The sequence below is a fragment of the Onychostoma macrolepis genome, chromosome 15 (assembly GCF_012432095.1).
Source record: "Onychostoma macrolepis isolate SWU-2019 chromosome 15, ASM1243209v1, whole genome shotgun sequence".
In the NCBI taxonomy this organism is placed as follows: Eukaryota; Metazoa; Chordata; class Actinopteri; order Cypriniformes; family Cyprinidae; genus Onychostoma; species Onychostoma macrolepis.
In genome coordinates this window covers 28,990,281-29,046,540 of record NC_081169.1, presented here as the reverse complement: position 1 = coordinate 29,046,540, position 56,260 = coordinate 28,990,281, and the positions used below count along the sequence as shown (strand labels likewise).

The 56,260-nt window shown below is 34.0% G+C and overlaps 1 protein-coding gene across 6 annotated transcripts; it reads left to right on the top strand.

Annotated features, from left to right (window-relative positions):
- The first annotated feature begins 1,176 nt into the window (after positions 1 to 1,176).
- On the top strand, positions 1,177 to 47,645 carry fgf12b (fibroblast growth factor 12b). Of its 6 annotated transcripts, none has more exons than XM_058744714.1 (5): positions 1,177 to 1,500; positions 34,463 to 34,573; positions 38,607 to 38,710; positions 43,382 to 43,580; positions 44,656 to 47,644. In XM_058744714.1, exons 1-5 carry the CDS (start codon positions 1,476 to 1,478, stop codon positions 44,784 to 44,786), a joined length of 570 nt encoding a protein of 189 aa, XP_058600697.1. In that variant the 5' UTR covers positions 1,177 to 1,475; the 3' UTR covers positions 44,787 to 47,644. The 6 variants fall into 6 exon arrangements, with proteins under 6 accessions (XP_058600697.1, XP_058600695.1, XP_058600696.1 ...); XM_058744712.1 differs by lacking the exon at positions 1,177 to 1,500 and adding an exon at positions 10,791 to 11,203; XM_058744713.1 differs by lacking the exon at positions 1,177 to 1,500 and adding an exon at positions 17,349 to 17,918 and having other exon boundaries at positions 44,656 to 47,645.
- The last annotated feature ends 8,615 nt before the right edge of the window (positions 47,646 to 56,260 follow it).

Sequence of the window (56,260 nt, the reverse complement as noted above, 5' to 3'; positions counted from 1 at the left end):
AGTACTTCAATAGGTCGGTATATTAACATTATATCAGTTAATGAAATTACGGTATTTAACTGTAAATTTAAGTTAAAATTGTAAAACCTAAAATGTTGCTACCGTAAACGGTAGAATTCCGGCAACCACAGCTGCCATTTTTTTACAAAAAGAACGTCTATGTTTTTAAAATATTTTTTTTTACAGTGTTCTTCAGAGTTTCAAAAAGCTAATTTTCACCTATCAGCCTTTTAACTATAAATAAATAGATAAATAAATAAATAAATGTATTTGTAATTTACTATGGTATGGTTGTATTTGAAGACCAGACTGAATGGCAATCATCAATCATAATCAAATGCCTATAATGCCATAATCAAGGCCTCTAACACTAGCTTGCTCTATTCTTTTTCTATTCTATCTGTTTTCTTTGTATTTATTATATAATAAAAAAACAAAAACAACAAAACAAACACACCTTGGTACGTGTACTGCGTTAAGCGAACTGAGACTTGTTATATCACTTGCGTATCATTGCTCTTTTGTTGGTTTTGATTGCTTCTATTGTCCTCATTTGTTAGTCGCTTTGGATACAAGCGTCTGCTAATTGACTAAATGTAAATGCATCCTTTTAAATGTGGTTTAAAAACCTAATTTTACAGAATTGCATTTACGAATATCTGAGAAATTGAACTGTTTTAACCCAGTTTTTTTTTTCTTCTGTAGGCTGATTTGATTTCTTATTTACTTATTTTATAAAATATTTAGATTAAGTTTTATTTGCTTATTTCTTATATTTGGTGCTATACAAATATTTATATTTATTATAATATATATTTTATTATACTTTTATTTATTTTATACTTTTGCTTTATATTTCATTGTATTAAAATTACTATAAGTATATAATAATAATAATACAATTATTTAATACTACAAATAGGTATACTTGTATGTATTGTTATTTGAATGTAATTTTTTTATGCATTCTCATGGAAAATAAAAAATATAGGCCTACACCCATAATAAAAAATCTTAAAATATTCTTGATATTCTTAAAATATTTGTAATTAATATTAATATATCAGAGTAGCCTACCATGTTAATACAATCCAATACCATTTGTACCATGGTAAGGTTGATCAGAGGATCACATCGGGACTCTTTTATGAGGTGTCACATGACACCTGCGGTGACGTCACGCCCGTGTGTCTGAAAGCGGCGGAGCTGCGGCAGCTTCCGTTAACGGCGCGCGGAACGAGCCCCGGTCAGACACACGCACACTCACGCGCTCCAGCATCAACAAACACCGCCACGCCCGCGATTCCGCCGCCGCATCAGCACCGGACAGCGCGTGAAGTGACTGACAGCTGCTCTCACGTGAGAGTCGCGCCCTTGCGCTGCAGCGCGAGCCAGGAACCGACGCCAAGCAGCGAGCAACGTGTCTTCATCATCGGCATCCTCATCCTCCGTGACCGACAGCAGCGCAACGGGAGATGGAGAGCAAAGACAAGAGCGCCGGTGAGCGACTGACGTCATTTCACCGACAGGGCTATGTGTGCGTATGTACATGAGTGTAAGTGTGTGTGTGTGTGTGTGTGTGTGTGTATAGACTGCGGTACTCAGGTCTGCTGTCCTGACGGGGTCTGGGGTGGGGTGTGTGTGTGTGTTCATATGTGATGCTCATCAGATGTCAGGCGTATATATGTGTGTGTGTGTGTGTGTGTGTGTGTGTGTGTGTATATGTGTGTGTGTTCATATGCAGACGTTGTGTTAAAACATCCTGATGCAGCAGAAATGCCTCTGGCATGGGGTTCGGCCAGGGAAGGGTGGTCCTCCACACATCACATTCATCACAGTCCTGTGTGTGTGTGTGTGTGTGTGTGTGTGTGGGGCAGCGAGCTGTCGATACATCGAGTTCCGTCACATGTTAAGACACCTATCTGCATCATACAACATGTTTTTGGGTGTGTAGCTGATTGTTTTTTATCCGTTTACACCAGTTTATTGATTTTAGAAGAAGTACAGATGGCATATGTTGATGTTCATCCATGCAGTCATCAGCATTCAGGACGGGTAGCGCTTTCACTTTACTGCACCCGAACGTTCAGAGGAAATATATGGATATTTCACATGTGCCCTATAGTGCATGACCCTCAGTCCAGTTACAGCACCTGAGTGTGTGATGTTGCTGTGTTTATGGCCCAGTATCCAGCACTAATGAATGGATTTGGGTCAGTCTGAATCTGATATATGTAGCTGTTCGTATGTGCTGTAAATACAGCGCCCCCAAAACCTATATAGGCGCTCAAAAATCTTCTTTATTGGCGCCTATATGGTTTTGCGAGGAACCTTTGGAAGTTTCCATTGCACCAAAGGCTCTTTATAATGGAAAAAGTTTTTTTTACAATTGTTCTTCACCAAGGAAAATGGTTCTTATGAGAACTGATCGCTGAAAGGTTCTTTGTGGAACCCAGAATGGGTTTTACACTCTTAAAATTGCAAGTCATGCCAAAAAAATGCTGAATATGTAATAATTAGATGCAAAATATGAAGCATGCAAACAAATGCTGCTGATCTTTTTTCAGAACTAATGTTTTGCATTGAATTTTCAAATCAGTTCATTTGTGTGGCAGTGATGGCAAGTTATTCCTCAAAGTGCATTGCTGCCTAAATTCTATCCACCTTTATTTTTTTTAGTGCAAAGCACTCATAAAAGCAGGCTCTTTATTGGCATCGATGGTTCCATGAAGAACCTTTAACATCCATGGAAGCTTTCCATTGCACGATAAAGGCTTTTTGTAGTGGAAGAACGTTCTTCAAATTGTTCTACACCAAGGAAAAAAATGTTTTTTTCTAAGAGCTGATCACTGAAAGTTTCTTTAGAGAACCCAAAATGGTTCCCCCTTTTGCAATGCGTCTAAATCACACTAAAAATGGTTGAATGTCTATAATTAGAAGCAAATGATCATGCATTCAAACAAATGCTGCAGGATCTTTTCTCAGAATTTACTTTTTAAATCAATTAACTCGTGAAATAGTAAGCAAGTTGTCCATGCAAGTGCATGAACACAAATTTGTTTCTGTGTTCCATTCACCTAAATTTTTAACAAAAGTCACACTCAAAAATGCTTGAAAGTCTATAATTACAGTAGATCCGAAATATCAAGCGTTCAAACAAATGCTGCAGCGTTTTTACTCAAACTGACTCTTTGCATTTAATTTGCAAATTAGTTAGTTGGTGTGGCATTGATTTTTTTTTTTTGTGGATGTATGTGGTTAGTTATGACCAAACATGAACAAACATGATTTCAAGAGTTGCTGTATTCTATCATCTTATTTGATTTTGAACAAGGAAGTAAGCTACACTCTTAAAAACAATTTTTTTCTCTTAATGGCATCTATGATTCCATGAAGAACATCCATAACACTTATAAAAAAAAAGGGGGGTTTAGCAGTGATGCAACAACTATTTTTGGATCCCCAAAGAACCTTAAAGGGATCAGTTCTTAAAAAAAAAAACATTTTTATAATGCTGAAGACGTTTTAATAATCTGAAGAACCTTTTGTGGAACGGAAAGATTCCATGGATGTTAAAGGTTCTTTAAGGACAAAAGGCTCTTTATAGTAGAAAAATGTTCTTTGGATTATTAAAAATGTTCACACAAGACAAAAAAATGGCTCTTTTTTAACAACTGTTCACTGAAAGGTTCTTTGAGGAACCAAAAATGGTTCTGAATACCTTGTGAGGCCACCATCTATAACACGAACATATATCCTTAGCAGTGCATTGAGAAGAAGGTTCGATGGTGATTGTACATGTTGATCTGTGTGTTTGTAAACTGATAGTTAGTTGGGTGATACTAGCGATTGATTTTGGCTTGTACTGTCAGAAGGCGAGACAACAAAGCAAAACACTGGAGGAGAAAATCAATGTCAATATATTCTTTTGCATTCTGAATTGTTCTTTATTGTGCTTTGGCTGCATTTAAGGTCGGCGGGTGAATGTTATATTTAGGTAGTCTGAGACTTGGACTTGATAAATAAGTCTGGTCCACATCGCAGTTTATTCCAGCCAGAAACGCCTACTTAAACAAGACGAGTTCCCAGAACCAGCGTCACCACATGAAATCTGTTGTTTGATGCACTTAGTAGTAAGTAAACTATATATCCGCTATGTCAGACAAACTTTAAGTGTTAGTCAGATTGTGGTGGCTCTTGATCAAAGTAAGCTCAGAAGTGGATCAGACTTTATTTATAGTCAGAAATCGTGGCTAAGCAAGACAATAATGATCTAAACGGAGGCTTTATATGGGTATGTGCAGGATAACTTGTGCTGCTGTGCCAGTGATGGCTGTTCATTCTAGAACAGGTGAATGCTGGGAAATGGCGGGTCACCTGAGAGTACTTTGTTTACCATCTCTCAGGGATTTTAAAGGTGCAGTGTGTAATATATACACTAGCATTCAATACGACAGTTTACACACAAAAAAAGCAGTAATATTGTGAAATATTATTACAATTTCAAATAGCTGTTTTCTGTTTCAATATATTTTATAATGTCATTTGAAAATGCATTGAAACAGAAAACAGTAATTTTTTTAAAACATAATTTTGTAATTTCTGTGATGCACAGCTGTATTTTCAGCATCATTACTCCAGTCTTCAGTGTCACGTGATCCTTCAGAAATCATTCTAATATGCTGATTTGCTGCTCGAGAAATATGTAGTATTATTATTAAAACAGTTGTGCAGCTTCATATTTTTGCAGAAACTGAGATGCAATTTATTTTTCAGGATTCACAGATGAATAGAAAGTTCAGAAGAACTGCATTTATTTGAGATGGAAATCTTTTCTAACATTATGCATGTCTTTACTGTCACTTTTAATCAATTTAATGCATCCTTGATGGATACAAGTATTAATTTCTGTAAAAAAAAAATATTGTTTTGAATGGTAGTGTATATAAGAGATGGCTCATTTTAGACAGTGTTGGTGTTGTACAGTGTGTTTGCATGAGTCTATCAGCAGGTGGCGGTATACAGTGAGAGAAAATGATTTGCTGCTGTAGGTGCATCAGAGACACACGCAGTAAAAACATCATATTGTTAAAATGAAACGTGTATCAAGAGCATGTCAAAATGATTTCTGATGGACATCTCTATCTGTGTATCATTAGTGTGAACTGTCTTTTGTCAACTTAAGGATTTCTGCCATCTATCTATCTATCTATCATATGTAAGTACTAATACACACAGAAAATGGAGTGATTTTCTGAATCTCTCTTAACATTCATATCATTGTGTTCTTTATTTTTCTTTGTGTTGTTACTGAAATCATTGATTTGTGTTTGTTGTGGCCTCCTGACCTTGGTTAGATGGAAGTGTGTTTGATTTAGGCTTGTCCATATGACCAGTTTCACCTTTGACCTGTTCCTCACACACACACACACATGTCTGGTCAGCTATCCTTCTAGGGACTCTCCATAGGCGTAATGGTTTTTTTCTACTGTACAGACCGTATATTCTATCACCCTGCACTAAACCTACCCCTTACAGGAAACTACAGGCATTTTTACTTTCTCAAAAAAACTAATTCTGTATAATTTATAAGCCTTTTGAAATATGGGGACATGGGGTAATGTCCTCATAAGTCACCTTCTCCTTGTAATACCAATGTCATACCCATGTCATTATACAAATTTGTGTTCTCATATGTCACAAAAATGTGCACGCGTGCACACACACACACACACACACACACACACACACAAAATATACATATAGAGAAATAGAGTTCACGAACACAGTGACATTTCTCATCAATAAAACTTAAACAACACAGGCTTTACACAACTCAACATGAACACACACACATATATATATATGTATATGTGACCCTGGACCACAAAACCAGTCTTAAGTGTCAATTTTTACGAAATTGAGATTTATACATCTTCTGAAAGCTGAATAAATAATCTTTCCATTGATGTATGGTTTGTTAGGATCGGACAATATTTGGCTGAGATACAACGATTTGAAAATCTGGAATCTGAGGGTGCAAATAAATCTAAATATTGAGAAAATCATCTTTAAAGTTGTCCAAATGAAGTTCTTGGCAATGCATATTACTAATCAAAAATGAAGTTTTGATATATTTACAGTAGTAAATTTACAAAATATCTTCATGGAATATGATCTTTACTTAATATCCTAATGATTTTTTACAAAAGTCTATAATTTTGACCCATACAGTGTATTTTTGGCTATTGCTACAAATATACCCCAGCGACTTAAGACTGGTTTTGTGGTCCAGGGTGACATATATATATATATATGTCACATGAAAGGGAAGTTTTATTTGTCACACTGTATGTGTGGTTTGTATGCATGTATTGTACTGCATTGTCCAATCATTAGTCAGGAAAGCATCCTGGAGTTTAGGACCGTAAATCTTTTAGTTGACAGTGAATTGATTTGATCCATGATTCATTGCTTTTCTTTTTTATTATTATTTGATTCAGTAGCTTTTCAAATTGCTATATGCCTTTTTTATTTGGGCAATAAAAAGAAGAATGGCAAACCACTTTAGGTTGTTTATTCCACCAAAACTGACTGGAAAGGAAGTTCATTTCTTGAACATTCAGGCCATTTGGTGTTAGTGTTGTAATTTTTTAACGAAATCTAAAATTGTAATTATTAAACATAATTTTCAGTTGAAATAAGGCTGAAATAAAATAAAATAAAATGTAAGAATATTAGTTTAAAAAAAGTAACAGAAAATTAGAAATGTTGCCTTGGCAACTAACTGAAATTAGTGAAGTTAAAGCTGAAGTACTAAAATGGAATTAAAAATGAAATATAATAATACATATTTGTATACATACTTATTATATAAGTATATTTATATACTTGTATAATAATATAAGCTATATAGAAATATTAAAAATGAATAAAAACATCAAAAGCAAAATAATTAAGAAAGAAAATATAAATATAAAAATAAAATATCATTCATAATATTAATAAATACTATAATATATATATAAATAACTCTAAAACAATACTGCTTGGAATATAGTAAATAGTACAACACAAAAATAACCGACATACATGAGACTTTTTCAAATGTGTATTCCAGTGCAAATGATTTTATAATCCGTAACTTATTACAAAATAATGTTAGCATTGCAATGTCTCTTTTTATCTGTAGCGTTATCAGCAGTTGGCTTGAACTCAAATTACTCATTTAATTGCCAACTCGCAGATTAATTTGTGCTCATAAATATGTATTCATTGCATGTTGCATATCGTATATGCAAGTAATATTCCTGGGAAGATGTGTTTGATTGCAGTAATCGGATCAGTTTACGGGGGTCAGTCTGCTGTCAGGTTACCAGCCGCCAAAATCTGCAGCGTAAACTGTGTCAGGTTGCTTCGTCTGATCTGCTGATGTTCAAACAGCACGGCATGTCATTCAAACCCTGCTTGTGTGTGAGAAAACCTCACATCTCTTCCTTCTTAAGCTGAGTTTTTATTTAACCTCGACTAATGATGCACAGAAAAACAAGCAGCTCTGGAATATCATTGGTCAAAAATCAAATATTGAACTTCAGATATGTTCTGATTGGCTGCGATTGAGTCGCTATGTGCAGCATAGTTTTCACTCTCAGCGAGGACAGTAAAGCTAGTTGACACTTAAAGTTGGTAAGGACACAGTGTTGCTATAAACCTGTCCTGTAGTGTTGTGTTACATGCCTTGTGTCCCAGAATGATCCTGCTTGAGATCGAGACCAAGGAGTGTAATATTTCTGAAGAAAGCTGCTCGATAGCATGGCAGCATGCAGGTCTCGTGCTTCTGAAGGCATTCAGATGAATGGGAATGGATAGAAAACTCCACAATGTAAAAAAAAACCCTAATAAATGCTGCATTAAGATTTTTGTCTTCAGAATTAGTTTGTTGATTCGATGCAAAATGCCTCATTCAGCCACTAAATTCATTGCAGCATGAATAATTTATGCGGTTGCTGTTGTAGGATTATTGTTTGGCTGTTTTTGCTGTTTTGTCATTATTGTTAAATATTTGTTGTGTTGTGATGAGCTCATGACATTTTTCATTGATTTGTTGAATGTCACTGTTCTTGAGGTTTGTCTGTCAAGTGTTGAGGTCTATATGCAACTGAAAACTATATCTCAGATATCTCGGTTTTGTAACTTTCAGAAACATAATATAGCGTAGCGTCCTATAAAACTACGCTGTGAAAAATTACTTGGAAGTTTATTGGAGTACTCTTTGCAAGAAAATGCTTCATATTTAATTCAGTGTGTCACTTGCTGTTCATTGTAATTGTTTCTGCAATTTACTAGCAATTTCTTAGTTTTTTTTTTTAGTGTACAGTACATATGACTACAAAAATGATGGATCAATAATTTTACTAATAGAAAATTTGCAAGAAATCTGTACACTGGAAAAACAATGGATGTGTAGATGCATTTCTTTTTTATTTTAACGATAAAAACAATTTTCACTCGGAAATTGCTAGTAAATTTCACAAATACTTACGGCAAATTACACATTGAATTAATCGTAAAATTTTGAAGTAGAAAGACTGAAATAGTATTTTCTTGTAAAACTTACTCCAATAATCATTCAACTTAGAATTTTATTTATTTTTAAATTTTTTTACAGTGTGTGCAGTATGCAACAATAAATATTTTACACAGTACTTTGTTGAGTTTGATTCATTGTCATCACATTTATAATCCAATTTTGTGTAGAAATGTCTGAACTTTCTGCCACTTTCTGAGTGAATCTTACAAATCATTAAATGTCAAATTTTTTGAAAACAATTTTGCATAATTTTTTTTAAAAACAGTAACACAAAATAATAATACAATTTGTCTTTATTAACCCTATAAACTGTATCATATTTGATACATAATTTTAAGGCCTCTAAACCTGTCTTTTGTCGTCTATTTGATAATTTCGAGTTTTTATTATCAAGAAAAAGGTCTTTAAGTATAACTGTATAAACGTGCACCTTCAGCTGGTGCTTCACATTTCTTTTTTGTTCTCAAATCTTTACTGATTTTTATAAAGGAAACAAGAATAACTTTGATATTGTTAGTAATAGTTTAAGGTAAATGCTTACTGAAGCAACCTAGGTCCAAAATAATAATTTGTGACTCAAAAGGTCCCATAAACTGAAACATATGTAGTTTTTTTCTTGTATTGTACTTGTATTCTTGTATCGTTTCTTGTTTATTTCTTGTATTTCAAGTATTGTAGAGCCCCCTGCTGGGCAACAACAGCACAAACTAGCATTAGCAGTTTGATTTTGCACACAGACGCAATTACAAACTGTGTTCCATGACGACACACATTCACCCGCAAACACACACGTTTACAGCTGCGATTAACCCTGCCCTTCTTGTGCAGTCAAGCTCTCTGTCCATATGTGTGTGTGATGAAGAATCCTCCTGCACAGCACTTTGAGTCTGTAAACAGCATTATAAATAGCTCTCCCTCTCAGTAACACCAACTTACGCTCTCAGAATAGACGCCTGTGGCTCTATTACGCATGCGGGACGCACAGATCCCGTTTCTCACGCCGGTGTTTCTTACAGACTTTCTTAATTACGTTTGATAGATCGTGGTTTGAGACAAGTGTCCTTGTGTGTTAAAGGTAGCTACAGACACCAATATAGAGACACCTCAGATGCACATGACATTTATAAAAGATCAGCTTGTCATAATAAAAACACACAGGACTAATGATGCACGCATGAGACATTGGCTGTGTTCACAATAACATACACGCATACTACTCTTACTATTTATACAGTATGCATACTGTGCACAAAATACACAGAAAATGTCTCGTACACAAGCAGAGTGCACTATATCTATCATGCAATCCACTCGATTTGACTTTTCACTTCCAGTGTGATGCATGCGAGAGAATAAACAGGACGAGATGTTAACATCTCCTTCTTAATAACTCATTTTTTGATGCTCAAAAATTTATATTTTATTCTTTAATCACATTTTCCCTCACATAAAATGTGAAACAAAAGATGATATATTATTTTATACACCATCATCATATTTGTGCTGCATTTAATTTATACTGACTTTAATAAGTTAGTACATTTTAAAAATAATACCCTGAAATAAAATGATTTTTTTTTATTATGCAATATTATTTTTGTTCTGCATTTTAATTTATGCTGATTTAAAATTTTACAAATACATTTAAAATCATAAAAAACAACAAAAAAACAACTTCAAGTAGGCTGCATTTTTATGCAAATAATAATTTTCTTAAATTTTGAGATTTTAAAGTTTTGTAAGATTTACCCAGAAAGTGCCAGAAAGTTCAGACATTTCTAAACAAAATTTCAATTTTAATCTATAATCACATTTCACCTTAAATTTCTCAAATGAAATGTTAAGCAAATAATGATGTTATTTTACTTGCAAAGTATTTATAAACCATTGTCATGCATTTACGTTTTGCTGATTTTAATAAGTATTAATAATGAATCGAAAATAATAAATAAAAAGTGCATTTTATTATGCAAAATAATTTTTCAGAAAATATGACATTTAATGTTTTGTAAGATTCACCCAGAAAATGACCGAAGATTCAGACATTACACAAAATTAGATTAGAAATTTTTTTCTTCAAAATTTCACTTTTAATTCAATATGTTGCTTGGCATTTCTTTGTAATTATTTCTGATATTTTTAACAGCTATTCCCTAAGATTGTTTCTACGCCATTTTTTCAGTAATAAGCAGTATATAGTATTTATTTCAAGCAAGTAAGAGCATTGAGCATTAAGCAGTGCATTAGTGTTGCATTCTGAACCACACACACACACACATCTCTATTACAGACAGACACACCCCTCTTACACACACACATTTGCACAGGCAAATATCAGGGGCGCACAGACAGTCACTCACTCGATGACACTGTTTTACATACAGAGCGAGACACAGGGAGAGACTTCGAGACACATTTTGATAGATCAGACACATATTTACAGGTCTGGCAGTTTTAAACACACTGTTTACACACACACACACACACTGACGTGTGTTTGAGAGGCCATGACGCGTTACTGTAGTCTGTTCCGCCGGCTGCTGTCTCACGGCAGTAAAGGAGAGGATGAGGATGAGGAGGAAGGCCCGGTGAAGACCGTCAGCACTGAACCCGGTCAGTCTCTCTGAAGTCTTTAGAGCTGCATTAGTGTCAGACTGACTGACCGTAATGACTTTGTCCTTTTCTGATGCTGTTTACAACGATTTCAGTGCATGTTCTTCCTGAGAAGTTTGTCTTTTATTATCTTTCATCAAACTTTCTCTGCCTCTGAAATGATTTTATTTTCTGCTGATGTAATTATCGCTGTGTGGGTGTAGAGGAATAATATTAATCAATAATATCACAGCCTTATGATCCCAGTCTAATCAAATCCTGCTGGATAATGTAATGTTCCACCCACACTACTTACTGTTTAATATTCTGCTTCTCTCAGAAATTTGGAACTTTGGGGTCTGTCATTTAAAAAAAAAAAATTAATTTCATACTTTTATTCATGAAGGACGCATTATACTGATCAAAAGTGACAGGAAAGACATTTATAATGTTACAGAAGATTTCTGTTTCAAATAAATGCTGTTATTTTGAACTTTCTATTCATCTGTGAATCCTGAAAAATTAAATGCATCACGGTTTCCGCAAAATATTGTGCAGCACAACTGTTTTCAACATTGATAATAATCAGAAATGTTTCTTGAGCAGCAAATAAGAATATTAGAATGATTTCTGAAGATCATGTGACACTGAAGACTGCAGTAATGATGCTGAAAATACAGCTGCGCATCACAGAAATAAATTACATTTTATTATATATTCACATAGAAAACAGTTTTTTTTAAAGTGTAATAATATTGCACAATTTTTACTGTATTTTTGATCAAATAAATGCAGGCTTAGTAAGCAAAAGAGACTTTATCAGCCCCAAACCTTCGAGTCCCATTAAGGGTGTTTAATGTGTTGTGGAATGTGAGTGCTGTTTCATGTTGTTGTTAAATGTTGATGAACTAATTAGTGAAGCGTCTGGTGAAAGAGTCGTTAAATCTGAAGTTTGTTTGCTGCAGAACTGCTGGTCAATGAGTTCTTTGGTGTTTAATTAAAGTTACAGTTATTAATATCACGGCACACTGTCACATTCTGCAAGTGATTGAGGTGTTCTGAGCTGATGCTGTGAAGTCTTGGAAGAGTCTAGTGGTTAATCTATCTATCATTCTATCGTTCTATCTATACATCTGTCCATCTATCCATTTATCCGTATATCTATCGATCTATCTATCGTTCTGTCATTCTATCTATCGTTCTGTCATTCTATCTATCGATCTATCTATCTATCTGTCTATCTATCTATCTATCTATCTATCTATCTATCCATCCATCTATCGTTCTATCTATCTATCGTTCTGTCATTCTATCTATCGTTCTATATATTGTTGCATCTATCAATCATTGTTATATATTTTTTGCATGAAAGCTTCTGCTGAAGGCAAAGCAAGTTTAGTTTCAGGGTTGCTGAGAGTTCAGCTTTACACTCACCCTTGTGCTAAATTAACAAGCTCCCAGAGTGCACTGGGGTCACTGACTGTGCCTGGAATTAGAGCGGTTCATGTCACATTTGACAAAAAGCTCTGTGAAGTGTCAAATTGGTACATCATTACTGTCATTTTTAGCAGTGATGGCATTATATTGGTGTGGATGCCCGTGTTATTATTTGTCTGACTGCGTGCCGGACTGAACGTGTCGTTCTGTTAGTTCATGTGCGTCTCAGATCCAGTACGGTAGACATGAAAACAATAGACCGAAATAATGATGGCGATGATGATGAAGAGGGGATTTGAGTGTGTTTGTGTAGATTAGCACGAGCGTGTGTGTTGCTCTCTCTGCAGATGGCAGCAGTAAAAGAAGCTCAACACTGTATAAAAATACTCTAATAAATATCAATTCCACTCTCCAGTTTCTCACACCATTCTTTATCTCTTTCTGTTGATCCTCCTCACTCTTTCTGTCCGTGCTTCAGTTTTTAGAGTATGAACTTGCACAGGTCTGAAATTAATCTCACAAAACTAGTCAAGAACGTGTCATATTTCACCACAAAATCAAAAGAAAGAATTAAAAATCATATTTTTGCACACAGACATTAAAGCTTACCTTGAAAATGTGCTGAAAATGTGCTGCACCCTCAGGCCAAACAAGATGTAGATGAGTTTGTTTCTTCATCAGATTTGGAGAAATGTAGCATTGCATCAGTGTCTCAGCAATGGATGCTCTGCAGTGAATGGGTGCCGTCAGAATGAAAGTCCAAACAGCTGATAAAAACATCACAATAATCCACAGCACTCCAGTCCATCAGTTAACATCTGGAGAAGACAAAAGCTGCACATTCAGTCCATCATTAAGGTGCTTTTAAATCCAAACTGTTGCTTTGGCTAAATATGAGTCTCTATCCTTAACATTGCTTCCTCCAATGAAAAAGTGTTCTGGTGTGAATCAGGAGAGAAATCTGCACAGATCAAGCACCGTTTCCAGTCCAAAACAGCTCTAAACAAATATGTATCTGGATGGAGATGGACAACAGGAGATGGACTTTTTCACCGGAGGAAGTGTTATTATGGATTATGGACTCGTATTTTAGCTGGAAGCAACAGTTTGACGTTAAAAACATCTTGATGGATTTGTTTCAGCTTTTGTCTTCTCCAGATGTTAAAGGAACACTCCACTTTTTTTGGAAATAGGCTCATTCTCCAACTCCCCCAGAGTTAATAAGTTGAGTTTTACCGTTTTGAATCCATTCAGCCGATCTCCGGATCTGGCGATAGCACTTTAGCATAACAGCATAGATCATTGAATCCTATTAGACCAGTAGCATCGCGTTCAAAAATGACCAAGAGTTTCGATAGTTTTCCTATTTAAAACTTTACTCTTCTGTAGTTATATCGTGTACTAAGACCGGCGGAAAATGAAAAGTTGCGATTTTCTAGGCCGATATGATTAGAACTATACTCTCATTCCGGCGTAATAATCAAGGAACTTTGACGCGGCAGCAGGCGCAGTGATACGCGGCGCCTGAAAGTAGTCCCCAGCTATATTATAACCAGATACATGGCTGGGGACTACTTTCAGGCGCCATGTAATATCACTGCGCCTGCTGCGGCCATGTTACGGCAGCAAAGTTCCTTGATTATTACGCCGGACTGGGAGTATAGTTCCTAGCAAAATCGGACTAGAAAATCGCAACTTTTCATTTTCCGCCGGTCTTAGTACACGATATAACTACAGAAGAGTCAAGTTATCAATAGGAAAACTATCGAAACTCTTTGGTCATTTTTGAACGCGATGCTACTGGTCTAATAGGATTCAATGATCTATGCTAAGCTATGCTAAAAGTGCTATCGCCAGACCCGGAGATCGGCTGAATGGATTCAAAAACGGTAAAACTCAACTTATTAACTCTGGGGGAGTTGGAGAATGAGCCTATTTCCAAAAAAAGTGGAGTGTTCCTTTAACTGATGGACTGGAGTGGTGTGGATTATTGTGATGTTTTTATCAGCTGTTTGGACTCTCATTCTGACGGCACCCATTCACTGCAGAGCATCCATTGCTGAGACACTGATGCAATGCTACATTTCTCCAAATCTGATGAAGAAACAAACTCATCTACATCTTGGATGGCCCGAAGGTGAGGACATTTTCAGCAATGTTTTACTGTAAGAAAATAAACCTTAAACATGAAAAAAAAAAAACTTAATGGTCCTAAAATTGGCTGCATTTATTTATTATTTTTTTGTTTTATAGTCCTGAAGGAAACAGAACTCTTCCATGTTGATGCGTTGCTCCGTAACTTGATATTGTAGTGAAACAGAGGGCAGTGTACACTTATCTTTCATCTTATCACTCAGCAGGTTATTATTTTGTGCGTGATTATGTGTCCAGCTGTGTTTTCTCATTTCAGCCCAGACACAAATATTTCATCACCTTGTAAATGAAGCCGAGAGCGAGAAAATGCTTTATATAAGACTTTTCACATTACACGCTTTGTATGCGCCTGTAGACAAGATACAGAAATGGTTTGTGCTGTATTCATAAAATGAAACCGAATATTTAAGGTAAAATCTGTCAAAATAAATGAATAAATATGAATCTCTTAAACCTAAAAATCTTAAATGAAAATCTGAATTTTCTCACTTGAAATGTGAAACAAATGAGATATTATTTTACTTGCAAAGTATTTATGCACCATTGTCATATTTGTACTGCATTTAATTTGTGCTGATTTTAATTTAAAAAAACAAAACTATTTTTTTATTTTACTATAAATAAATAAATAAAATCTTAATGCTCCTAAAATAGGATTAAAATATAAAATCTTATATGAAAATTTAAATGGAAAGTGCAATTTCATACATTTATGGTTTTAAAAATGTGAAAGAAACTTTGAATATAAATCTTTTAAACCTAAATTCTTTAATTAAAATATTAAAATTAGTAAAGTATTGATGCATCTTAAAATCGAAATGTTTGGATTTCAATTTTATTCACATTTTCCCTCACGTCTAACATGAAATGTAAAACAAATGATATATTAATTTACTTGTAAAGTGTTTATGCAACATCGTTTGCACGGCATTTAATTTATGCTGATTTTAATAAAGAAAGATTATTCAAGTTTTATTGTACTGTAAGAAAATAAGCCTTAAACATGACAAAATTAAGCCTTAATGATCCTAAAATAGGCTTAAATGAAAAATATAAATGTAAAATCTAAATTTTTATCATTTTTTATCTGACACATTTGCCTAATGTACTGTAACAGCAGTGAATTTTTAATCATGCAACATAACTGTGGTGTATTCTGATGAAATCAGGGAATAGCGGTGGATCCACGATCACCCACGCACATCACAGGAGAGCCGGTGTGCTGCGTCACATGCTGGTGGGCGCGAGGGGTTTCTGCTGGGTTCTGCTGCCCCCACGTGTCTCAAAGCATCCTCACCTCTGCAGACATCAGCCCAAACACCTAACACAGCATTATAAAGACACCAAAATCACAGATGGGGATTCGTGTTGGACTAGAATGTAGAAGCTGTCAGTCAGTGAAAGATTGTGTGTTGGTTTCTTCAGTTAGCCTACACCTTGAATCCAGCGACGTCTGCCAAATATAGTCATAAATTGCATGCTTTCTATGATCTGAAAGAGTGCTAGAACTCCATTTTAACCATTTAAAGCATGAAATATTAAATAATAGTCTGAAAAAAGTATTATTTTTTTAAATGGAACAGTTTATTGAACCTTTAGACAAAAACAAAAACAAAAATGCATACGTGTTTGTATCATATTTGCTATGTCATGCTTTTATGGCTATTATAGTCTGATATGGTGAATACGGAGTAAAAACAGCTCAGTTTTACTCAGAGACTCAAGCTGAGCAAAAATATGCATTTTGGTGCAGATGCTGATATTTATATGATGAAATTCTGATGCTTATAATGTAAATCACTGATATCTTTATGACAGATACTCACATAAGTCATCACTCTGTATACCGAATAATATGTCTTGGTGAGATGATATTTAAATGCTTAGTTTTAGGATCAAAGCACATAATGTTCTAATTTATCTAGAAGTTTGAAACCAACATGCAAATCACTGCAAGAGAAAGCAAGCATTTGGATAACTGGACTTTTGATTCAACACCTTGTAGATAAAGCCCATGTGACAACTAACCCCGGCCTCCCGTATATATATATATGAAGTTATTAGATATTAGTTTATTATAGACACTTTCTTTACTGTATGTGACCCTGGAAAACAAAACCAGTCATAAGTAGCACGGGTATATTTGTAGCAATAGCTAAAAATCATTAGGATATTAAGTAAAGATCATGTTCCATGAAGATATTTTGTAAATTTGTTACCGTAAATATATCAAAACTTAATTTCTGATTAGTAATATGCATTGCTAAGAACTTCAAAGGCGATTTTGTCAGTATTTAGATTTTTTTGCACCCTCAGATTTCAGATTTTCAAATAGTCATATCTCAGCCAAATATTGTCCTAACAAACCATACATCAATGGAAAGCTTATTTATTCAGCTTTCATGTATACATCTCAATTTTTAAAAAAATTGTCAAAAAGTCCAGGGTCACATATTCCTAAGGGCCATACATTAAAAAAAAAGAAAAAAAAGTCCTTACATATATTGTAAAACCTATTTACACTGATTTTAGAACAATTCCAAGGTCCTCGGTAGAAAAAAAAAAAAAAAAAAAAGAGTTATAGCCTACATTTGCCAATCTTGTCTTAATTAAAATCTAATAACGTTTCTGTGAAGGTTACGCGTATAGAATATAATTAGCTTAATTTAAAAACGATATATGTCAGATGTTCTCAGAAATGTATTTTTCCTTTCAACATCAAGCCCCTGCACGTGACGTCAGCGAGTCCCCCGTGACGTCACCGCCCACGATTACGCGCCAGTGTGGCGTTCAGCAGCGTCTTCCCTCGCGCCTCGCGCAGAATAGCGAGATGAATAACGGTCGTTAGCTCATCACTATGCTCACCGGGAGGATTATCGGTTACTGTGGCTCGGCTCGCGTCGGTTACCGTGTGAAGCTCCGTGAGGATGTGCCGCTGTAGCGCGTGGAAGTCTTTTGTCTGCGGCGCGCGGAGACTGAACCGGAGCGCGTGAAACGATGATAATGATGATGATGATGATGATGATGAAGGCGTCTCTGTGAACTGATTTTGCGATGAGGATTGCGCGGCTGCTCCGGCAGAAAGGAGCGCACATGCTGCGGTGTCTCTGTGCGCAGAGAACCGAGCCGAACAGCACCGACACCGGTGAGACACTGCAGGAACAACCACCACACACACACACACACACACACACACACACACACACACTTGTTTCGCTATCCTTGTGGGGACTCTCCATAGGCGTAATGGTTTTTCTACTGTACAGACCGTATATTCTATCGTCCTACACCAACCCTACACCTAAACCTACCCCTTACAGGAGACTACAGGCATTTTTAGATTTTCAAAAAACTTCATTCTGTGTGATTTATAAGCTTGTTTCCTCATGGGGACCTAAAAAAAGAGTCCCCACAAGGTCAAAATTTACTGGTATTACTATCCTCATAACGTGATAAATACCAGGAACACACACACACACACACACACACAACTGAATGAGAACATACAAACTTCTCCATTTTTCTATATTAAGCTCATTTATTTATTTATTTACCTTATTTTAAGACATCATTTAAGGAAGGTTTTGTCAGATTTAGCTAACTTCTGTGGATAATTTTGTAAGTATGAACACACACACACTCACACACACACTAAATGGGAACATGACAACGTTTTATTTTTTTCTATATCAAGCTAATCAAAAAAAAAAAGAAAAAAAAAGGTAACACTTTATTTTAAGGCGTCCCTGTTACACATGACATGTTACATACTTACTATTATAATAACAATATATTATGCATAATTACATGCAAGTATCCTTAATCCTAACCCTAATAGTATGTACATGTAGTTAATTAATATTACTCAGTACTTAAATATAATTACACTGTAACAATGACACCTTAAAATAAAGTGTAACCAAAAAATTATAATAATAGTAGTAGTAGTAATATATTAATGCTTAATTTTATTATTATTATTTTTTGTTTATTATTTTAATGCTTAATTACTATTATTATTATTATTATGATTATTAATAATAATTTTATTATAATTATTATTATTTTACCTTTTAGGCATTCTTTATGGAAGGTTTTGTCTAAATGGGAACAAAAAAAGTCTTATTTTTCTATATCAGTCTAATAAAGAATAAAAATACTGGTATGTATGTATTTATGTATTCATTATTATTTTAAAATTGTGAAAATCCTTTAAGGAGCATTTTGTCTAAATTGGAACAAAAAAACCAACTTATTTTTATAAACTTTTCTATAAAACATACATTTAATCAAAAACAAAACTACTTATATGTATGTTTTTATTGTTATTATTATTATTATTATTATTATTAGTAGTAGTAGTAGTATGAAGTTAGCTTCTAACTTCTGGGGATAATGCTTTTTATATATTTATATATATATATATATATATATATATATATATATATATATATATATATATATATATATATATAAATTATTATTATTAACAGCTAACTTCTGTGGATAATTTTGTAAACACACACTCACAACCATACACTCACATCAAAATTGGAACATTTTTATCTATATATCAAGCTAATCAAAAAGAAAATATATGTACTTAGACATACCAGTTGACTTTGGCATGTCTTAACTCCACAGAACATTGTTTTAAGAGTCTTCAGGCTCTTCCACGTGATCTTTGGCATACTTTAGATGAGCAGTGTTGCTCTTGTAGAGCATTGGTCATGTTATGTCATGCACATGCTCTTGTTTATGTTTTCTTGATGTTGGCTCATGAACGCTAGTCAGTGAGAGACCTGAAGATGTCAGATGGTTCTTCAAGACTTACTGTAATATTATACATTGCTCGTTTGCAGTAATTTGTGTTGTAAAACCACAGCACAATACAAAGATTTGTGTGGTGTTTGTTTGACTGGATTGGATTTTGTTCCCAATTCTTATGGGTTCTTAAACGGTTTGATCTTTGATTGGCTATACTTTGGAAGCAAAGTTTTCTTACAATTTCCCAAGAAATAAGTCTCATGAGTTTGAGCTATTCTGTAAGTCTAAAGCCTCAGCGTAAGCAGCTTCGTTAGATGTTGTCATGGTGACAGTTTATTTTAGTTTATTCCGAGGAACGAGCAGATCATGACCATGTCACAGAGGGCCGCTCTGAGTCAGATATTTGACATCACTGCTGTAGTGCAGATGTGACCCTCTCTGTGAAATCCAGGCTAAAGTCTCAAAATATAATTATGAGATGACAAGCATCAAAGTTTGATTTTAACCATTAAAGGGGTCATATGATTCGTTTTCAAGTTTTCCTTTTTCTTTGGAGTGTTACAAGCTGTTTGTGCATCGATAAGATCCCTAAAGTTGCAAAGACTAAAGTCTCAAAGAGATATTCTTTATAAAAGTTAAGACTCTGCCACGCCCCCCTAAAACGGCTCATTTAAACACGCCCCCACATGTCTACGTCACTGTGTGGGAAGATTTGCAAAACACCGCCCAAATGTATACGCAATGAAAGAGGGCGGAACTATTATTCTCGCTGTAGTAGGCTTCCAAAAGAGGACACAACTAGAAATCAGTGGTTAAGTTGTAATTACAACACTGTTCCAGAACAGTTCAACCCAAATATTAGAGTGTGTGCAGCGCAATTTACGGAGGACTATTTCCTGAATCTGGGAGAGTAACGTTAGCCTGATGCCAGCTGTGCATAAAGGCTGTTTCTATAAAGGGGGGCAATTCCAACTTTGCAAGGACAGTCTGGCGCTTCTGACTCACAGCCTGTAAGTATGTTTTCATATTTAAAGAATTTGCCACTGACGATTCAAACACGAGTTTTGAGCAGTGTAGAGTAGTGCTTGTTGTTCCCCCCGATCACATATGCAGACATGGTAATGTTTAAGCAGCGCGATGCAACGCAACGCTTAAAAAGACAGTATAAGCCATTATAATCAGTAATTATGTCCCCACTGGATGCAACAAATTCCTCGTTTGTAATGGGTTTTATTGTTTTAGTCTCGTCGCGCCGGGACACGGCATCACAATACAGTAAGGGGCGTAACATTTCCGTCACACGCTTGAGGTATTCAGCCAATCACAACGTACTGGATAGCTGGCCAATCAGAGCACACCTCGCTTCTCAGAACAATGAGCTTTGTAAAAATCAACTCGTTTCAGAAAGGCGGAGCATAGAGGAGCAACAATAATGTACAGTATGTGGAAAATAATGTGTTTTTTGAACCTTAAACCACATAAATACATTGCATTACACCAAATACACAAAATAATGTTCTTTTTAGCAACGTCATATGACCCCTTTAATTTCACTATATGATATCAATCTTTGACATGGTCTTACTCAGTCAATATTAAAGATATCAATGTTACATTTTCACAGAATGTTCTTTAGCTTATGAAGTATGATTTTTATGTAGAAAATAGTAAATCACCAAAAAATTACTAGCTGGGTTTTCACAGCCAGTGTCACAAATGTGTCCGGACGCACGTTTCAGCACCACGGACAGCAGGGAAACCTTTCTTTTCTTTCCTTTATAATGTGACAGAAACGTGTTTGATGCTGTGTGTGTATAAATTTAATTTATGTTAACACTGATTAACAGTGATTTAAGATTTTAAAATCTTTGTTTTTTGAGAAAATTAGGACAAATTCAAAGTGTTTGCACCTCATTCGAAAGATTTTAGAAATTTATTTTCTAAATGCATGTTATAGATCAATCTGTAATCAAAATGTCATAACTGGATCTTCTTGTGAAACAACAGTAACGTATGCAAAATTCAAAACAACTGTTGCATAGAACCAAATTCCATGGCAGTTTCTATTTTTTGAAAAGTTGTTACATTCAACATCACAAAACTGTTGCTACCTATGTTTAAAAAAAAAAATTCGGAATTTTTTTTTTCTCAGAATTTTGTCAATTTTAAAACTCAAATAGTTTTTTCTTGTAAAACATTTCTACAGTGTATTGCATTTGCATAATTTTTTATTATCTAGTTCTGATTGTTATAGTCTGAGGGGTGGAGACGCATCTGTGATGTAAATTGTTTGATTAAAAAATAACTGATAAATTCACAGGCGTGTTTGTTCCTTAATGGACAAAATTCCGGCTGTTGAAACTGGTTCATTGGAATTAAATATTGAATTGGACTGAAATCAGAATTGTTATTGGACTCTATTGTTCCACAGGTGCATTGTGGGATCTCGCCAGTGGCTCTGAGCCTGATCACAGATTCCAACAATGCATTTGGAAACAGCCCCAGCTTTTAATCAATAATCAGACTACTTGCGCGCGCACACACACACACACACACACACACACACACACACACACACACACACAGAGAGATCCTGTAACTCACTCACGTCACTACAGATAATTATTCATGCCAGTACTATAACTAAATATAACTTCTGTGTTTAGTAAAATAGTTTTGTTTGTGAGGCAGGGTTATTATAGTTAACTGAAACCAATATTATTCTGTTACTTAAAATGAATGTTAACTAACATAAAGTTAAAAAAAACAACAACTTTACTTATATTATTTGAGCTAGTTGCCAAGTCCACATTTCCCCCTTTTCATTTAGTTTAAGTACTAAAATAACTAAAATTGAATAAACTTTAGTCAAGACACTACATGTGAAACACTGTTTTTCCATGCCCTGGTCAAGTTTAGATTTTGAGCTATTCATAATTTGTTATTGTAGAATTATGGGAAAAAAAATCCAATATATTCTTTTGTTTGTTTATTTTATTGCACTTTTTCTAGGTTTCAATGAGGCTACAGTACATATTTTAAAGGCAGTTTTCTGAAAATGATTTTTTCTCCATTTTGGCAGCACTTTCATACACAATTTTATTCTGAAGGCTTTTATAAAGTTGTTTGTTCATATCATTCACTTGATTTTATTATTGCACTTTATCTATTTGCATCTGTAGATTTCAATTATAGTTTATAAAGGGTGTTTTGTTTTGTTTCTTTATCCACTTCAAGCAGCAATTACACACCAAACTTAAAATTTTTTTCCTAACTAAGAATTTTATAAAAGGGTTTGTTCATATATCATTCATATGATTTTATTATTGCACTTTGTCTATTTGTGTCTATGTTTCAATTAGAATATATATTTTTAAAGGTTTGTTTGTCAAAATGAGTTTGTTTTTGCACGTTAGCAGCACTTATACTTATACCAAACTTAGCACTTTTATTACTATCTATATTCTGAAGGTTTTTACTGAGGAGTTTGTTTATATATTATTTGTCTGGTTTCATACAACATTTTATTCCTAAACAATAGGCTATATGTATTTTTTCTGGCTGTTGACAGCATTTTCTGCTTCACGAAGTTCGTTTCGACAGTTCGAAATAGCTCAACAAAGCAAACTTTCTGGGGAAACGGGTAATAAATAAAAATAAATATAATATACTATATAGACCTATTTAAAAAAATAATAATAAAAAAAAAAAAAAAAATATATATATATATATATATATATATATATATATATATATATATATATATATATATATATATATATATATATAAAATAATAAAAGGCAAAAACACAAAATTACTAAACCTTTAGCTAAAATGAAAATGAAAACGGGAAATGTAAAACTAAAATCTAATTCAACATAGAAAGCTGTTGTGAGGTTGTTGGTATTTGTACTGTTATGAGAGCATAAAATGCTGCTGTTATGTTGCAAGGAACCACAAAGGAGGGATTTGAACGCTGATCTGCGTGTCATAAATAAACCAGAGTCACACTCATGCATGCTCAAGATCACAAATCACACACAATGTCGTCAGAAAGAGTCCTGAGATATTTTACGTGTGTGATTGTGAATGAATTGCATCATTATTGAGACAAAATCCGTGTCTCTGTTGCCATGGAAACGGCATGACGGTTGTCTCGGGGGGTTAATTTTGCAACAATGTTCCACATTTTTTAGTGTACTTGTTTAGGCGTTTAGACTTGAGAAACATTGTCAGTAATGTTCCGGCAGAAATAATTAATGAATCGGGCTATTTATAGCAACCTGACCTTGATTTTTCTTACAGTCGCAGTTTGAATGCAATGAACGCTGTAATAGTTCTGTCATGTCACACGTCATATCGAGCAGACGCTCTCCAATAAACCTGCATTACCCAGTCACGTTTCCCATATTGATGTGTTGCCATAGCTACAGCACTTCCTAACACTTTGCATTACCATGGCAACTGTTCTCTCCTCAAAGTTGTTGTGTCACTGCAGGGGTGCCGTTGCGTGACGGTGACGTCAGCCGTGCATTATGAAATTTGCATATGCAGTTCAGTGCAGCAGTTGTTATTCAATCAGCACATGCTGCATTTAATCTGCAGCATTCTCAGTGTGTTGAATGCATAACTAGTTAAGTTGAGTTTAGGAATGAGGGTTGGGTTTTTTGCGTTCAGCTTCTTTACGGCTGTTTGGAAGGTTTGTTCAACATTTGCATATGTAAAGTTCACTGTGGAGTGGCTGTAATACATGCTTTACTATTATTCTATAAAGTACTGTCTATCTGCTCTGTATATGAGAACGAGAGAGAGGAAGTGCACCGTTTTAAATTATTTTTTTTAAACGTATTTTATATTGAGATTCAATATTAGGTAAACATTTACATTCATATTTCCAATACTATATGTATCACACATTAATATATTGTTAGATATATGCACATAGAAAATTAATAAAAAATAAGATATAAATAAAATTAAACGCAGTTAGTGACGTAAGACTTCTATTAACCCTGCCTGCATTCACCATAAATATGATAAATAGCTATTTTTAATGTGCCAGAGCAAAGAATTAATATTTTCTGATTAAAAGTTCAGCTTTCTTTATTAATAAATCATGTAATGCCATTGCTTTTTGCTGAAAGAAAATACATCATGTGGTGTGAAAGGATACTGATTTATTTTAAATTAATCCTAACTTCTGAGATACACTGTAAAAACATTTGAGACATTTACTATCAATATCTGAGTGAATATTTTTATTTATTTATTTTTTTGTAACTTGTAACTCTACAAAAAATTTCAAAACATCACATAATCCAAATGTTATAAGTTTAATTGTTGGTTGTTAAGGTATAAAAACACGCATACAAATATATTACCTTGTAGAAAGTTTAGGGTTGGTTAGAAGGTTAAAGTTTTTCATATTTTCATTTGAAATCTCTTCTGCTCACCCAGGCTGCATTTATTTGATCAAAAATACAGTAAAAATGTGAAAAATCATTACAATCTGAAAGAACTGTTATCTATGTGAATGTATTGTTAAAATGTAATTTATTTCTGTGATGCGCAGCTGTATTTTCAGCATCATTACTGCAGTCTTCAGTGTCACATGATCTTCAGAAATCATTCTAATATGCTGATTTGCTGCTTAAGAAACATTTCTGATTATTATCAATGTTGAAAACAGTTGTGCTGCACAATATTGTTGTAGAAACTGTGATTACATTTTGTCTTTCAGATTCTCTGATGAATAGAAAGTATTTGAAATAAATAAAAAATAACTTTTGTACCATTATAAATGTGTTTACATTCACTTTTGAGCAATTCAATGCATCTTTGATTAATAAAAATATTAATTTCTTTTGGGGAAAAAAATCTTACTGACCCCAAACACTTAAATACAGTGTCCTTATCACTGGGAGTGAAGCACGGGAGCAGGATGTTTAGTATGTGTGTGTATTGTACTGCCCTCTAGTGGAGTTCATCCACACACTCTTTGTCTTTTTAAATCAAAATAAGAACAAAAAAAATGAAAAGAGCATCCATACAGGACTGTATAAGTGTTATTCATGATTGTACGTGTGCTGTAGGAGATCAAGGGCGCTACATTATACATGGAACATAAATAAAGAATTCTGTGGTTGCTGTGGAGACAAATAGTAAAATTTCATTGTTGGTATTTATCAGTCTGTATGAGTGAATGTTCACGTTTGTTCGGAGACATTGAGACGTTGTTATATAGTTGTTGGATAGTGCTGTTTTAAAGCTGCATGTGGATGTGAGTGCAGGCTGAGAGGTTTGAAGACGGTCGAGCTTTCTCATAAATGATGCAGGCGCTCAGAATAAACGATTGCATCACGCAAATACACACATGAAACATTCATCATGCTCTCTGTAGTGTTTATTTGTGGAGCTGCTACTGCTGTGTTTAATGGATTGTGATGAAGGCTGCGCTTCACGATGTTTACCACTAACTGGCAGCATAGAACCGTAGAGCTAGTGAGCTGCCTAACTAGACTGCACTGTTTAGGCATCATGAGGGCAAAATCTGTTCCAATAGGTAGTGCAATTCTGTTTAAGATTGTCTAATGCAGCATTATCTGTCATTTTCAGATCATGCAATGACAGAATGCAATGCATTGAGGGAATTTTTTTTTTTTAATTATTTTTTTTTCACTATCCCAGTAGTGTATGATTACAGAATAAAACACATGTATTTATTGAACATTGATGGATCTACACATTTTGAGGGAAAATGAATCTTAAAAGTGGTTTGTTTTGTTTCAAAATCTTAGAAATGTTCAGGGCTCCCATTAATTAAAGGAAAATGTTAAAAGTTGATACTTGTTCAAAACAATCACTTCAGCAAAGTTTGCTCTATTTTCTATTTATTCTAATAAATACAATTATTCATTTTTGTTTAGTAAATTTTTGTCATTAAAATAAATTAAAAAAAAGATAAGTATAAAAAAGATTCTGTATATTTTTATATGATGAATACCATGTTTTTAAATATGATTTCATTTATAAATATGGTGATGGCAGCCAACTTAATAATAATTGCTAATTCATAATTAACATAATTGACCTTTGTCTCAAAATGTATTTAATAATTTTTATCTCATTTGCTACCTACATCTGTAACATTTAAAAATAAAAATTGTAATATTGCTCACCAAGGCTGTATTTATTGGTTTTAAAAATACAGTAAAAACATTAATATTGTGAAATATTATTACAATTTAAAATACCTGCTTTCTATTTGAATGTATTGTAAAATGCAATTTATTTCTGTAATACAAAGCTGATTTTCAGCATCATTACTCCAGTCTGTCACATGATCCTTCAGAAATCATTGTAATATGCTGCTTTGCATCAAGAATCAGCCAAATTTCCACATGCATAGTGAAATGCAGATGCTTAGGAAAGTGCTTTGGTAAATTTTTGTGCAGTCTAGTGGTTTAGAGGAGAATAAAATCAAAAGCACATTTTAATCCCTATTTATAATTCATTCAATATCTGAGTGCATTTATACAAATATATTCCATTAGTAGATGGCATGTTTGAAATGCTTTATTTATATGTATGTGTCCATGTGATGGGTTCAAGAAAGATATTGATTGAAACTTCATAATTGTTGATGACCTGTGTATGTGTGTGTTGGTGTTGAGTTTTCTGATCAATTTCCAAACTGCTCCATCAGGGGTCATAATAATGACAGATAGCACCGGTCTGCCATTGGCTCCTTCCTTTGTCGACCAACCAATCAGAGCACGGCTCCCACCAACCCACAGACACTAAATACAGATTATAGAGTTTCAGTTTCCGTCTCTTTTCTTATTTTTCCAAATCTGATCTCTGTCTTTGAAACATAAACTCATTTTGGGATTCGTTTTGAGGGCAGGTTACACTCCTCAGGACACACACACACACACACACACACACACACACTTGTGCAGTGCTGAGATGGGGTTATACTACTCCTAAATCATTAGGGGTCATTGTCAACACCCACACTCGTCTTTCACAGAGGATCTGATGAAGCTCAGCCTTCCTCTTCCTCCTTATTCTCATCCTGTTCTTTACAGGTCACTGATTTAGTGCTGACTCAACACAGTTCCACAGGTCATCATCATACAAAAGTAAAACTTTTCTGGACATTTGATATTTAACCTGTTACCTGGCTTGGTGCTTTTGTTAATTGCCTTTTTTTAAAAATATCACACATTTTTGTAATCATTCCAAATTAGATGTCATTTGAAATCATTCGAAAGGTTAAACAACCAAAATTAATTCCATGAGAACTATTTTGAAATCTATACCATGAAAATGGTACTTTAAATCCCTTTAGCAGGCCCCTCCCCCTAGTGGCCAGTGTCAAGTATCACATTACAAAATTTACTACAATATTTTATAATCTTTACTAATCTTTTCTAATCTTGACAAAACACATTGTTGGAAAGGTCTGGGTCTCAATGTTTCATGTATGCATGTGTGGTGGTTATTTTGCGATATAAGTAATATATTTTTTAATTTGTGACAGGAAAATGCATTAAAAAATGCTATAGTGTTTGGGTGTCACCCGTTGGCTATTTTTGGTAAAGCATCTAAACAAAATCTAATAGGAACCTCAATTTTTGTGATATCAACTTCAAATTTGGAACATGGTTAGACACATGGCTTTGATTTTATATTCCAAAACATTTTGTAAATTATTTATTTTATATAAAATAAAATATAAATAGTACAGTACATTTTCTGTTGGCAAAAGTGAATTTAGACTTAACAACATTATAAAGTACAATATGAAATATGGATAACTACTCAATTTGATATTAATAGTTCATGAGGTCAGACCTCCATTACAGGAAAGTGCCGTTCAATAAATAGTGTGCTTAACTGGTTGAATCTTAATATAGTACTTTTCTTTAAGTTAAGGTCATTGCACACTGAGTCCGAAATTTTTGCACGTTAAAAAATAAATACGACCTCATGTTGTCGATCACGTTTACACACTGCCTCTGAAACTTTCATCCATAAAAAAAAAATTTTTGGATCAGCTTCGATTATAATCAGAATCAGAATGAGCTTAATGAGCTAATGTTGTTAAGTCTAAATTCACTTTTGCCAACAAAAAACACATTCTTTACCAATTATCAATACAAAATATGAAATATTATTTGAAATAATAATAATAATAATAAACTTTATTTATGTTGCACCTTTCAGACATAAGATGCAGCAAAGTGCTTTACACAATCAAAAATGACATAAATATCAAGTTCAACATTACATCTAAACCTAAAAAATTTTACATTACAAATGTTATAAATTAACATTATAAATTAATCTTTTGTAACATTAAAAAAGTGATCATAATTGTAATATTATTTCAATTTTGTTTTTATTATATTTTTGAACAAATAAATGCAAAACAAACAAAAAAAAACATTAAAAGCATACAAAAAAAATACTGACCAAAACCATTTGAATCATTATATGGAAATTACAAATATAATGTGTTTTTATATATATATATATATATATATATATATATATGTATATATATATATATATATATATATATATATATATATATGTATATGTATCTATATATACTATAAAAATTTGGTTAATTGCAGTTGATATGCATGTAACTTAAAGGAAGTAGAAACTGCCTGAATTATTTTAATGAGTTAAAGTACTGGAAAAACATAGTGCCATGACTTATTGATTTTTTTCCCCCATGACTTATTGACTCATTGCACTGACTGAGATATAGGCCTATATATATATATATGTATGTGTGTGTGTGTGTATATATGTAAAAATGCATCAGTAAGTGGATCTAAGCATTCACGCTTTACTTGTAGGGACCTCAAATCTGTGTGTGTGTGTGTGCGTGTGTGTGTGTGTGTGTGTGTGTGTGTGTGTGCGTGTGTGAACTAGCGTGCACAAGTACTACTGGCCTACTCAGCGGCGACTATAGATAGACATCCTCTCTTTCTCTCTCTTCTCCTGTCTCTCTCTCTCTCTCGCTCACGTTCTCTCAGTGATAAAGTAATCAGTGTTGTGTGATGAAGGTTGAATGATGTATCTGGGTCACAGTGATTGGCCTCTTTACTGGAGACTTCAGAAAGCATCTCTCAGCACCTGACAGCTCTGCGTATTCGATACGATATCGGTACCTGAGTCAGCAGCAGTGACAGCTGCTCCATCACAGACCCGCGGGGCGTCTCAATTCACCTCCCCGCGCAAATTAACACCGTTCATCATAAAAAGCAATCACATGAAGCCAAACCATCCATAAATGTAATTATCCAACTGCATTTGAAATGCCCTAATTAAACATTGTCCTAACGATACTGACTCACAAATGTTGTTCGTTTAGAATGGTCTGCATTGTAATGATTTATTTGCAACATTAGCTTTGTACTCGACATCTCGCAAGCGTTGTGAAAGGACCTTTGTGTGATGATTTTGCAATGTTTTTTCCCATGAAAATCTATCCAGCGAGAAATACCGTTGTAGGCTTTTTATTCAAAGCTGAGCTGTTTCAGAGACTGTATAAATTTACTACAGTACACTTCAAGTGAAATCGATGAATGAACAGGTGTGACGTCATTTCGAACAAAATCAGGCAAAAAAAATTCAAAACTGGAAACTTTTCAGAAACATTTCCAGTTAAACACCTTCAGACTCCCATTGGTCCGATTGTGTAATTAGGTGGGTGTGGCTCTGAGGCTCCGCCTTCTATGACGATGCATTGAGGTTAGACGCAGATAAAAACATGAACACACTGGACAGCTGCTTTAGAAATTAAAGTTGTAATATTAATTGAAAGCAACATTTGCACTGTTTTTCGTGTTTAATCCTGTTTACAGCAATCTTATAAGCGCATCCACCTTATTTTGCAACGCAGAAATGGAATGTTCGCAAACATAATTTCAAAATATATGCTTTTTTCAAACTACATTTTTTAACCCTAAGCAAAGAACGAAAAATAATTTTCCATAAGTATATCTGGGTTGTGATATGGAAGCTAGTTTCCACCACAAGATAAAAAAAAATAAAAATTCATGCAATTCTAAAAAAAACTTTTGAATTGATGTAAACTCAGAATTCTTTTTTTCTCGCAATTCCAAATTTACATTTCGCATTTGCAAGTTTAGTCTACATCTCGCAATTCTGAATTTATGTAGTTTTTTTTTTTTTTTTGTTCTGAGATGGAATAAAAAAAATAAAGACGGTAATTGCGATTTTATATCTCTCAATTCAGACTTTTTCTTGCAATTCTGACTTTATATCTCACAATTCAGTTTTTGTTTTTATTTATTTATTTTTTACCGCCACAGAATAAAAAAGGTCATTTTCAAGGATTAAAAGGATTTTTGTTGTCACATTTCTGACTTTTTCTCGCAATTGCAAATTTACATCTCACAATTCAGACTTTGTCTTGCAATTCTGAATTTATATCTCACAATTCTGAGAACATTCAGAGAAAAGTCAGAATTGCCAGAAGAAAAAAAAATAGCTAGATACAAAATCAGAATTGGGAGGGAAAAAAAGTCAAAATTACCTTCATTTAATTTTTTTAGCCTGTGGCAGAAACTTCCACGCTTCCATACCTCAAGGATGAAGAGATGCACCATTTAAAACCCCATATTCACACTTTAAAAAAAAATTTTTTTTACAAAGGTGTGTTTTTGCAGTGATGCCATAGAAGAACCATTTTTGGTTCTCAAACGAGCCCATGCAATGAACAGTTCCTAAAAGAACGTTTTAAAAATCTAAAGAACCTTTTCTGCATTTGAAAGGTTCCATGGATGTTCAAGGTTCTTCATAGAACCATTGATGCCAAAATAACTTTTATTTTTAATAGTGTTGGTCAACCAAGTTTTGTTTCTGGTTTAAGCCGCCGTTCTGCTCCCGCTGCGACTGTGTCATTTTTTGGGAAGCTGTTGCTTTGACCTCCCCCCTCTGTTCCCAGTCGAGTCGCTCTCCTTCTATCAGACCACACACACACACACACACACACACACACACTGCTCTCCCTCCCCGTCTCTCGTTCCCTCAGCATCATTCTGAGCTTCATCTCCTCGGCTGGAATCACACAAGATGCATCTGTAGATTGAAAAATCACTCTATTGGATTTTCTGTGGATTTTCCCTGCACCGGATCTTTGGAAAGATGCTGGAAACGGACTGTGAACGGAGATGGGATGAGGGCTGTTAAATCAACATGTTGAGGAGGACAAACCGGACCTTAGTGATGAGAAGTTAAGAAGCGGACACCCATTCAGCCGCGCGTTTCGGAGCGCTTCATGTCGTGAATAACTGACGCTCCGTTAGGACTCTCGTTTTTGGACGGTCTCTGTGTTGTTATGTGGTCTAATTGTGCGGTTATGTAACTCCTAAGTGCTTTCCGTGGTAGGAAAGACCGAGTCTATCGGTATCGCTCATGCTCCGGTGCATGCCTGCACGAGAGACGCGCGCGCGCTCGCTCCCTCGCGCCGGTGGTCTGCACCGTGAATCTGCAACGAATCTGCACGATCGTCACCGGACCCGCGTCCCTCGCTCTCCCGTGAGATGGCCGCGGCGATCGCCAGCTCGCTCATCCGACAGAAACGGCAGGCGCGCGAGTCAAACAGCGAACGAGCGGCGTCCGGTAAACGCCGCTCCAGCCCCGGTAAAGAGCCCACCGGCCGAGGCTCCCTGTGCGAGCGGCACCTGTTCGGACTCTTCGGTAAAGTCCGGTTCTGCAGCGGGAAAAAACGACCCGTGCGCCGGAAACCAGGTCAGTTCATTCACACCTGTGCGCAGCGCGTGACGATCACCTGTGCGCGCGCGGACAACAGCGAATGAGAGTTTGCGTTGCTGTTTATGCTACACTCTGTTACTGCTCGTTAGATTTTGCGTGATTGTTTTATTGATTAGGCTACTTTAATGATTGCATTAACATTCATAATGCAAAACAGGTAGTTTATGCACGCTAAATTCAAATATGTGACCCTGCACCACAAAACCAGTCATAAGGGTCAATTTTTCTAAATTGAGATGTATACATCATCGGAAAGCTGAATAAATAATCTTTCCATTGATTTATGGTTTGTTAGGATAGGACAATATTTGGCTGAGAGAACTATTTGAAAATCTGGAATCTGATGGTGCAAAAAAAAAAAAAAAAATCAAAATATTGAGAAAAAGGCCTTTATAGTTGTCCAAATAGCAATGCATATTACTAATCAAAAATTAAGTTTTAATATATTTATAGTAGAAAATTTACAAAATACCATCATGGAACATATCCTAATGATTTTTGGCATAAAAGAAAAATTGATAATTTTGACCCATACAGTGTATTTTTGGATATTGCTACAAATATACCTGTGCTGCTTATGACTGCTTTTGTGCTCCAGGGTCACATATATATGATTGTTTTATAGATAACTTTGATTGAATTATATTGTTTAACAGGTAGTATATGTACAATTGATAGATAGATGGATTACAATAAATACCTTAAAAAATTAATTTGCATATACAATGTTAGATAAAATTAAAATAAATATAATGTATAATAAAAACAAAGGTTAAATATAAAATATTTGTCAATGTAAATGTTATTGAATATATGTTTTTTAATTTTATTTAAATAACATCCACAATAAACACTTTAAAATATTAATATAGATTGAAAATATGAATAGTTGTACAATATTAGACATTAATATAGTTAAATATACAGTAGTCAACATTTGAAGTGGATTAAAAAAGCTGTGCTATAAGACAAGAACGGGTATTGTTTTGGTTTTTGGACAACTTTGATGAAAGGTTTTGATCCACTTCAAATGTTGACTCCTGTATATTAGTAACAGGTACTTCACATACAAATATATGTGAACATTATTGAAATATGTATTGAGTTTGAACTTAAAATTTTTAATTTCAAGAATGATCATTAAATTATGCCACAATGTTTGATGTTATTATTAATAAATGTCATTTATAAAGTGTTACCATGAACTGCAGCATGTTACTTTATTCTGTGTCTAAATGTCAAATTAATTCAATTCAAGGTCATTTTTAATAGCACTTATCACATATTAGCACTTTTTTACATGTTGCTTTAAAGCAGCTTCACAGAAAAATGCTACATTTCAATGTTACAATCTGTTATAATTGAAACATTCATATATTAAAGCTGGCAAACTCTATTCTGTTCAGTTGGGTTTGTTTATGATGTCTGTATAATTTTTGACTACTTTTTCTCCTCTCTCTGTTCATGCTGGTCGACTGAGCTCTTCTAAAATGAGAAATATAGTACAAGTATGTCTGTAATTCAAATTTCATTGGTCTTTTTATAGCGCGTGACCTTTTTTAATACTAAATATTGCGGCGAAACACTTGAAAACATGCTGGGAGTGAGACAGTGTCACAGATGTCAGAGCAGAAGGGGAGCCGGTTTACTAACATAATTAGCAAGGTACTGAAACAATTAACACATTTTAATTGGTTAGCAGCACTTGATGTCTCGGTAACATGACAGGTTCTAAGCATTATATGAATTATATGAACAATACTAAGCATTATATGACAGTTCAGCATGCATTATGATGCATCAGTCCCATTCAAAACTTGTGCTTGTTTGCGTTGCATGATTGGTTTATTTAAAAGTTTTAAGAAGGGTTTTGCATTTTAAGTTCCATAAAAACATGTTGTGTTGTCTAGCTCTTCATTATCGGATCAGAAGAACCTGTAATGTAACATCAGAGGCTTTATAGTGTCCAGAGAGCCATGTAGCTCAACTTAGGAACCTGCTACAAAGAAGCATTGAAGCTGTTTCTGAGAGTGCTGAGGGTGTGCAGGCGTTGCGCTTGTGTTTTTGTGACGTGTTTGTGTTTGTGACGTGTGTTTCAGAGCCTCAGTTGAAGGGGATAGTGACCAGGCTCTTCAGTGAGCAGGGCTACTACTTGCAGATGCAGCCGGACGGAATCGTCAACGGGACCAAAGACGAAAACAGCGACTACAGTGAGTCTCTCTCTGTTCCCTCTGTCCTCTGTGTCAGAAACTGATACGCTCTGAACTCCAAAAAGGAAATAAAAGATGCTTTGGATTTGAAGGGTGTTGCTGCAGATCTTACTGTTCCCTTCACTTTTGCATATATATATATATATATATATATATATATATATATATATTGTTTTTTGGGGTCTTTGGGGTCAGTGCATTTTTTTATATTCAGAAGGGTTGCATTAAATTGATCAAAAGTGACAGTAAAGACATTTATAATGTAACACAAGATTTCTATCTCAAGTAAATGTTGTTCTTTTGAACTTTCTATTCATCCAAAAATCCTGAAAAATAAAATCTGTCACAGTTTTCACAAAAATATTGTGCAGCACAACTGTTTTCAACATTGAAAATAATCAGAAATGATTCCTGAGCAGAAAATCTGAATATTAGAATGATTTCTGAAGATCATGTGACACTGAAGACTGCAGTAATGATGCTGAAAATACAGCTGCGCATCAAAGAAATAAATTAGAGTTTAAAATATATTCAAATAGGAAACAATTATTTGAAATATTAATAATATTTTACAATATTGCTGTTTTTACAGTTTTATTTTTTAATCAAATAAATGCAGTCTTGATGAGCAGAAGAGCATTTTAACATTTTACTGACTCCAAACTTTTTATATACAAATATTAATAACATTTTGAATATATGTATATAGAATGTTGTTATTGTCATGTTTTATACATTAAGAAAAATGAGGCCAGATGCATTGCAATAATAAGAATTTGAGGGGAAAATGTGTTTTTCACATCTCAGTGTTCCTTTCTGATTTTAATTATTTAAACGAAAAGATTCTCAAAATGAATCATTTCATTCTTTTGATTTTGGGGTGACTTGAATGTTTTCTTGATAGAGCCGAGAACCCTCATCACGTGTGTGTGTGTGTGTGTGTGTGTGAGATCTCGCCTGATCTCACAGTTTGTGTGTATTTCTCAGATCTGCATATGCATTAGTGAGTGTGGACGCACACACACACACACACACATTTCTGAGCTCATCTCCCGGGGCGCTGGAGAGGGATGTTTTACTGCTAAAGCTCAGGATTTTGGAGCGTTCCTTCTCTCTTGCAGCTCCTGCATTCTCTCAGTGGTTTTGAAGGTGCCCACTCACGTCTTGAATCTCCTGTGAGATGCTTTAGAATCACACAGCCTTCCTCCTTATCTGCTAAACTCACATTAGCGAGTCCAACAGGCTTAGACAGCGAGTCTTTGTGTGACACACGTGAGACACACATTACTGTTCAGCCCTTGAGTCTTACGACAGATTCAGTGTTAAAGTCAACATGAAATGCACTTTGCAACCCATTTGACTGAGATAATATGAGTAAATGCAAAGTTTTCATTTCAATTTGATGAAAGATTATGAACTAGGGGTGTCCCTGACTCTCATTATAACGTTATTAATATTCTGCATTGTTGTTTGTCCTGCTTATAACCGTCACTGCTATTATGAACACACACTTAACATGCAATCCTTTTCAACAAGACCAAGAGTGTGCATTAAGAAAGGAAATAGCAATTGTTTTAGGACAGATTTTTGTAGTTTTGTTTTGTTTTTAAGCCATTAAGAATTCTCATATAACATGATCGCATTTATTCGACAGCTGTGGGCAAACATGTTTTCATCTAAAGTGAGAATATTGATCAGCTGGAGAGTTGAAACACAATACAGACAGAATTTGGTCGGCTTCCAACAAAATGAAGAACAGCTGAAGCAGAGAGAAACTGAACTGCATGAATTCTTGTACAGTGTTTTATGTTGTACAGTAACAAACAGAAAAAAACTTCTTACAGTAACAAACTTCAGTACTTGAGGGGGCAAAAAAGTTTCCTGCAAATGTTTGTCTGTCACTTTATACTTCTGCTCACCAAGGCTGCATTTATTTGATCCAAAATACAGTAAAAACAGTGAAGTGTTATTACAATTTAAAATATATTGCTGTATTTTCAGCATCATTACTGCAGTCTTCAGTGTCACATGATCCTTCAGAAATCATTCTAATATGCTGATTTGCTGCTCAAGAAACATTTCTGATTATTATCAATGTTGAAAACAGTTGTGCTGCTTCATATTTTGTGGAAACCGTGATGCATTTAATTTTTCAGGATTCACAGATGAATAGAAAGTTCAAAATAACAGCATTTATTTGAGATGGAAATCTTTATGAACCTTATAAATGTCTTTCCTGTCACTTTTAAACAATTTAATGCGTCCTTGCTGAATAAAAGTATTAATTTCTTTCAAAAAATTGGATGGCAGTAAATCACAAAGTATCGCTGCGTTTTCACAAAAATATTGTGCAGCACAACTGTTTTCGACATTGATAATAATTAGAAATGTTTCTTAAGCAGCAAATCAGCATATTAGAATGATTTCTGAAGATCACGTGACACTGAAGACTGGAGTAATGATGCTGAAAATACAGCTTTGATCACAGAAATAAATTACAGTTTAACATACATTCACATAGAAAACAGCTGTTTTAAATTGTAATAATATTTCACTGTTTCTACTGTATTTTTGATCAAATAATTGCAGCCTTGGATAGCAGAAGAGACAAAACATTTTAAAAAATCATAATCATTCCAGATTTTTGATGATGTGCTTGTGTTGTGAATTGTATTTCAGCACATGAATTGAGTTTATGTTCGTATGTTGCGTAGAGTATGTTCCTCATCACATGAATACTGCTGTAAACATTAATTCTTTCTCATATTCCGCTCTCGATCCCACACGAACACTCATCCCTTGTTCTGGTTCTCTGATCTCTCCTCCCCCTCCATCCCTCCGTTATCCTGCTGCACTCCTCCGCTGCTCCTGTTTTTTCTCTCCTCTGGGTTTTTTCCCTCCTGTCGATTTTTACAGACTGGAACTGAATCAGCAGCAGCGTTACGAGTGTTTGAAACCGTCCTCTGAAACTCGGTGGATTTATTTCACTTTTTCATTCCATCACTCATTTCTCTTTTGAATATTCTTTTGTTTCATGTGAAACATCTGTCCTTTCAGAAGCAACAGACCCTGAGAAATTATCTTATCTATCTATCTATCTATCTATCTATCTATCTATCTATCTATCTATCTATCTATCTATCTATCTATCTATCTATCTATCTATCTATCTATCTATCTATCTATCTATCTATCTATCTATCTATCGGTCTATCTATCTATCTATCTATCTATCTATCGTTCTATCTATCATTTATCTCTATCTGTCTATCTATCTATCTATCTATCTATCTATCTATCTATCTATCTATCTATCTATCTATCTATCTATATCTATCTATCGTTCTATCGTTCTATCTATCATTTATCTATCTATCTATCTATCTATCTATCTATCTATCTATCTATCTATCTATCTATCTATCTATCTATCTATCTATCTATCTATCTATCTATCTATCTATCTATCTATCGTTCTATCTATCATTTATCTATCTATCGTTCTATCTTTCTATTCTATCTATCTATCTATCGTTCTATCTTTCTATTGTTCTATCTATCTATCTATCGCTCTATCTATCGTTCTATCTATCTATTGTTCTATCTATCTATCTACATTCAATTTTGAATTGTAATTATGCATTCTGTTTTTCTGTCTATCATTCTGTCAATCGATCGATCTATCTATGAGTCAATCAGTCATTCAATCAATCATTCTATCAATCTATAGCTCTATCTTTTGTTCTATCGTTCTATCGTTCTATCTGATTTTTGGGGATTTGAATTGCAATTCTGCATCTTGATTGCTACTTTTGTGCAGATTCATTAATTTAAAAGAAATTAATTAAATTGTGAATGGCACAAAACTAAATATCAACTGCATGTCTTTTTATTTTTATTTTTCCAAGGAATTTCAGGAGAAAATTGTGAGACAAAACTGACTCTAGGTGGAACATATCTAGGAGCTCTTCAAGTGTCCTGAGCTCTAAAAGAGGCATCAGAGCAGTAAGATGTTGGTGTTGGTGTGTTTCAGCTCTGTTTAACCTGATCCCGGTGGGTTTGCGGGTCGTGGCGATACAGGGTGTGAAGGCCGGACTCTACGTGGCCATGAATGGAGAGGGTTTCCTTTACTCCTCGGTAAGAAAACACTCCTCACATCTGTGTGTGTGTGTGTGTGTGTGTGTGTGTATCATGTCTGTTCTATCTAAAATCCACAGCTTTTCATGTGATCACACAATCTGTTTTGTTTCTTTTCTCTGTAGCGTTTGTCGGGGTATGTACTATTATGCAATTTTGGTGTAGTGTGTGTGCGTGTATTTTGTTGTGTGTGTGTGTGAGAGTGTGTGTGTGTGTGTGTGTGTGTGTTTTGGAAAGCAGGACAGACTGTCATTGTGTTACGGTTGTGATGTTGTGTGTTTTGGTGTGTTTTTACAGGTTGAAGTGTGTAATATTATGTGTGTTAATATTGTGTGGTTTCTGTTTTATTGAATTTATTGCAGGTCAGAGCTTCAATACTGTGATTTAAAATTATTGAAATAATTTTAAATTAAATTATTTTCATATGGAGGACCATATGATAATTATTTAATTCATTCATTCATTCATTCATTAAATGTAGCAATAAGTAAATAAAGAAATAAATGACTTGATAAAATAAATACAATACATTTTTTATTAAATCAACCATACTTGCAAGTTTACTTATTTTTCCTTTATTATTTTCTGTATTTATTTTTACTTTATTTGTATTATTTTAAACTGACTTTTTATTCTTTAATTTATTTCCATAGTTATATATTTATACAATTATTTATTTTAAATTTTTGCAGGTTTTGTCCTTCATATTTACAAGTATGATAAGGTATAGGCTATATCTATATTAGCAGATTCTGTATGCATTGTGTAAACAAATAGCATCTTGTTTACACGGTATAAATATTGATAGATGCAATACAAAATGTAAACTTAAGTAATATGCAATTTGTTCTAAAGGTCAGAGTCAGTAAAAACAGCTTTTGCAAACAAGGTTGACTATTTTTGTCTTGTATTAACCTTAAATGTTTTATATAGTGTTTGGAAATTGAATGAAATACTGAATGTAAAAATGATTTAAAACTAAAGAATAGTTCAAATTTAGCGTTTGTGTTTAGAAAAGTTGAAGTGATACTGTTGTTGAGCTTTTATGTTTCTGTATGTGTTCAGTGCAGAAAATACAAGTCAAAAGAAGGATTGTAACGCTAGCTTTAGTCTAAAACACAACAGCGGGAAGGTTCTGGAAGCGGCAGTCATGTGATGGAGAGAGCGAGTCTCTGCTCCTGTCTACATTCATAATTCACAGACTTGTTCTATTAAAATTTCAAGTGTAGCTCCTGAACTACATTGGTTCACAAAGAGAGCAAGCAGTGTAACTGTGTTTTAGACACACACACACACACACACACACATGACCGTCTCTGCTGTTGCTGTCAGCTGTGAACAGTGTGAAAGGACTTTCAATCTCATGGCAGCACTATGGGCCGCTCTCATGACCCAACTGTAAGTAAAAATGACATTTCAAATCTCCATTGCAACATAATTTTAGCACCAGCCAGGCGTACATGAAAGAAAGCGTGTATGAATTCAGATAGTTGTCTTTTCTATTAGTTTATTAAATATTTCAGGTAATTTGATGATGCTTTCAGCAATTACAGCCTTGTACTCTCAGCTCCGTTTATTTTTTTTTTAACACGTTTAAAGTTTAAACGTGTTAAAACTGCTTTTCCAGATTTTATGTTAACATCAGCACAAAATATTAGTTTGTTCACAATAAATCATAATAAATTGTGCTTAATTGTAAAATTAGAAATGCAAACGGACACAAAATCCAGACTGATTCATAATTCAAATAGCTGTCATTTTACAAAGTTCTGCACATTTTCTGTTCATTTAATAAACGTTTCACGTTGATTTGATGATGTTTTCAGCAATCAGAGTCTTGTACTCTCAGCTCCATTCAATTCAATTCATTCTGCATTTTATATCAACATCAGTACAAAATGTAGGGGAAAAAATAATCATATAAGTGATTTCAAGTTTGTTCATAATAAATGTGTGCTTAAGTGTTGAATTATAAATTCAAACAGACAAAAGCCAAAAGCTTTTAATTTGAATCAAATGCTGGTTTGATTTAAAACACGTCATTTTGGAAAATTTGAATGGGAATATACTTCTGAGAAAAGGTCAGCATCATCGTTGTGCCGTTGCAGCTTGATCTTTGATGCATTATGACTCATAGAGACCGAACTTAAGGAAATGCATATCAGCGAAGGTTTATATTTGGTGTTATGTAACATTACACATGTCTGTGTGTGTCAAGATCAGCTGTTCTGGATGTTGTTCTATCTTTGGGGTGAGAAAGTGTTAATTAACTCAGTTTTAGTGTGATAATGAACGTCTGCCAAAGTGTGACAGTCGATGCGCGCGTGTGTGTGTGTTTGTGAGTGTTATAATGCAATATGTATGCAAGTAATAATTGACAATTGATTGAAAATGAATGTAATAATGTTAATAATGCAGCTGTGCAGCTATATTAAGCGATGTATATGAAGAATTCAGCAGCGCTGTGATAAAAGTATATTTATTTGAACTCTGTGTATTCATATGTGTACAAAACTGTGCTCATTATATGCATTTTGGCAAGGGGTGATATTTGTATGAAATTGACAAATGAATGCAAGTTCCACAAAATTAAAACTTTCATTTGTTTTGTAAAATATATAATTCATATGCATTAAATTTTTCCAGGATTAACACTCACGTTACCGTTTGATAACTTCAAGTGATCACAGTTGGTTTTGTCATTTTCATGTTTTTACTGAATTCATTTTATTTTTAATTAACCTTGAGAGTTTTATATTTGTGAATTGCCTTCCATTGATTTGTGAACACACAAATATCCCCCCATAGATTGGTGTTGTTGTAATTTGTGTTTTACTGAGTGTGTTCAGCAGTTTTATTGTCTGGATGTTGTAGATCAGGGTCGTATGTGTGTGTGAGCTTTTCTACCGGTTATTTAGTGGTGACGTTTAATCTGCTAAAGTGGTTTGAGATGCTGAGATGGCAAAGAGCGCACATCTCCCTGTGTGTGTGTGTGTGTGTGTGTGTGTGTAATATACAGTAGGGTTCAAAAGTTGGAGATTGCATTAAAAACATGGGAAATGGACTTAAATACCTCGTTTTAAAACATAGAACCATAGATTGCTGCAGTCACGACGTAAAACCCCCGAAGACTGATTGGCTGTGGGTTCTCTTTAGATTTTCCTATGGGTTTTTTATAATAGAGTTTTTCAATTCATTAGTAAAATAAGGCCTCTGATAAACATAACTTGATGATACTTGGACATTTTGTTGTATAATGTAAACTGCACATTTCAAATTTCTAATCGCAATTACAATTATAGATGCCACAATTACGGAATTGTTTAAAGCAGCAATTAATCGTTCAAAGTCCAATTCAATTATTCTGCATGCTTAAGATGTTTTTTTTTTCTTTCTACAGGGTTATCTTAAAGGTTTTTCCCTTGTTTTAATTGTAGTTTTAGTATAACTTTATAATACCATTCATATTTTTTATTATTTTTTTATTTTTATTTTAAAAAACCAATCCAATGTATAGCTGACATTTGAGGCTTAATATTATAGAAAAGCAATAAAAGTTTTTCAGTTTGAGTGTTTTCAGCTTGTTTATTTTTAAATTGTTTAAATTACAATTTCAAGGGAATAATCAACAATTATGATTTTTGTCATAATCGTGCAGCCCTAAAATGACATATAATGCCAAATATCAAGAGTGACATTGCCATATATGTTACCAAAATATAATTTTCATATGTGTACATTCTCTGGGTGGATATAAGTTTATAACATTTATAAAAGCCCCATACTAAGATTTGTGTTTACATATGTTAATACTATCTATACAATGATTTTTGCAGAAATCATATATGTCAACAATATATATTTTATTTATAAATGCAACTTTAAAACAACATGCAGTTTATTCAAAAATCTGAACATTTCTAAATGCATGTCTATCTTTTTTATTTACTTCTACATTATTAACATTTATTGATGGGTTTTAGGATAAATGTACATGAGACAAATTTATTACACTTACATAAACGTACATATTTTTGTTCCAATTTTTTTTATATATATAGCTTTCATGTTTGTTTTCACTTGAAATGACTATATACAGTATTTTATAAATGGAAATGTAATATATGTATTACATATGTGTAAATTATGCTGCATAGCAAAATGTCTAAGTATCTTGAATTTTATATTTGGCAAAAACCTTGTTTTACACAATCACTCTGTTACGATGTAAAGATAAATAAATATTTCATAATTTTCTTGCTTCCACTTGAAGTATAAGATGCACATTCTCAAATTATATGCATTTTTTCAGTTTAAAATTTCACTCATATTATGCTGATAATATAATTTGTAGTGAAAAACATTTAATAAATTGCCAATGCAAAATATAAACATTTTCACAGGTGCTCTCAGGTTTTTATACCCCACTGTATGTTATATACAAACATTAATTGTGTCAGATGTTTGTGTGTGTGTGTGTGTGTTCACCCGAGGTGGTTTCTGCTCTGGTTGACGTCCATCTCCACCCTCTCCACCTGTGCATGCAAAAGACTTTATAAAGAAACTGGGACAAAGACTCTATAAAGACACACACACACACACACACACCTGAGAGCTGTAATTGTGTTTTAACATCTCTCTCGACCTCTCTCTGTTTCTGTCTGTCTGTAGGAAGCGTTCACAGCGGAGTGTAAGTTTAAGGAGAGTGTGTTTGAGAATTATTATGTGATCTACTCGTCCACGATGTACCGCCAGCATGAGAGCGGACGCGCCTGGTTCCTCGGACTCAATAAAGAAGGAATCATCATGAAGGGAAACCGGGTCAAGAAAACTAAACCATGTTCACACTTCGTGCCCAGACCCATTGAAGGTGAGGACACACACACACACACACACACATGCATAAGTAGGGCTGGGTGATGCATGAAATATTTACAGTTTACACATTTTTACTTTACAATTTTAGGAGTAGACTTGTGTCATGACTTGCTCAATTTAAATGTTTGAAATGTTTGAATAATTTACATGAAATAGTTCTTTCAAACTGTTTTAATGAATCTGGTCATTACTCAGAAATGTTCTTTGTATGCCATTTTTAAAATTGATTTAAAGTGTTTTAGTAAAAGATTAAGGCCATGTAGATTAAAATTGTTACCTATGAATAAAGCTGAAATAATATAAATATTCTTCCTTGTGTTATTTGAGTGAAATAAAGTAGAAATCATAAATTGATTTTTACTGTACTTTACTTTTTAAAATATTTCAAATCTATTTCACATCATTGTCTATTTGCTTGAAATATAATATATACAGAGAGAGAAAGTATTTTTTTTTAATATTCTATATCTATATATATGTATATGTATGTGTGTGTGTGTGTGTGTGTACGTGTTTAGGTAGAATTTTATAGAATTTTTATAGAATTTTATAGAATTTTAATAGAAAGCATATATTAAAATACATAATAAATAAAATGTAACATTTAATAATAAAATATATTAAATGTTATTTCAACTACATAACCCAGAATTACACACAAATACATGTGACATATGATCAATTCTTTTAACATATTATGTACACACACACACACACACACACAGACACGTTTGTTTCTGTGAATTGTGGGGACTTTTCACAGACTTCTTTTACTTTTATCCTGACCAAACAATATTTTCTATCCCCAAACCCTAACCCTACCCCTTACAGAAAACCTTATGCATTGTTACACTTTAGGATAAACACCATTTACTATTTTTAATAATTTTTTTCCCTTGTGGGGACCGCAGACACACACACACACACACATATGAATTAGAAAATAATGCAAAATTGTAGCTTTTTTCTCTGAGTTGTTTGAACTGCACTGTATTAATGCATCACTAGTTGCAAAAACCCTGCTGTTTAATAATGATGTTTTGTATGTATTTGTCTCTCTGTCTCAGTGTGTATGTATAAGGAGCCGTCGCTGCATGATATCGACGAGAAGCAGCGGTCCAGGAAAAACTCAGGAACTCCCACTATGGGCACCAGGAAAGAGTTGAACCAGGACTCTACCGATCATGAAGGCTCATAGCCACAAACACACACACACACTGACCTGTAAATGTACACACACACACTCACGCATACACACACACACACACACACACACACACACGGTGACCCCTGGAGCTGAATGCTTTCTTACACCCGAACAAACAACAGCAACTTCAGCATCGACAAACGTCAACCGAAACAAAAATTAACAAAGTAACATGAAAAAAAAAAAAAACGTATTTAAAAAAGCTGAATTCTTGCCTGTGAAAATATTTTAGGAGTCTCTGAAAATCAGGACATGATTTTACATTTTATGCAAAGTCCGGCAAGAGTCTGTTTGCGTCACGTGCTCGTGGAGACGCGTGAGGGTGTTTTCTTTCGGGAGTCTGAGCTTTAAAGCCATGTTCGATGATCACACGTTGATTTATGAATGCCAAAAGCACTTTCACTCACCGCTATACGTCGCTCACCTCATTAATCTTGAATGTTCTCATCGATTGTGTCCTCCAATCATTGCTCTGTTTTTTAATTCTGGGTGGGAGGGGGAGGGGCTTGTGAAAACTGCTCTCTGATTGGCTGGAGGGTTCAGGAATTGCTCTGCTGATAGGCTCTGACTGAAACGGAAGCAGATCTGCTTCATCTCATTCCACTGTATGAATTGTCATATTTTCCACTTCTGTAGCATTTTACTTTAAATCCCCTCTTATAATGTTACTCGACGTTCAACAATGTCATTTTCCGCCGTCTCTGAAACAGGCTTGCTACTGTACCTTTAAGACTTGCATATGTAAATGAACTGTTATGATTGGTGAACATCAGCACACTGGTGTCGTTTATAGGGGCGGGCCGCTGAATAGGTGTTGATATGTAAATGTGGGCGGTGGTTATGTTAATGAGCTTATAGTTATGATGTCATAATCATGACGATTTCTGAGCCAATAATGGCATTGCGAATGTTATCAACATCGAACTCTTTCATTTGAAAAGAGCGAGGAAAAAACTTTTTCCCGTGGTGTTTTGAATGTACTCACAATCTGAGATTTTGCATTCAGTAAACGGCAGCATCTGCTCTCATTTCACCGTACGCCTGTTTTAAACCGTTCTCTCCGAGAGATCGGGGTTTTTTATCCTGCCAAAAGCACAGACTGCCCTCGGAGTAACTAAACTGGACTAAACCACTTAAAACCAGAGAATATACTGCCCCGGCTTTCTTTCACTCAGTGTTTTTTTTTTTTATTCACTCCTTGTTAAAACACAGGCTGTGTTCAGAATGGAGTCCATGGCGTACTGCTTACTGCAGAGTATATACTCAATACTGCCTAATAGCTTTTTAAAAATAGTAGGTGATACGCTTGCAATGATAAATGTTCCAAACAATAGTGTACTACATTTTTTTTTTCTCACTATGTTGCATGTCTAATTCAGCAGATGTCTGAAATTAAATACGGTTGTTTTGCATGTTTAATCCAATTTTGTGTAAGACATCCATTAAAATAATGAAAAAAAGTGTAGTTCATTTTTCGCACTGTAAATAGGTCGAATGCATTGCATTGTGGGATAGTGTTCTACTTGAACTTTGCAAGATTGGCACTGTTATTGAACTAGATTAAATTAGCGTCACTAAATAACGACACTGTTGTCTACTGAAATTAATTTCATAATTGATGCATTTTGCAACATTAAAGTGCCCCTATTATGGATTTTTGAAAATGAGCTTTCATGCAGTGTGTAACACAGTGAACGAAAACATCCTGCAAAGTTTTAAATCTGAAAGTGCACCGTGTATAAAGTTATTGTCTCTCAAAAGAAAGAGTCGACTTTAAAACGAACGTCAACACGAAACATTAGCATATTGCCCGCCCCCTTGTTGTGCCCGCAGACCTGGGATAACTTGATTTTCCCGTTGGTCTGAATGAAAATGCAAATTCTTTCTTTGCCACTAGGTGCCGCTTTTGGAGCGTTAAAAGCTCACAAATGCTGCTTTAAATTAAATCGACCAATCACCGCAGATTAGCGTCACACAAAGGAGGGGTTTGGAAAAATTAATCGTTGAGCGAATCATTTGGTAGTCGTTGAGCAAACAAGGTAAAAATAAATGCATATTGTTAGAAAATGAAAGTGTTTTTGACCTTGCATGCATGTCAACCTGTTGTTGGGGACTCCCAAAACCAAAATATGAACCTTTCATAACCCATAATAGGAGCACTTTAACAATGTTATTTTCTTGTTTGTTACTGTGAAGCTGCTTTGAAACGATCTGTATTGTATAAAGCGCTGTATAAATAAGCCGCTCAGCTTTAGGTAAATGCTCCTGCCATGCATAAGAACATTTGCATATTGTGCACAGTATGCATTCTATATACTGAAGAAATAGTGAGATTAGTATGCTGGGATGACATTCTGAACACAGCCAAGTTCCCTGATTCAGCTCAGTATGCTTCTGATTGGTTACTGGAGTCCAGGTTCCTTCCCCTTTAAATGTGATCGACCTGTTCATTGGTCAGATCCATCAACGTAATGGCCAATCAGCTGTCGGCTGGGTTTATGAGAAGTCTTCCATTAGTGGAGCTGCACCAGCATCACCAAGAGGGGTCAAAGGTCAGGGTCCCGCTAGTGAAACGAGAGAGAAAACAAAAGGTCACGAACCGTACTACTAAAGATGTCTGCCTGTTTTTCATAGAAGATGTTCTGATTATTGCCATGCTGAAATGATCTTCTGCTGACTTGGGAAGTTCTTTTGTGTTTGCTGATGTTTGCACCTTAATTCTGAACACGTTCATGTTCATTATGTAAAGAGTTCTGAATAAAGCATTAAACCTGCCACAGGACGAAAATATCATTTAAAAATAATAATAATAAAAAAAAAGGATTAAACTCTGGTCTGGTTTCAGTGTTTCTTCTGCCATCAGCACAAATACACCGTTAGCACAAGATCTGTTCCAAATCCTCATAATCTGCCTTGCTGCTGGCCAAGAGTCATAGAAGACAAATAAAGTTCAATATTAGGACAGTTTGATATTTTTGTCAGTGATTGCTGCTTTCACAGAGTGTGTTTTCTGTCATTATCATCATAGTTGTGGTGTGAACTTCCCTTATTCTCATTGAACTAGAACAATTTTTAAAATGTTATATTTTTATTTTATCATAGTAAAGGGCTGTTTACACCAAGAACAATGACTGTAAAGATGACTAACTATATTAGCATCCACACCAGCGCAAGTTAACGTTCTGTTTATTTTAAGCGCACCACGCACGCTGCATTTTTGTCGTCTGCCTCTTTAAAGCAGGGTGTATCTTGATTGGCTGTCAGTATATATATATTTTTTTTACGTTCTGAAAGTGATTCTGATGATATCACTCTTCTATATAGTTATCATAAGTTTGTAAGTATGGCTCTCCTTATTGTCATTGAACTAGAACGATCTCTATTGTTTTTATTAAGGCCCATTCACACCAAGTACAGTAACTATATTGTAACGATATTTAAATTTACATCAACACCAGTAAGTTACTCAAAAAAAAGTAATCCACTACAAATTACTAATTACTTCTTTAAAATTGTAATTTGATTACATTACTGATTACTGCATTTAAAAAGTAATCAGATTACTAATTACTTTCAAGTTTACTTTAATTTTCAAAATGTAACGCATTACATGAATTACAGGAAAAGTAATTAGAATACAGTTATTCTATACAGTCTATATATAGAGTCCAAAATTTTCGTATGCGTTTTTTTTTTTTTTTCTGCATTCGTCAAACTTTCCTATCATAATGCTTGCTACGGATGCGAAAATGCAGAAAATCGAACCTGATCAGAATGTTTTTATGACAGATGAAAGTTTCGGAGGCAGTGTTTAAAGGTCATTGCACACAGAGTCCGAAATTTTTGTCAGAATTTTTCGCACGTTAAAAATCAAATATGACCTCACGTTTGCACACTGCCTCCGAAACTTTCGTCCGTCATGAAAAAATTCAGATCAGGTTCGATTTTCTGCGTTTTCGCATCTGTAACAAGCATTTTGATGGGAAAGGATGACGAATATGAAAAAAACGAAAAATGCATACGAAAATTTCAGACTCCGTGTGCAAGGACCTTAAACGTGATTGACACAAGATGAGGTCGTATTTATTTTTTAACGTGCGAATATTTCGGACTCCGTGTGCAATGACCTTTATAACCAACTCAGATCAACACCAACGCATGATAACATCCTGTAAATATAAGCGTGCGATGCAATTTTGTCGTCTGCCACTTTAAATGCGTGATCTCTTTAAAGCAGGGTGCATTTTGATTGGTTGTCAATGATTTTTTTTTTTTATCATTCATCAACTGGAAAATTGTTCTTTTAAGTTATTCCAAAAATATAGTTTCCCAGCATCGTTGTCATTATAGTTATAGTGTAGACTTCCCTATTCTCATAAAATTACAACAATTATTAAAGCTTTCTGGTTATATTTAAGGCCAGTTTACATAAAAAATGATAACTATAGCGTTAACTGTTAGCGACTGACGTCGATTCAGTTTTGCCATCTGCCGCTTTAAATGTATGAGCACTTTAAACTGGTGTTGATTCTGATTGGCTGTCAGTAGGACCTATACTGAATGTATCGTTCAACAGCTGTAAAAACAAAACGTTCTGAAAGTGAATCCAAAGACATCGTTCTTCTGTGTCATTATCTTGATAGCTGTAGTGTGAACTTCACTTATTCTCATAGAATTTGAAAGATTGACGGTAACTATAAAGATAATTGCACCGTCGCCGCCTGGGCTGCGTTTCCCAAAAGCATTGTGTGTTGACCCAAATCCGATTCCCGCCTTGAGGTCCTTTGCCGATCCTGCTCTCCACCCCATGCTTTCCTGTCATCTCTCTACTGTCCTATGTCAATAAAAGGCATAAGCAAATAAACATAACTTTAAAAAAGATAATTACACCGATTATTTATATTTGCATCCACACCAGTGCACGATAACATTCTGTTAAAGGGATAGTTCACACAAAAATGAAAATTCTGTCATTAATTACTCACCCTCATGTCGTTCCAAACCCGTAAGACCTTTGTTCATCTTCAGAACTCAAATTAAGATATTTTTGATGAAATCCGAAAACTTTCTGACATTCTCACAGAAATACAGCGGGTAAAATAAGTATTGAACACGTCACCATTTTTCTCAGTAAATATATTTCTAAAGATGCTGTTAACCTGAAATTTTCTCCAGATGGCGGTAACAATCCCCAAAATTTCATGTTAACAGCCCCTTTAGAAATATATTTACTGGGAAAAACGGTGACATGTTCAATACTTATTTTACACGCTGTAGAATGATCATTAAAACTTTATAGATAGGTCACCGCCTATTATTTTTGGAGAGTCTGTTCAGTGTTTACAGACACACAAGTGACCAGCCGAACGTGAACAGTGATGCTTTCTCCTGAGACATGAGGCTTTTTGAAAGGTATTTTTAGTTTTGGTGAATAAATAAAGCTGCAGGGTGAGTTGTGTTCATGATCACTGACATCTCTGTCTGAAATCTCAAATGTCCTCAGATGTTTAGACATAAACACATCCTGTTCATTTTTACAGTAAAAACAGTGATAATGTGAAATATTATTACAATTTAAAAGATCTGTTTACTACGTGAACCCGAATGGTTGGGACGTTTTTTAAATTTGAATAAAATGAAAACTAAAAGACTTTCAAATCACATGAGCCAATATTTTATTCACAATAGAACATAGATAACATAACAAATGTTTAAACTGAGAAATTTTACAATTTTATGCACAAAATGAGCTCATTTAAAATTTGATGCCTGCTACAGGTCTCAAAATAGTTGGGACGGGGGCATATTTACCATGGTGTAGCATCTCCTCTTCTTTTCAAAACAGTTTGAAGACGTCTGGGCATCGAGGTTATGAGTTTCTGGAGTTTTGGTGTTGGAATTCGGTCCCATTCTTGCCTGATATAGCTTTCCAGCTGCCGAAGAGTTCGTGGTCGTCTTTGACATTTTTCGTTTAATGATGCACCAAATGTTCTCTATAGGTGAAAGATCTGGACTGCAGGCAGGCCAATTCAGCACCTGGACTCTTCTACTACGAAGCCATGCTGTTGTAATAGCTGCAGTATGTGGTTTTGCAATGTCCTGCTGAAATAGTCGTCCTCTGGAGGGGAGCATATGTTGCTCTAAAACCTTTATATACCTTTCAGCATTCATAGTGCTTTCCAAAACATGCAAGCTGCCCATACTGTATGCACTTATGCACTTACCATCAGAGATGCTGGCTTTTGAACTGAACGCTGATAACACACTGGAAGGTCTCACTCCTCCTTAACCCGGAGGACACGGCGTCTGTGATTTCCAACAAGAATGTCAAATTTGGACTCGTCTGACCATAGAACACTTTGAAACGGTCCATTTTAAATGAGCCTTGGCCCACAGGACACGACGGCGCTTCTGGACCATGTTCACATATGGCTTCCTTTTTGCATGATAGAGCTTTAGTTGGCATCTGCAGATGGCACGGCGGGTTGTGTTTACCGACAGTGGTTTCTGGAAGTATTCCTGGGCCCATTTAGTAATGTCAATGACAGAATCATGCGATGAGTGATGCAGTGTCGTCTGAGGGCCCGAAGACCACGAGCATCCAACAAAGGTCTTCGGCCTTGTCCTTTACACACAGAGATTTCTCTTAATCTTTTGATGATGTTATGCACTGTAGATGATGAGATTTGCAAAGCCTTTGCAATTTGATGTTGAGGAATGTTGTTTTTAAAGTATTCCACAATTTTTTACGCACTCTTTCATAGATTGGAGAGCCTCTGCCCATCTTTACTTCTGAGAGACTCTGCCTCTCTGAGACATCCCTTTTATAGCTAGACCTGATGTCAATTAACTTACCGTATTGACCCGAATATGAGACAATGTTTTTTCCTTGGAAATACATCTGAAAAAACATGTTCGTCTTATATTCAGGGTCTAGACTTTGACATGTCAATAATACACCCACAACAATAGGTGGCGCCAAAAACACATAAAACGAGTGTGCCATGAAATATGTAATGTGTGTGTGTTGTAAAGATCGCAAAAAGAAAAGCTTACAGCAGCATGATCGTGACTGTCATGTTAGCCTGATGGGACCAAACTTCCTCTGTAAGTGATTTTAAAACATGACAGTACCCAGATTTGAAGACTACAATAAGATTTCACGTCTACTGATAATAACATTTTGGTAGGCTATGAGATGGATAGCCTAATTGTTATATAATTCAGATGGGCTACCTGTTATTTCAATGGTATATCAAAATTTTCCAATGTCATTGTTGGTACATTTTACCAGTATTTACCATACTTTCAAAACAAAAATTAGAATTGGAAAAATATGCAATATGAAAATAATTTAAGAATAAATGTGTTTTACAGAGAGAAAAAAAACAAAAAAAAACAAGATTTGGTTTTCAAAAAGCCTTTTTCCAACAGGTACATCTGGAAAAAGGGGGGTCGTCTTATAATCAGGGTCGTCTTATATTCGGGACAATACGGTAATTAGTTGCTAGATGTTCTCCCAGCTGAATCGTTTCAAAATTTCTTGCTTTTTCAGCCCTTTTTTTGCCTCCGTGCCAACTTTTTTAAGACCTGTAGCAGGCATCAAATTTAAAATGAGCTCATTTAGTGATAAAAGTGTACAATTTCTCCGTTTAAACATTTATGTTATCTATGTTCTATTGTGAATAAAATATTGGCTCATGTGATTTGAAAGTCTTTCAGTTTTCATTTTATCCAAATTTAAAAAAATGTCCTAACATTTCCGGAATTCGGGTTGTATTTTGAAACTTAATTTATTCCTGTAAAACAAAGCTTAATTTTCAGCATCATTACTCCAGGATTGAGGATTCACAGATGAATAGAAAGTTCAAAAGAACAGCATTTATTTGAATTAGTAACCTTTTGTAACATTATAAATGTCTTTACTGTCACTTTTGATAAATTTAATGCATCCTTGATGAATAAAACAATTAGGCAAATTTTTAAAAAATGACACCAAATATTTTGAACAGTGAAGTATTCTACTTACATTGGAAGGCAACTCATATATTTTACTTCCACAAACTTAAAAAAAAAACATTATCATTTAAAAATATACTGTATATATTACAGTATTTTATAGCACTTTGGTTTGGTTTAAGTTTATAGGTTGAGTTTTGCTGAAACGATGCTGTCAGTGTCGTAACAGTGTGACTAATCAGTTTCCTGGAGGTTTTACATTCTGAAGGATAAATAATTATAAAATCACAGAGGAGCAGATTTACGGAGAGGCTTTAAATGAAGCCTTTCTTCTCTTCAACACCAGAGGCTTTAAAGGCTGATGTGTTCGTCTTGACGGTGCTTGAAATGCAAACTAAATCCTCTCACATCCGGCTAAAATTAGCAGCTGGTCTATTCTGAAAGCTCAGAGCTAATGACAGATGTTTGCTTGAGACGCTTTTCTGCTCTTCAAGCAAAACTTCTCCAGAGGATTCCTGAAGACTCACATGCATCTCACCTGTGTTCACGCTTTATTTGAAGCAAATGTGTTCACATGCCAGTGTTTCAGGTGCTAGAGATGTTAAGTCAGATTCTTTTTTCACTACAATTATGCAATTACATTGTTTTATATTACCAATCCTAATATATATATATATATACACACACACATAGAAAATTAATTAAAAATGTATTTTCTCTTGTAGTTCTTTGTAGACCACATTGCAATAATACTTTTAATATATTTTAATAAGATAGATTTATTATAGCATATATGTAAATGTCTATTTTATATTTCCATTTATTATTTTGTAATTATGTTTTTAAAGTACTTTGTGCTGAAATAATTTTTCATATTTATATATAATATATTTGAATATTTATTATTATTATATATCAGAATTTATTATAACTTACATTTTCTCTTGTATTTCCGTGTAGAATGCATTTTAATAATAATTTATTCTTTTTCTGTTTTTAGCATAAAAGTATTATGTGTAACTATAACTAGTTTATATAATCTTCTTTTGTAATTGTTTTTAAAGTATTTTAGCTGAAATCATTTTTAATATTTGTTATTATAATTTATTCTAAATGACATTTTCTCTTGTAGTTCTATGTAGATTGCATTTTAATGATAAGCTATTATTCTACTTTTTCCGTTTTTAAATACATTTATTATAGCATATAATATAGCATTCTCCTTTTGTATATATGTTTTATAGTGTAATTTATTAAAATGACCTTTTCTCTTAGTTGTGTAGATTATAAAAATATTATAAAAATGTCAAATACTATAAAATATTTATTAAAATAAAATGTTAATATAATATGCAAATATATCGTTTTATAAAATATAATAAAATAATATTAATGAATATATATATTTTTAAAATCTACATAGATTTATTAAAGCATGTAAATATGCAAGTCTCCTTTTATAATTATGTTTTCATTTGTGTTTAAATGAATCTAATATTTCTTTTATCAATATTTTATGCTATTAAACGGCGCCACCTGCTGGTGTTGTGCTGCCAGTGCAGCGATGCCGCAGTGAAGAATATGTGCGTTTGTAAATTCTGTAAACAAAACTCAGGTCGCATCAATCTGAAGATGAAGAGCAAGGTCACCTTCTCGCTCCTGGGTTATAAGTCACCAGGTTTTTGCTCGTTAAAAGGATTAACAGCGAGGTAAAAGCGCCTGTAAGTGTGCCAGCGCAGCAGATATTGTGCTGACGCAGCGCGCGTACATCAGCGGGATTCAGGCGGAATACTGACACCCGCCGCTAGATGGCAGCATTACACCACAAAAACAACAACTAACCCTGACAAAATTACAGACAAATAATTACATGTGTAGATAAATATTGCAATAAATGCATGTAGGCATAAATCAATATAACAATAAATGAAATAAATTATAAAAATAATAAAATAAAGATAATAAATATAGGAAAAGTAAGTAATACAAAAATTAATTAATGACTAAATTTAAATAAATAATATTGTTCTTGTTTTATCAAGTCATTCCTTTATCACTTATTCATTAACACAGCAGAAAGTAAACTAAATCTGGAACCTATTGAAGACCAAACCTGCAAAAACTTAACATAAATAAAAGAATAAATAAAATAAATACATATGGGAATAAATAAATGTGAAAAATACAAATTAATTAAAGAATAAAAATTAATTAAAAAAAGAAAAGAAAAGAAAAGTTAAAACCAATATAAAAATAATAAACCATGGAAGATTAAGTAATACAAAAATAATTCATGACCAAATTTAATTAAAAATTATTTGTATTTATTTTATAAAAGTTTAATTATCTCATATAATACAAATTATGGAAATAAATACGTGTGAATAAAAAAAAAATAGGTTTACAAATTACAAAAACAAAGTTAAAATCATTACAGAAAATAATAAATAAAGGAAAATAAGTAATACATTTAATTTAATTAAAATAAAAATTAATTGTATTTATTTCACGACGTCATGATATTAAAATAAATGAATAAATGTATAAATAAAATAAAATAAATATTTTAAAATATATAAATAGAATAATAAATAAATACAAAAATAAATGAAATGACTAAATTTAATTACAAATTAATTGTTTTTATAATGAATTCCTTTATTTATGGCTCTATTACTATATTTATTTATTTTTAAATAAAATTGAAAAGTAGAATAGAATAGAATGCATACTTTGTATATACTGTAAGTGCTTAAATAGAAACGTTTGCCAGAGACATAAATGCAAATAAAATATTATTGCAATACAATCCACAAAGAACTGCATATAGCAGAAAAATACAAATGATTAGCATATAAAAGAGTTGGTTTAATGTGTCTGATGAGCTCAGGAACTGCTGTGGTGTCTATTTAAGATTAAACCTCAGCTAAGAAAGCAACGGTCTGATTATTCTCCCGCACATGAACACACATAAACTGTATTAATTAAAGTTCACAGAAAAAAACGCATGAGTCAGGGAGGCGCTGGATGTAAATATCGATAAAATAAACAGTACTAGCTTTGATTTACAAATGTGATGCAGATCCATAACTGTAAATCACACACAAACATTATAAGCAGTGTATCACAGGACTCTCATTCACAAACACACATCTAACTAACTAACTAACTAACTAACACTAACTAACCTGCTGTCTCTCTAACTCAAACATTTCACTCTTACATCACTGATGTGCAGTTACAGTCACAGAGAAAACCACTTCAAAACACTGTATGATGTCTGAATATTTACACATGAAACACTGGGGTGAATATAATAGAACAGAACAGAATAGAATGCATGAATGAATAAATAACTATTATTTAAAAAAATATTATTTATTATTTTCATTTTAAATGTTTTAGATAATAAAATATCGTAAATAAATAAATAAAATAACTATTTTAAAATAGGTAATAATACAAAATACAACATAATAAACATTATTAAACATTAACATAATATA

What these genes read in the sequence shown, in the direction of transcription:
- fgf12b (XM_058744717.1), top strand. Translation starts at nt 32,132, where the DNA reads ATGGCCGCGGCGATCGCCAGCTCGCTCATCCGACAGAAACGGCAGGCG. An exon ending in AGACGAAAACAGCGACTACA is followed by an intron (nt 34,574 to 38,606) that starts GTGAGTCTCTCT and finishes GGTGTGTTTCAG; the next exon opens with CTCTGTTTAACCTGATCCCG. An exon ending in CGTGCCCAGACCCATTGAAG is followed by an intron (nt 43,581 to 44,655) that starts GTGAGGACACAC and finishes TCTCTGTCTCAG; the next exon opens with TGTGTATGTATAAGGAGCCG.